Genomic DNA, 60,522 nt, shown 5'->3' on the forward strand with positions numbered 1-60,522 from the left:
ATGGGCCTCGTGTTTCCCGGGAGACTCTGCTGTGGCTAGTCCCAGACCCAGCCTTGGGACATCGGTGTAACAGCTGGGGACTGGCAACCAGATCTTTCAAGGTCCAAAAGAGCAGGAGCAAGTGTCTTCATGAAGTGTCACTTTCAGGGCACCTGGGCCCTGTCAAGGGGCGTCTCAGAGCCCACAGGCCTGAAGAACAGGAGCTCCTTCTACCTCTGCTCCTTCCTCTCAGCGCTTTGACTCACCTGGGTAAAGGTGCGGGGGGCAGGGTGCTGGCTATGTCTGCCCAGGGAGAGGAGCGGGCCACAGGTCAGCGTGGGGAGGGCTGAGATCAGCCGCAAAGGAGACGGATTCCTGGATTCCTCGGATCCCCAGAGCCAAGGGAGTGGTCTCACAGGGCAGGACAGGACAGGGGCATGAGGGCAGGGTTGGCACTCTGGCCGCTGTGGATTCCTAGGGCTGTCACTCAGCAACACTGGTCAGCAGCCCTGTGACCACTGGCCTTTCCCTCTTCCCCGTCTGTAAAATGGGATGGACCCCACAGTACTGGTGTTTGTGAAGAGTCAGTGAGTGATAAAATGTGCTTAGCACATAGCAAGTGCCGGAAAATGTTAGCTGTTACTAATTGACAATAGATTCCCCAGAGGTGCTCTACCACTGAGCTATGTCTCCAACCCTTTTAATTAAAAAAAAAAGTTATTTGTTCTTTTTAGATACGTGACAGTAGTGTATTTTGACGTATCATGCATATATGGAGTACGATTTCCCATTCTTGTGGTCGTTCATAATGTGGAGTTAACACTGGTCATGTAGGAAACGAAGGAGAGTAATGTCTGATTCATTCCACTGTCTTTCCTATTCCCTTCCCTTCTCCCTTCCCTTCACTCCCCTTTGTCTAATCCAGTGAACTTGTATCCCCCTAGGGTTCTTTGGGATTGGCTTACTTCACTTGGCATGATAGTCTCCATTTTCATCCATTTACTGGAAAATGCCATAATTTCATTGTTCTTTATGGCTGAGTAATATCCCATTGTGTGTATATACCACATTTTCTTCATCCATTCATCTGTTGAAGGGCACCTAGTTTGGTTCCATAGCTTAGTTATTGTGAATTGAGCTGCTATAAACATTGACGTGGCTGTACCTTTTATTTATTTATTTATTTATTTATTTATTGAGGCAGAGTCTCACTAAGTCGCTCAGGTTGGCCTTGAAGTTGGGATTCTCCTGTCTGTGCCTCAGCATCCCAAGTTTCTTGGAGTATAGGTATGGATGATGATTAATTATTATTAATTACAATGTACTTTCTCTTGAAAATGTTCCCTAAGCAATGCCCTCTTCTTGCAGGGTACCATGCTTGCTCTCATGTGCTGTCTATATCACTGACCCCAAGGGTCAAAGCGACATGTCCAAGACCCACAACCTGGAGGAGTTGTGCCCTCACGTCAGCTCAGGAGAAGGCTGGGTTGGGAGATGAAGGGCAGGGTCAGGTTCATCCTCCTGGAAGGACCTAGGTGGGTGTCGAGAGAGCAAAAGGTGCGACATCTGCAGTCCAGGGGAGAGATAAAGAATGTCCATGCACTTCTGCCCTTTTCAATGCTTTATTTACCTAAATCACTTAATACAATTTCACTCTATAAGAACTATAGGTTCTTATAGAATGACAATCCTTAACTCTGGGCACTGCAATAGACATAATCAATTCACAGCAAACAATTCTGGATTAAATCTAAGCACTGCAAACACACTTAATCACGACAGGCTCATGACAGACATTCCCTCTGCATGCAAAGCTCAAGTGTCAGATCAGAAGTCTCAAGTCTTAGGCTGCAAGTCCAGCAGATGCACACTCACTCAGACCACGGTGATCAGGTCAGGAACCAAGGTAGGCTTTTCCTGGGTGGAAGTGATGGCTGGCTGAGGAGAGGGTCTTAGGGAGAAGTTGCAGCTCTCACAGGGCCAAATGTGGCTGTAGAGTTTGAGGGTGGTGAGAACAATGCAGAGGATCAGGCACATGGGAAGAGTTGGGATGTCAGTCCAGGTCCTCATCAAGCTCTCAGGATTGTGTGCGTCAGTGTCGGTTGGCTGAATGTCTGCTCATTTGCTCCAATATTTGGGGGCTTTTAACCCCCCTTTCAATCCTTATCAGCTGCCATGGGGGTCTCTCAGTGACCCTGGGTTAAAGCATTTGGTCTGGTGGTTCCCACCCTGATCTTTTCGCCTTTCCTTTCCCCCTTAGTGGGCCAGGACAGCCTGCCAGAGACTTCACTCTGAGCTTGTCAGGGTGGGGGAAGTGACCTATTGGTGCTTGAGGGCCACACTGGAGGGCTCTGTGGGTGTGCCTGGTGAGACTGCAGGTTTCAAACTGGAGTTTTAAAGTGGAGTTGCTTGGGCTCAGGCCTCAGGCCAGCCTTAGTGGGCAAGTACCTGAACCTGCCAAACACGTGGCCCAACTTGGGGGCAGCCTGTGGCCAAGGGCCAGGCACTGGCGGCTGAGGGTTGTTCTTTGCTGCAAGCTGCGCCCCTGGTGGGGAACACTAGAGGTCCTCCAGCGTCTTTTGGTGGTGTGGGGATGTCTGCTCCACAAAGCTGTGCGCGGCTCCCCGTGGGCTCTGGGGCCCTGGGCCCTGAGAGTGCAGCCTGCCCGAGTGCGCAGCTGTGTCGGCCCGCGCCCCCGCCGGTGTCCTTCGCGGCGCTGGGCGTGGGACGGACTTATGTCCAGCTGCGCACTGGAGCGCTGTGCTGTGGTCCGGGCAACGAATAAATCAGTAAACGAACAGACGGCGCTGCCCAGCCCTTCCGGGTGTACCGAGTGCGCACCAGCGCTTAGAGGGTGGGCGCCCACGTGCGGGGACGCAAAGTCGCCGCCCGGAGCTAGGGCCCCAGCCCGGGTTTCGCTTCCCGCTCCCGGGAGGGGCGGGGCTTGCGCTGAGGTGCCCGCCTGCTTCCCGCCCGGCCCGCCCCCGGCCCGCCCCGCGACGCGCGGGGCTCGCGGGTTCGCAGCCGCTGCTGAGGTCAGAGGAGGCGGGCAGCGTCCGAGCCCAGCGCCTGCGCGAGCCGGTCCGCGCGCCGGAGAGCCGCGATCGGGGAGCCGGAGCGAGCGCCGAAACCGTGACACCGCCCCGGCCCCGCGCCGCCGCGCCCGCCCGGCATGGAGGAGGAGTGCCGGGTGCTTTCCATCCAGAGCCACGTCGTCCGCGGCTACGTGGGCAACCGGGCGGCCACGTTCCCGCTGCAGGTACGCGCTCCGCGCGGCTTACGTAACCCGCTCGGCTGCACTCGCGACCTGCGTGCGGATCCGCGGTGGGGTGGCCGGTAGCCCCCAGCCGTGACCTTGGCGGGGTCCCGCAGTGAGCCCCCGCTGGGGTCTGGATTTCGGGGCGCTGCGGCCAGAGTCTGGCGGGCTCATGAGCCTGCTAATTGGGCTGGTGGGCGGGGGCGGGGAGCCCTGCTGGCGGATTGGCCGGGGCTTGGAGTGGGGGGTGCTCAGGTGGGACCAAGCCCCGGTGCGACCAAGCCCCGGTGCACCAGCTGTGGCGTCCGGCGAGTGCCTCCCGCTTCCTGCCTCCAGGCCAGCCGTGGGCGGGGGCTCCCTGGAGGCGACAAAAATGCAGCAGGGTTGGAGGAGTCAGAGCTGGTAGGACCCGGCCCTCTAGGGCAATGTCCAGGCAGGACGGTAAGATAGGCAGGTGTTTGTGCTGGCCTCCAGGTTCTGCCCCTTGTCCTCTGTGGGCCTCACGAAGGAGAGGATAGTAAGGTTGCAGACAGGCCAGTGGTCAGGAGGCTGGGCCAGCTCTTGGGCTGTCCATTCCTGGAGCCCACTGTGTCTTCACGTGTTGCTGTAGGCCAGGCACCTACTGCTTCCTGGTTATGGTTGGATGGTCAGGAGGGGACCTGGATACAGTGGATGTTAGGCTGGGCCTGAGGCAGAACCAGGGTACTGTGCTGGGTGGGCCTGGCCAGGTGATAGCCCCCTTGCCTGACCACCTTTGGCATGGTCTGTGACAAGGGCAGATATGGCAGGTCCTTGGCCTCCTGCTGTGCACACCCAGTCCCTGTGCTGAGCATTGCAGGACATGAAGAAGGGCCACCTGCTGGGTGTTCTGGTTCACATCTGTAATCCCAGCTACTTGGGAGGCTGAGGCAGGAGGATCTAAAGTTTGAGGTCAGCCTGGGCAATTTAGCTAGATCCTGTATCAAAATAAAAATTTAAAAAGGGTCTTGGGATGTAGCTCAGTGGTAGAGCACTTGCCTAGCATTCTTGAGGCTCTGGGTTCAATTATGCAAGAAATAAGAAAAAGAAAAGGCCGCCTATTTGCAGCAGGCCTGCAGGTTGGGCTAGTGTGGAAGGAAGACAGGAAGGGCCAGCCTGGGGGTAGCATGCTCAGCTGTGGAGCAGGAGTTCAAGACTAAAGGGATTGGGTGGCCACTGAGTCTTGAGCCCCTGTTGGGAGGTGTACGGTGCCTCCCCACCTCAGTCTCGGGCTTGCCTCTCATTCCAATGGGCAGACCTTGATTGGGGCAGTCAGTATGTAGCCCCTGGCTCTCGGGGGAGGAGGGACATAGCAGGACTGCAAAAGACAGGGTCACTGAATGGGATGTGCTTGGAGCAGGGGTGCAGGGGTAGCCAGGCTGGGCTCTGCACAGCCCTACCCACCCGGGCAGTTGTGAAAGCCGCTGTGGCTCTCTATCCCGTCCCTCCTCCCCTCCTCCCCACCTGCCTGCTGCTTCTCTTCTTCCCTTCACTGGGTAAACTGCTCTTCTTCCTCTTGTCCTGGTCCTTCAGCAGGGTTCCTGATTCCTGAATTCCAGGCATGTGCCTCGGCTTCTGCACCAAGGAGGAGGACATAGTGTGCCTGTTGCCAAGGGAGAGGCTCTTCTGGACAACCCATTCGGGGAAGAGCTGTGCTTCTTACCTGGGGTCCCAGTGCCCAGCATCCTTATCGGTGGCTCCACAGGTGCCCGTGCTGGCATTGTGTTCTTCCACCCCTGTGTTTGAGCACCACTGGGCAGGGAGAAGCAGTGGGCTGGGTGGGGCAGGCTGGGATGGCTGGCTGACCTGCCCATCCAGCTTGCACAGCCTCAGCCAGCACACGAGGGGCCTCAGTGGGCAGAGCCTGGAAATGGATCTGGAGCAGCGCTCACCAGCCTTCAGAGGCAGGTCCATAGGGAGCATTCCCTAAGGTCCAGAGTCACCGTAGTGGAGATTTTGGTCAACACTACACAAGTTGGAACGCCAGAGTATTGTCTACATGGCCAAAAGTGGGGGAAGAAAAGCTAGAAAGGAGAAGGTCTAGGCTTGGGCCAGGCCTAATGCCCTAATACTGCATCAGAGAGACCACAGAATGCCCCAGGGGCCTGGCATGGGGCTGGAGAGGCCACTGTGGAGACTGACCCTAGTGTCCAGGGCTCTGTGCCACAAAGCAGGTGTCCCCTCTTTCTGTAATTGCACTGGGGGACGTGGGCCTGGTTTCTGAGCCTCCTGTAGTGGGCACCATCTCTGTCGGGGTCTGGTGCCAGGGCTCCTGAAGCCCTTCGTGCCAGGTGTGGCACGTGCCCTTGGCCTTCGTATTCCTGCTGACGGCTGATGGCTGTGGCTTGGTGCAGACTCTCACCTCAGGACCCTCAGGGTCCTGCCTCCTGTACACTGTTGAGTCCTCAGGCCCACTCCTGGGTCTCATGTAGGCAGCAGAGCAGCCCCTTGCCCTGGGCCAGGGAAAACATGCGGACGAGAAGGGAGTAGAACCTTGACCCTGATTTGGGTTTTATTTCTGGGCCTGAATCCAAGGTGCATTTTTGTGCCCAAGGGGAACAAGTTTGTGGGACCAGTGCCAGCAGGGCTGCAGTGCCAGGCAGGGTGATCTGGGGTCTGAGAGTACAAGGAGGATGAGGCAGTCTCCTGGCTCTCATGCTCCCACCCTCCTTACCCACCTCTGCAGCGAGGAGAGGCAAGGGGCTGGTGGAGTCCTGCACACTGGCCTGCGAAGCGTCTGGGCCGGGGAGGCCCTGCTGCTCTGGCCCTGGGCTGTGGGTCAGGGGAAGGAAAGGTGTCCTGCTGCACACTGCCTGTCCACACACTGCCTGGACCATTTCCTCTCCCCCCCCCCCCTTTTTTTTTAATGGTGCTGGAGATTGAGCCCAGAGCCTTTCTTGCGCGTGCCTACACACCCTCTGCCGTTGAGCTAGACCCCAGCCTATCCCTCTTCAGGGGAAAACCTCCAGGTCTTTCAGGCCCCGAGCTCTGGGTTGCCTGAGCCTGTGGGTGTTGGTGCAGAGCCTTCCTGGCATGCTGGTTGGGAAGTGGAGATCCCAGGATGCTCAGAGCCTCCCAACCCTGCTCCTGCCCTCTTGCCTCCCAAGGTGGGGTCACGGTCAAGTTTACCATTACAAAGTACCTCAGATGGGGTGAGCTAAAAACAAATTTATTGTCTCCTCTGGAGGGCAGAGGGTGCACTCGCTGGCAGCGGGGCCCTGCATGTTCCCAGAGGGTTCTTCCTGCCTCTCCCTGGTTCTGGTGGGCCCAGGTGTTCTTGGCTTGTAGATGCATCATGTCTGATCTTCTCCCCTTGTTCTCCCTTTCCAAGGACACTTGTCACTGAGCTCAGGGACAATCTTATCTTGAGATCTTTAACTTATAGGACAATCTTATCTTAAGATCTTTAACTTATATTTGCAAAGAACCCTTTTCCAAAATGATCATGCTCAGAGGTTTCAGTGGACACACCCTTGGGGCCACCATGCGATCTGCCTGGGGTTGGAGGGGCCTGCAGAGAAACCCAAAGGGGCAGTTAGGGTTTTCTAAAAGGCTCAGAGGTTGGTGACACCCTTTTTGGGATGTAACATGAACTGCCTGAGGGTGGCAGCAAGCACTGCCAAACCTGCCCTGCTGGGGGGCACTGGAGCCTGTCACGGCCACTGGGCCTGCAGGTGGCTCGGAGCAACTTTACGTCCTTGTGTCAACCTCTGGAGGAGTGGGCCTGGGCATTGTGGCCATGTGGCCTCTGTGCTGGGGTAGCCTCAAGGATGGTGGGGGAATCATGAGCACTGGACACCAATTTACTGAATCCATTAGCTTTGAAAATCCAACCTGGGGCCTTAGCTCAAAACCCACTTAAATACTTTGTCCCTGGAACAGGAAGGCAAGGCCATAATCTCCTGCCCCTGAGGATGTGGTAAGGTGGACAGCTTGGTTTGGGGCCTGCAGAGAGCAGCCTCATTCTTTGACTGTCCTGCCCCTTGTGCAGGGGTAGACCCTGAGGGGCAAAGCCATGCCTGTTGACCAATGGCCTGGGCCTGGACACCCTGTAGGAAGAAGCATGGGGTGGGCATCAGGTTGTGTGGGAAACCTAGATTTCAACATGGCTCTACTCCTCTCTGACAGGTGACACTGGCAAAGTAGCCATGGCTGTGGTCCGGGGTCCCTGGAGCCACAGGACAGTGGCAGGTGCATGGTATACATGCACATGTGGGCAGGCTGCTCTTGCTCACCTCCTTGGAGATGGGTTGGAGTTGGAAACGGTCTCGTGTCTTCCATCCCTCGTTCCCGCCAGGCCAGGCTGCCTGCTTGCTCTTCTCTGGTTGAGTTCTCCCTTCTCCCTTTGGCCGCTGCTGAACCCGGGTCTGAGCCAGATGGGTCCCCGTCCTGGAAACATGGTGGTGTTTTTAGTATTTTTTCTGCATGAAAGAACAGTATCCGTTGTTCTTGCTCTTGTGACTCTGAGTTTGGGGCTGAGGGTTCTAGGTTCTCTGCTGTCACAGAGAAAAGTGAGAACGAACTGGTTTCATTTTCTGATTGCTCTTTCCCTGCTTGGACCACGTCTGCGTGTATGGGTGAGCGTGGGTGAGGTGGGTGCCGTGGGTGCCTGTACGGTACAGGTGCGTTTCTTGGTGCTGCTCTGCCCTCTGCAGGACACTGGCCTCATTTCAGTAAGGCTTGGGGTGGTGCTTCCCGCTATGGAGAGCGGGGACAAGTCTGCAGAGCCGGGCGCTTCAGTGTCAGGGCTGCTGACTCACTGGCCTTGACGTGAGTGCACGCCCACACAGAGCTTCTGAAGTAGTCATGGCCTGTCCTCCTTGGTGACCTGGAGCCGTGACATGGGGAAGAATGGAAGAAAGGAGAGATGAGGGGGAGTGCTGGGGACGGCTGGGGGATGCAGCCCGGTAACGCCGCCCTCCCTCCCTGCCAGGTGGAGCTGCCATCCTGTTCCCTCCGCACCCAGCTCCACCCAGCTCCACGTGGGGCCTCTGTTCTCAGGGGCTCCGCTGCTGGCCCAAGCCTGCAAGCCCCTCCTCCTAAGGCCCCAGGAAGGCTGACCTTGTGGCCTCCTGTGAGAGCCACCAAGCACCTGGCAAAGCAGTCCCCTTTGGGTGGCTTGAGGAGCATGGTGGCCCTCCCAGCCACCAGTCTGTGTGCGAGTGAGGCGCAGGCCAGGGCCAGCACTGGGCAGAGATCCTGCTGAGCAGGTCAGGAAGAGCAGCAGCATACAGAGGGAGGTGCAGCAGGACTGGAGCTGGAACCCGCAGCATTTGCTCTGCTGCCTTCGGGTGGACAGGCCCGAGGCCGCACTGAGTATCCCATACTGGGCTGGGAATACCCTTTTGGCAGCCTCTGGACAGCTCAGCAGCCCCCAGCTGTCTGGCCATCTGATCTCTTCTAAGCCAGGGGAGTGGCAGACAGGCTGGTGAGTGGCGGGAGGAGGGGGGCTTCCTACCAGCCTGGTTCTCTGTGACCCCCTGTTGCCTAGAAGAACCGTGGCTCTTGAGTGACCCAACGGTAAGATAGGCTGACCATGGTCAGCCCCTAGGTGTTGCCAGGAGCTTGGGGTGAGACCCTTGCCTTAGGGCTTTGCAGGGCAGCCCAGTACCTGGGAGACCCTGGACTCCACTGCCCATGGTGGGGCCTGCCTGGCATCATGGTCCTAGCCGTGAGTGCTGTGGGCACAGAAGTGGGTGCTGGGGGCTTGTGGGGGCAGAGCTGTGACTGCAGAGGCAGGGCACGCACGTGGGCAGAGGCAACTGGGGGGCTGGGAGTGAGCTGGGGAGGTAGGAGACCCTCTGGGGAACACAGGCTGTCTCCAGAAGTTCCCGTGGAGATCAGGATGAGGATTTGCCTTGGCTGGATTGTAGGCAGCCTCGAGGGACATGGGCCTGGGCCCTGAGGTTGCTCAAGTGACTGACCTCCTCTCCACCCCTAGAAGGCTTTGAGTGAAGGTAGGCTGGCCCCTGGAGGAACTGTGCTGGAATATTCCGGAGCTTTCCCCGCTCCTGCTTTCCGGAGCTTTCCCCGCTCCTGCATTCTGAGTCACTCTGCCTCTCCCAGGAGGAGGGATCCGAGCTGCTGCTTCAAGGCAGCGTCTCTCCGTGTCTGCCTCGCTGCTAGGGGAGGGTTGAAGACACAGGGAGGAAGGCGTCACCGCTGGGAGTGGGGGCCACCTGCCCACAGCAGCCGCTAGCCTGCGTCACTGCCAAGTGGGGGTTGCTTGGTGGCCATGGGGTCGGGGTACTGGGGCTGCTGTGGCAGGAGGAGGAGCTTGTATTGTGCAGCTGTGGGTGGAAGGAGAGGGAGGAACGGAGAGCCTCTGGCTTCCCTGTTTGGGTTCGAAGGCTGGGAGTGCCCCTCCTCCTGAGTGCACCTGAGCCGTGTTGCTATGCAGTTCGGGCAGTAGAGGGTTGAGAGCCTTTCCAGGTCCTGCCTGGGCCCTGCCTGGGCTGCTTTGGGCATTGGGGCAGGAAGTCCAAGCAGCTTCCTCTCCCGGCAAGACAGCCTGTGTCCGACATGCACACAGCTAGAGATCTCGCTCAGCCACAGGCAGGGACCCCCTGCTGCAGTTCAGGCACCATCGGTGTTGAGGGGCAGAGGCTGCCCACTGCAGGTCTCCCAGGGAGCGCCCACTGTGGTGGCAGTGAATCTCCGCCTCCTGGGGCGCTGAGCCTCCCAGTGCTCGGCCAGGCCTTCCTCAGCTGGACCCGTGCTGCGGCCGACTCTGGGCACTGGAGCTTCATCTGTTAAGCTTCTTGGCTGAGACACCCCATCTCAGAGGCCGTGGGAGGGGGGAGCCTGAGCATCCTGGCAGGTCCCGGGTGCTGCAGAGAGTCCAGGAGGCAAGACATCGATGGGGCCCTGGGGGCTGGAAGGAGCACACTGTTCCCCTGACTGGCCATGCCTGGGTGGAGGTAGGCCCAGGACTGTCTGTGCTGGTTTTTCCTGCACACACACCTGTGACGGGGACGGTCAGACCAGTGAGAGGCGGGCAGCAGTGAGGAATCCAAGAGAACAGTGGGGTCTGTCTGCTCCCACTCGCTGTGTCCCTGTGTCTGTCTCGCATGCCCTGTCTGTGGGGGAGGTGGGGGACTGCCCTCTGTCAGGACTGTGCAGCTGACCCTGGAAGCACCACTGCAGGTGGAGGGTGCTGCCCTCGGCGAGGGAGCGGAACTGATGGCACAGTGGCTCTAGGGCTTTGGGGTCCAGAAAGTGGCCAGCAGCTCTGCAGCAGGGGCTCATGGAATGGCGGGAACCCTGCCTGCTGCTTGGGGTGTGAGGCTGTGGTGGTGGACACTGGTCTGGGCAGCAGTGGACCCTCAGGGGCAGGTTTGGAGGGTGCAAGGGGTATGACTTGAGGGAGCTGGGGCAGCATCCAGCCCAGAGGCCAGTGAGGACCATCTCAGGGAGGGCGTGAGGCGGTGTGAACAGGCTGCGGTGGGCCGTGCCAGCAGATGTGGACCCGTGGGAAGGTGGGCCGAGGGGCGGCCCAGCTGGAGCGGTTCCCGGTCCTCTGTCCCTGGGTGGCACCGGCGAGTCCTTCCTTGTCTTGAAGCAGGTTGTCCACCTCCTGGCTGTGTGCCAGCTGTGTGCGGGTGAAATCTGAGTGGGTGCCAGGCAGGGGCTGGCTCACAGGCACGTGCTGGTTTCCCAGGTGTGGGCCCTTCCTGCTGGCCAAGCAGAGCTGTGGCGGGAGGTGGGGGGAGATGCAGGTGGCACAGGGCGCAGGGCCGCTGTGCAGAGCAGAGGCTTCCAGGCTGCAGGGTGTAAGTGATGGCGAGGTGTGGTGAGCTAGCTGGGAAGAGGCGAGGTCTGCTGGCCTTGGGGTGCTCGGGGCCCCGGGAGGGGTGCAGTCATGCAGGCCGGTTCCATGCAGCCATTCAGAGTCCGCAGTTTTCAGGTCTCAGGCCTCCCCTTCCGCCCAGCAGCCACTGGAGTTGGGTGGGACCCGCCTGGCTAGTAACAGTCCTGGGAGAGAGGCCACCTCAGGTTTCACCCATATGCAGAAGCCACACAGGGCAGGTGAGGGCCACTGGGGTCACTCTTTGAACCAGGGGGCCCCAAGGCCATTTTGGGCACCAGGCTTTCTGTGACACAAGGTGATCTCTCCCTCAGGAGGCACAGACCAGCAGTGCTGTCCCCAGAGTGGCCTGAGGTGGCTGTGTGGGTCAGGGGTCTGGGGCACCCTGGCAGGGGGCCTGTGTCTGCCTGCTGCCCGCCGTCTCCTGACCCTCAGCTGAAGGAGCAGCCTGTGGCTCCCTGGAGGGGAGGTGGGGAGCAGATGGCCTAATGAGGCAGCTGCTAGGCCAGAAAAGGCAAAAAGGGCACCCAGTGGTGACCCAGGGGCCAGCAGCTGGCCTGGGGTGAAGGGAGGGGCCTGCTGGGAACCTGCGCTGGGGGCCCTGGGCCTGCCGTGGCGAGGGCTTCTGAGAGTGAGGGGAGGGCATCAGTGCCCTCCCAGCTGGAGGCAGGGGCCTTCGGGAAGGGCCTGGTCAGGGCCCAGCCTCGCGGAGCCCAGCGCACACATGGGTCTGAGCCCAGGAGCGAGCCTGGAGACCCTTCCTCCAGGGCCGAGGGCTCCTGGGAGCCCGCCTGGCTTTGCCTCCTCCCGAGTGTGGCTGAAGTGCAGCGCTGACGGGTGACTTGGGGTGCTGCCACAGGCATGTGACGCTGAAGAAGCTGATGAGGCGGCATTGGGAACGGAGATGCCAAGCGCATCTCAGCCCCTTAGCTGTCATTGAAAGCAGAGGACAGCAGCTTCCTTCTCGACACCAGGGTTGAGTGTCCACCTCCAGAACTGGCAGGATCTCCAGGATTGTGTCACTCTGCTTTCATCTGCTTCCTCAGTCTTCAGGGACTGAGATGCTGCAGGCCGCGTCAGTCGCGTAGAGGGGGTCTGGCCAGGCAAGTGAACTCTGTGGGTGTGACTGCTGATTTCTGTTGATTACTCTAGTGATGGCATCGGCTTAGTCCTTGGAATGACCTTGGTGAACACAGATCATCATTGTCCAGTCCAGTGGCTCAGCTCCAAGTGAACGCCACCCACGGAGCAGACAGAATGTGCAGAATGCCAGGCACCCGGCCAGCCGCTCATGCGTGGCTGGGACACATCCGCCATCTCTGCTGCCCGCCTCCTGCCCCGCGTCTCTGCCTGGCTCTCTCAGTCTCTCACGTGCTCTGCGTGTCCCTCTGTCTCTGCGTGTCTCTGGCCCTCTCGCACGCTCTGTCTCTCCCACTTGTTCTGTCTCTGTGTCTCTCTGTCTCTCACACACGCTGCCTACCTCTGTCTGTCTGTCTCTCCCACACTCTGTCTCTCACAAACCCTGTCTGCCTCTGCCTCCCCCACGCGCTCTGCCTCTGTCTCTCTATCTCTCACACGCTCTGTCTCTTGTCTGTCCCCCACATGCTCTGTGTCTCTGTCTGTCTCTCACTTGCTCTGTCTCTCTCTGTCTCCCACACGCTGCCCACCTCTGTGTCTGCCACGTGCGCTCTTGCCCTCTGTCCAGCAGCTTCTGCCGGGGAGGTGGCCCACTTCTCTCTGCCCACTGCAGGTCCTAAGGTTTTTCTGGAACGTTCTATGGAAATATGCACCAGAAAAGCAGCTTGGTGATCTGCTGTCTCCTGCTGCCTCGCCCTTTGACCTGCCAATTGTTTCTCAGAGCTCCTTGTTCTCATTTTCCTGGGACTTTGGCCCAGGGGAGGGTCTGATTCTGAGCCATGTTTACCTGGAAGTCCTCACACTTGGCTGGCGGGACTTTCATGCTGCCAGCTCTGTCCCCTCCCTCCCTGGCAGGCTACCTCTAAGTCACCAGTGGATGGAGTGGGCGGCCTTTGACTCAGCTCTCCCTGAGGCCTAGGCCCCGGCTCCCATGCCCACCAGGCCCTCTCCCTGGGCTGGTGGCACCTGCCAGTGTGGAACATTTGGTTGGTGGATTCTTCAGTGGCCCTTTGGTGACTTAAGCATGGAAGGAGCCACCGTAGACCTGGCTGGGAGTGGGGACGGGGGCAGAGGGGAGATCGACGCCCTCTGGAGAGGCCAGCAGGGGTACTCCCTGGCAAAGGGGGTGTGATGTGGCTGGTGTGTTGGGAGCTAGGAGGCCCCTCTGGGTGGACAGCCAGCCACAGGGAGCCGAGAGCAGGTGAAGGCAGCCAGCAGGTGCCTCTCAGGAAGGTGGTAGAAATGGAGGGGTGCACACAGGAGGAGGGATGACCTGGAGATGGTGGTGGGGTGTCTTCCAGCAGAGGAGGCAGGGGAGGTGGGAGGATTGGCCAGCATGAGCCTCAAGCTCCTTGGGCATGGCCAGTTGTCCTGATTGCAGGTGGCCAGCCCTCCCCAAGTACAGAGCCCGGGGACAGCCCTGAGCCTCCCAGTCCAATTGAACACCTGCCTGTGGCATGACTGAGTTCGTGGCCCCCAAGTCAGGGCTGATGGCATGTCTGGCCTTGGCCCGAGCCTGGTGTGGGCAGGCAGGTGGGGTGGGGGAGGCCCTAGGCTATCCCTTGTGCTCTCGCAGGGCCAGCAGGAGAGCCAGGGCCCACAGGTGGCTGAGCCCTTGCACACCGCCCCGCTGCGTGTGCTGCGTTCCTGCAGCGCCTGGCCCTGCCTGGGGTGGGTGGGCCTGCTGCCCCCACACTGGGCACAGGGCCACGCACGGGAGACAGGCTCCGTGCTGAGTAGTTCCCTGGGCAGTTGGAATGGCTGGCTCTGTTCAGGGGCACAGTGGGCAGTGTGCGACCAGGGAGGGGACTCTCTGGCAGGGCCACTGTTGTAGGTCCACTGTGATGGTGCCCGCAGGACCAGCCTGGCAGAGGCAGGTGGGCAAGGTGGGTAGGCCTGGCAGTGATCCAGGTAATGGGCTGAAGAGTGTCCTCTGTCCTGTGTCTGGTGTCTACCACCTCCAGCAGCCGAGGGGCACTGAGGGAGTCCTACCTACTGAGTGTGAGAGGCCAGGGAAGTGGGAGGAGCCAGGGAGGACACCCTCTGCACTGCGTCAGCCCTGCAGACCCCGCAGATCCTGCAGACCCTTCCGGCCCCGCAGACCCCGCAGACGTGGCTCCCCTTCCTCCCTCCACCAGAAAAGTGCTCTTACTTTTAGACAAACGTAAGCTTTTAAACTCACAGGTTTTAATTTTCTTCAATAAACTGCTTCCTGCCCTGAGAGTGAATCTGCTTCCTCTGACCACAGAGACCCCCGACATGACCCTGCAGACCAGGGTGTCTCAAGGGCCCAGCTGCCCTGGCTGAGTGACCCCATGTGGGACAGTAGGAGACTCCCTGCCAGGGAGCAGTGAGGGTCAGGTGGCTGTGGTGGTTCGGGGAACCTCGGGCCAGCTGGCCGTGAGGACCAGGGATGGCTAACCAGGTGGCCTGGCAGGCCCAGGCCTTACTTCCTCAGAAGGGCGGAGGCTGGGAACCGAAAATCTGGCACCAAAGATGGCCTCACAGCCGTTGCTGGTCCCCACACTATATTGGTTTCCTTGAATGATTTCATTTGGTGGAATTTCCAGAATCATCCATGACCCCTTCAGTGAGTTCAGCTGGACAGGGGCTCTGCCTCAGCCTCTGGGCTGCTGCGCCCCATGAGTTTCCTAAACAAAGGACGCGAAGCCCCTGGCTGGGCACATGGGGCCCGAGAGTGCCAGGGGCAGGTCAGGGAGAGCCACACCCACTGTCCCTGTTACTCCCCTCCTCCAGGCAGGTGCTCGGGCTGTCATCAGGGCCCTGATGAGGGTTCCCTGGGACCCCGACCCTGGGCTCTCACACCCGTCCTGCTGTCTGTCTTGCAGGTGTTGGGATTTGAGATCGACGCGGTGAACTCTGTCCAGTTTTCAAATCACACAGGTAAGGCCTCGTGCAGCAGTTGAGGTAGAGCTGAGCACAGGTAGGTGGGATGGGCCCCTGGGAGCCAGAGTGCCATCCTCCTATGGACGAGGGCCCCAAAATGTCACTCTATACTGAGTCTGGGGGCAGGAGCTAGGGTTTCCTCATCCTTGATGTCTGTTGGGTTTGGATCTCAGCTCTGCTGCTCTGGAGTTGTGTGACCTAGAAGAGGTGATAGGGCTGGGGATGTGGCTCAAGCAGTAGCACACTCCCCTGGCATGCGTGCGACCCGGGTTCGATCCTCAGCACCACATACCAACAAAGATGTTGTGTCCGCCGAGAAGTAAAAGATAAATATTAAAAAAAAATTCTCAAAAAAAAAAAAAAAAAGAAGAGGTGATAGGGCCTCTCTGTGCCTCAGTGTCCTCCTCTGAAAACCAGGGTGGTGATCCAAGGCCCAGCTTGGGGAGAGAGTTCCATGGGTGAGCCCCAGGGCTGGTGCCTGGCTAGGAGCACTGTCCTCCCTGCCGGGTCAGCCCGGCGGGAGGCCTGTTCACACCCTGTCCACCAGGGGGTGCTGTGGTGTGAGGAGGTCCCCTATGTTCCAAGGTGACCCTCTGGGCAGTCTGGATTTTTAACTCCAGTGCCACAGAGCGGGGCGTCTGTGCTCATGGGGACTCCGAGGACTTGGTTGCTCTGAGCACTGAGGGGTTGCCTCGGGGGAGGGTGTGCACCCCACAGCCCCGACCTGTCCTGTCCCGTGTGGCCTCGGGCTGTGTGTGTGGAGTCCGCCCCACTTGCCAGGGTGACATGCCCCTGACATTGTTCTGAGCCCAGCAGGATGCGCAGGGTGGGCTGCAGCCCTGTGTGCAGGAGGGCTCCGGGGTGCTCCCAGGCGGGGTGCAGGAAGGCTCCGGGGTGCTCCAAGAAGGGGTGCCGGAGGGCTCTGGGGAGGTTAATACCTGGATGGGGTATTAACCTTATAACCTGGGGTGGGAGAGGAGATGCCTGTGCCAGCGTCAGATGGAGCCTCTACTTGTCAGTAAGGGCTCTGAAGTCCAGAGACGTCCAGAAACCGATGGGCTCTGACTGCCGTTTTTCCATTCCCATGGTTTAAGTAAGAGAGCAAAACCGCCTTGCACATTAAGCGGCTGCATTTGCACCTGAGGACTGCAAGGAGCCCCTCAGCACCGTTGGAGATGGGCACGTCCAGCATTCTAGCAGGGCAGGGTCTCAGGGCTATAGATGTGGCCAGCTGCCCTCCAGGTCCTGTAGCTTTGTGGTTGGGTGGCCACCCTGGGAATCTGAGACAGAAAGGCCTTGGGCTTGTCCCAGAGGAGGTAAGATGAAGACCAGACCCCTGGGTGCTGGGCAGCCCTCTGGGTGCAGGATGAGGGCAAGGGCGCTGGGGCTTCTTTTCACTGCCCCCCCCCCCCTGAGTGGACAAGTGCCTGTGCCCCGGCTCCCACCTCCAGACACACAGGGGCTGGGCTGGCCCTGGGGGCCCCAGGTGGCCCACTTGAGGCTGGCTGTGCAGCCTTCCTGGGGCTTCATGGTGTCTGTCTCAGGGCCACCAACTGAGGGGTGAGCCTGTAGGGGAGGCCTCACTGCACCCCTGCCTCGTGGGCTCCCTACCTGTTCCCACCCTTTGCCCCACCACACCGTTGCTCAGAAGCAAGGCTGGCGCCTCTCACCTGCCCCCAAGGTGTGCGGCCCCTGGGCAGCCATGGCGCTGGTGGATGAGTGACAGCCCCTACCTTGCAGCCCTGGGGCGGGTGGAGCACCCCATGCTGCCATCTCTGTCCTCACGTCACAGGCTGCGCAGGCTGTGTCCTGGGCGGCGGACCTGCAGGTCCTTGACTGCATGACCTTCATTCCTGGAGTACGGGGCTTCTCACCTGCTCCCTACCTCCCAGAAGCAGCTGCCAAGGCCCCTGGTGCAGGGGAGGCGTACTGCCTTGTCAGTGACAGCCAGCATCCTGGGCCAGCGCTGTGCTGCCTCAGCCCAGCGAGGATCTGTCGTGTGGTCCCACGTGGGACTGGCCATGCAGGCCCAGCCACGTGCTGTCTCTGCCCTGGGCCACAAAGCCCCATGGCCCTGAGCCAGGACACTTGAACCAGCCAGGGTCCACTGAGGCTCCCCTGCTCTGCTGCCTGCTGTGCACTTCCTGGGTGGGCAGTGCCCGAGCAGCTCTGAGCCCTACTCCAGGGTCTGCCCTCTCCTCCAGGCCAGAAGCCCCCCTCCCCCTTGTTATTTTTATTTATTTTTGAAAATCAATTATTAAATTAAATCAATGTAATCAAAAACACACTTCTAAATGCTAATTATTAATTTTTGTATAATCTTCCTTTAATTGGTCCAGAAGAAACTTTTTTTTTTTTGAGTGGTGGTGGTGCTGGGGATTGAACCCAGGGCCTTGTACACGCGAGGCAAGCACTCTACCAGCTGAGCTATGTCCCCAGCCCCCAGAAGAAACTTCTTGACTTATACATATTTATTGCCCTCCCCTTTTTAAAACAATTCTATTATGATATTCACGTATCATGTGGTTAATTCACCCATCAAAGTGTACAGTCATTGGGGTTTTTGGAGGGTGGGGGTACCAGGGATTAAACTCAGGCACTCAACCACTGAGCCCCATTCCCAGCCCTATTTTGTATTTCATTTAGAGACAGGGTCTCACTGAGTTGCTTAGTGCCTCACTTTTGCTGAGGCTGGCTTTGAACTCGCCATCCTCCTGCCTCAGCCTCCTGAGCCGCTGGGATTGCAGGTGTGTGCCACTGTGCCCAGCAGTCTATGGGTTTGGTGTATCCACAGAATTGTGCAGCCATCTTCATAGTCGATATTCTAGAATGTTTCCATCATCAGAGCAGCACACAGTGGTGCATAGCTGTGGTCCCAGCAGCTCAGGAGACTGAGGCAGGAGGATCCCAAGTTCAAGGCCGGCCTCAGCAAGTTTGCAAGACTCTGTCTCGAAATAAAAATAAACAGGACTGGGGTGTTGCTCAGTGGTTAAGCACCCCTAGGTTCAACTCTGGTAGCTTAAAAGAAAATACAGAATGAAGGAAGATTTTCAGCTGCTTCTCCCAGCCTCCACAGACCTACTTTCCATCTGAATGTCTGCTGGACATTGCTGTGGATGGGGTCAGGGACACAAGGTCTCCACACGTGGTGTTTCTCACTGAAGCAGCTGTCCGCGCCCCAGCCCGGAGTGCTCCCTGCCCTTCCTGGGTGAGCGGGGTCCCCCAGGGTGGCCACATCTTGTTGTCCAGCCATCAGTCACACCTCCTAGTTGTGTCCAGCTTTGGGCTGTTTTGAATCGGGCCGTGGGGACACTTCCATGCTCTGCAGTGTATACATCACCCAGGGCTGAAAGGTGAGGGGGCTCAGGCTGCACCTGACCCCCAGCAAGGAGCCGTGACAACATGTGATGTGTCATCTGCTGGGAGCTCAGTGGAGACTGAGCGCTTGGGGTTGATCACTCCTCTGCCTGGCCGAGGGGAGCCCTGGGGAGTCCGGGCCTGATGCCACAGTGTCAGCCCTATGAAAGGACCTCTCTGGGCCTGGTGGCCTTAGCCTCCCTGTGTCCTGCTGTCCCCAGCTGCAGGGTGGCCGAGCTGGAAGAGCCCTGTACCCCGCATTCCTGCTGCTCCTTAACAGGCCTTGCCAGAGCTTCCTGTTCCCAAGGTCCCGGCCTCGAGTGGACAGTACAGAGCTGGCGGGGCTGAGGCTTGGTGGTTGGGACTGGGACACTGTCTTGTCACCTGGAGTTTGGAGAGTGAGGCAGCTGGCCAGGGGTAGCCAGCGTGGACACAGGGAGCCTGAGGACTGGAGAGGGCTGGCGGCAGGAGTCTTGGGACTACCCGGGGGTGGGACTGCAGTGGGAAACCTGCCCCCCACTTCTCTGCTGCTGTCGGTTGACCAAAGGATCCGAGTGTCCCTTCCAGAAGGTTCTCGCAGGCTCTGGACCCATCTGAGTCATAAGGGAGGTGCAGGAGGCCCCCGGGCCCAGCATTTCGTGTTTGGTCTCTCTCTCAGACTCATTGGCTAGAGGAAGGTTTGCTTTGGCTCAGCTCAGGCCCCAGGCTGGTTGGCTCTGGTGCTTTGGGGCCTGTGGTGGGGTGGCACATCACAGGGGAGCCTGGGGGGAGCGAAACTGCTCACCTTCTGTCCAGGAAGCATAAAAGGAGGAGGCTGGGGGCCCACCATTGCTTTTGAGGGCACGCGCCAGCGACCTAAAAACCTCACTAGCCCCCGCCCCGACAGCACCATGCTGCACATGGACCTTTGAGGACATTGCAGATCCAAAATACATCAGCCCGGAAGCCACCTCTCTAGGAATCCTGTGGTCTGCCGTGGGGCCTGTGCTTGGGACCTGGCTGGGTGCTGGCGGCTCACCTTCCTCCTAGTGAGCCAGGGGCTGAACTGTGTCCCCACTCTAGATTCCTGGGTTGCAGCCCTAATCCCCGGGACCTTAGAATGCGACTTTATATGGATGAGGCCTTTAGAGGTACTGATTAAAGTTCATGAGGTCATGGGGTGGCCCTGACACAACACAACTGTCCTCATAAGAAGAACACATCAGAGCTGGGCCTGGTGGTGCGCACCTGGAATCCCAGTGGCTCAGGAGGCTGAGAGAGGAGGGCTGCCGGTTCAAGGCCAGCCTCAGCCGTAACTTAGCAAGACTCTCAGCAACTAAAAAGGGCTGGGGTGTGGCTCAGTGGTTAAGCAACCCTTGACTCAGTCCCTGATTCCAAAACGTATCCCTGGGTTAAATTCCTACTACCAAAAACAAAAGAAGAAGAAGCCATAGGACCCAGACGCACAAGGGAGGATGGCATCTGAACTAAGGAGAGGGCTCGGGAAAGACCAGCCCTGAGACCTTGATCTTAGACTTCCAGCTTCCAGAATGTGAGAGAATGAGCACCCGAGGTCTCAGCGGGGTCTGTGTACCTCGTCACAGGTGCCTGAGCACACCAGGACACAGGTGTGCAGGTGGGTTTACCCCACCCCCCAATTTGGAAGGATGTTTGAGACCAAGAGTCACAACGGACATTTTTGTCTTGCACCCTGCACCACTAGGCCTGTGAGATTTTGGTGGCAGCCTCAGGCCTCCTTAGGAAAGCTAGCCTAGGGCCCAGGGGCATCCCAGATAGTGGGCAGCTGGAGCCTGGAGGGGCAGGCTCCTGACCAGCTGAGCTGGTAGCCAGGGGTCAGTCTGTTTCTGTCTGGCCCGTCGACCGCGTACCTGGGTCCTGCACGTCCTTCTTCAGTCAGAACCTGAGGGTGCCTCTGCCAGGTGGGGCAGCCGAACCCTCACGTGTCCCTGGGGCAGTTCTGGAGAATGGCATTTGTTCCAGACACCTTAGGATGGCGCCTGGGAAAGCCAGGGTCCTTTGCCATGGGAACAGCTGTCACCACACAGGCCAGACACTCGGGGAGGGGTGTCACAGGGCCCTCATGCAGGGAGTCGGATGGTCTGACGCCTCCCACCCCTGGGCTCTGCTGTTCCAAGAATCAGAACCGAAAGGCTGAGATCGTGTGTTCGGGGGACTGAGTCGGGGACGCCAGGCCCCTGGGTGGAGGGAGTGGTGAGAGGTGGGTTTCCACACTTGGCTGCCCCTGGCATGCACAGGTGTCTCCCAGCAGTGCTGCAGCATCCTGCACCTCAGGTGTACCCCAGGTTGCGGGCAGTCCTGGAGTGGACACCTTGCTTGGACTCCTGTTGGTCAAGGGCAGGCTGGGCACTTGGGTCTGTTTCTCGTCCGGCTTGGTCCAAGGCTTTCCTTGCCACTCGGTAACCTTGTGGTGGAGGTGTCCCGACAGGGTGCCCAGTGCTGGGTGACAGCCCCGCTTGATGGCCAGGAACACAGTGGGGACTGGATCCGGAGATGGGGGGAGGACACTGAGCCACTTCTGCAGAGCCTGGGGAGAGGTCAGGCAGCCTGGCTGCCCTTCCCACTCAGGACCCCAGTTCTACCGGACACAATTGCAGCAGGAACTGGCCAGCAGAGTGTGCAGACACTGGTGCAGGACCTGGGGCTCTCGGGGCGCTGGACACGTGTTGGGGGCCTGCTGAGGCACTGTGCCTGGGCTGCCCACTGGGCATCCCCAGGGAGGGTGGGCAGTTGTCCCTGGGCTAAGATGGCCACCAGAGGCCTGTGCCGCTCTGCCCTTGGCCCCCGTGCCTCAGGCCCGTGTGATCTGCCACCCCTGCAGGCTACGCCCACTGGAAGGGTCAGGTGCTGAATGCCCATGAGCTACAGGAGCTGTACGAAGGCCTGAAGCTGAACAGCGTGAACAAGTACGACTACGTGCTCACAGGTGCGTGCCCAGGGCGAGCGGCCGCCGAGGGCCAGAGCCCCCTCCCCAGGCTTGCACCTGGTCCCTGCTTTCTTCAGGGAGGGTCTCAGTGCCCTAGGCATGTCACATCCTTGGTGGCCTTGGGCCTGCCGCTCTGGGCCTGGCTTGGGTCCTGGGTGTCCTGGGGCCATGGCGGGCAGCACAGGTGGGTGTTGGGGGTGCTGCTGGGCTGGACGGGGGCCAGCAGGGACTTTTAAAAAACACCTGGTTAAAAGTGATACGTGCTCACTGTCGAAGGTAGAAAATGAAAGAGGGCTGGGGATGTGGCTCAAGCGGTAGCGCGCTCGCCTGGCATGCGTGCGGCCCGGGTTCGATCCTCAGCACCACATACCAACAAAGATGTTGTGTCTGCCGAGAACTAAAGAATAAATATTAAAAATTCTCTCTCTCTCTCTCTCTCACTCTCTCTCTCTCTCTCTCCTCTCTCACTCTCTCTTAAAAAAAAAAAATGAAAGAAAGGAAGAACTCAGTCCTCTGCTGGTCACCCAGGGGTCCATTCATTTCAAATGTTGCATTTCTTTGGGGAAAAAGAAAAAGGCCTGGTCTCCCTCCATGACCCTGGACTGGCCCCATGCTGCCTGGGCACAGGCCTTGCTGTGCTGCCCAGCCCCCGTGGTTGCGGAGCAGCTGTACTAAGAGGGTAATCTGGCTTCTTCCCCCTGAAGGTTACACCCGGGACAAGTCCTTCCTGGCCATGGTGGTGGACATCGTGCGGGAGCTGAAGCAGCAGAACTCCAGGCTCGTGTACGGTGGGTGCTGGACCAGCCCACTCTCGGCCCGAGTGGCCAGGGTGCACCTGTCACGCTGAGTGGGGTTGGCCGGGAGCACAGGAAGGGAGGCCCAGCTGCCTCCTCCTGGCCACCCTTCCCGCTCTGTCCTGGCCAGTCAGCTTTGTCCACTGGTGTCCAGGAGAACCTTGCGGCTGTGCAGAGGAGCGGGAAACGTTTCCTGGGTCTTGGGCGTGTGAGAGAGAAGAGTTAATGTGCTAAAAGTCGGGGTACCCAAGATGTGCCTGCACATGACCCTAAAGGGTGTGGGCATGGGGTGGCACACAGGCAGGGCCAGGCTGCAAGGGGGTGAGGGGAGTGGCCACGTCCGGGTGTGTCTGCATAGAGCAGCCCTCCTTCATGGCCAGGCAGCCCTGGGCCCATCCTGTCACCTGGAATAGGGCCAGTGTCGCCAGACTTGCAGACTGAGGACCTTTTCCAGGGGCATGGTGACCCTGTCCCCCCGGTCAGTGGCGGGTCTGCCCCAGCTTGTTGCTTTGTCCATGCTGCTGTACAGGCCAGTGCTGGGAGACCTGGGTTGGCTTGTCCACGGACAGGGAGGGGAGGGACTGCTGTGCTGGCTCAGGAGCCCATCGATGCTCTTCCATGTCACTTGAGAAATGGTGCAGATGCTCTTCAGTTAGTCGGAGTCAACCAGTCGTCTTAGACAAGGAAACGCAGGAGCCAGTACCCCAGGACAGCCGGGAGCTGGGGGGGGGGGTCTGGACTGGCTCACCCCGCTTCACACCCGCGCGTGGTCGCAACAGCAAGCACTGGCCGCTGCTGGTGGAATATGCGATGGCATAGCCATCACGGAGAACAGTCTGCCAGTCGCTCAGAAAGTCACGTGCAGTCACCTCGCGATCCAGCTCCCTCCCTGCTGTGTGCCAGAATAACTGAGGCAGACCCTCCACCAATTGTGCACCGTGTTAACAGCAGCCAAAGGTGGACACAACCAGGGTCCACTGATGGTAAAGTGGACAGGCACAGGGGGGTGTGGAACACAGAGCCCGAGTCAGCCTTAAAAGGAAGGAAGTGGCTGTTAGGGTGGTCTTGCCCGTGATCCTGCAGCTTGGGAGGCTGAGACACGAGGATCACAAGTTCAAGGCCAGCCTCAGCAACTTACTGGGACCCTGCCTCAAAAACTAGGGCTGGGGATGTGGCTCAGTGGTGAAGCACCCCTGGTTCAATCCCTGGTACCAAAAAGAAAGAGAAAGAAAGAAGAAGAAAGGGAACTATGACCCGGATGAGTCTTGAAAATGTCTCGTTCTGCGTGAGCAGCCGGTCTCCAGAGGGCAAATAGGATTCCACACAGATGAGCTGTGGGGATGGGGAAGGTCAGGGCCTGAGGGTGGCCTGGGGGTGGGGAGTCGGGGTGTGACGGAGGCAGTGTCAGTCGGGGGGAGGGGAAGGTGGCGGTTCCCCTCGTGGATGCCCTTACGGCCCTCCTCCGTCTGTCCGCTCACCTCCTTTCTGACGTTTTACCACCACGAATCATGGGGCTGGGGCTGAAGCCGGGCCTCACTCACACGGCCAGCACTCTGCTGCTGAGCCCACCGGCCCTTACAGACATCTGGCAGGGGGGTGGCATGAAGGGGTCGGGGGTGCCGGCACCGCCAGGCTGACCGGCGGCCTGTGTCTCCGCAGTGTGCGATCCCGTGATGGGCGACAAGTGGAACGGTGAAGGCTCCATGGTAAGTCTGGGTGCTGCCGTGAGGTCCTGGCCTGGCCCTGGGACACCCAGAGACAGGCCGCACTTCAGGGCCCGGGGGGAGGCTCGGGGGCCAGTCAGGCTGTGGATAAGCCCTTGGGCTCTGCGGCACCCTGTTCCTGTAGCCCCAGGGCAGCCACAGTGCCAGCGAGCGGGGCACCGCCTCCCAGAGGAGGTCACAGGCAGACACGGGAGTTGGATTTCCTGTGTTGAAAGTGGGTTTTGTTTACCTTTGCCCCTAAACATTTAAAAATCAAAAATCATTCTTAGCTCACGAGCTGTTCAAAAGTAGGCGGAAGACATGCATGGTGTAGTGCCCCTGCACAGGACAAACTGGACCAGGTGAAGTCCATCCTGTGGCCCTCACAGAGGTGGACACAGGAACTCGGGCCGTCCTGTCCATGGGTTTCGAGGTCGGCAGTTTAGCACCTGCACCGTCTTGCCTTCTGCCCACCTGTGGGCCTGGTCTCTCTTGTGTGCTGGGAGGTCAGCAAGCACAGAAGCCGAGCATGGTGTCCACTGGCACAAGGCACGCCTGGCAGCTGCCCTCCCTGCCCCACGTGGTCAGTGGCTCGTGGGCTTCTGGTTTGCTCAGTGCTCTCTCGGGCACCTCCCCGGTGCCTGTTTTCTGGAACCCGGCACCAGGCCTTGCCTGCTCCTGGTGCTGCTCCCTGTGCTGGGCTCGGGATGCTTGAGTTTGGGTCCCAAAGAGCCGAGGCCCGTCCAGTTTGTTGACTAGGACCTATCCTTGTTTTGATCAGGTTGATTTTTCCTTGTGATGTGAGAGCACGAGGTGATGGGTTAGGTTCAGAGGTGGAGACAACCCACAATCTCAGGTTCCTACACAGATTTAAAGGAGGAATAGGACTCTCTGTAGTGCTTGGGGTCAAACCCCGTTCCTCACTAATGCTATGCAAACACACTACCACTGAGTGACATCCCAACCCTTTTTACTTTTTGAGATAAGATCTTGCTAAGTTTCCCAGGCTGGCTTTGGCCTACTTTGAGATCCTCCTGCCTCTGCTTCTGAGTAGCTGGGATTACAAGTGTGTGTCATTGTGCCTAGTTGAATAAATCAGGTTTTTTGTGTGTGTTGGTACTAAGGATTGAACCACTAACTGCATTTTGCAGTCCTTTTTATTTTATTTTGGGACAGGGTCTTGCTAAGTTGCTAAGGGCCTTGATGAGTTGCTGAGGCTGGCCTCAAACTTGCCATCCTCCTGCCTCAGCCTCCCACGTCGTGGGAGATCATAGGTGTGCCCTGTGGCACCAGCTGAAAACCAGGTTTTGAAGAACCTTCCGTTGGTATCATGGTCCGAATTGAGGCAAGAGCTAGGGCTTGGGTGGGCTGGCTGCACCCCACCCATTCTCAGCACCTCCCAGCTTGTGACTGGAGCAGTGGCACCTGGGGCACCTGGGGGCTCTCTGAGTACCAAGGGCACAGGAACATCTGAGGGGGCCTTGGGTCTCCAGGGAGGTCCCCAAGCTACATGAAGGGGAAGGATTAGAAACCAGCTGTTCCGCGGCACCTGGAAGTACCCATAAAGCAAGCAGAGTCATTTCACGCCCTCATGTTGGACTTTGGCTTTGGGGTCCTTCTTAAAGAAATGTGGAAGCTAAAGAATGCTGTTAGGTCACACTGTTTGTTGGACAATTTAAGACAAAAATGAGTTGATCGTGGCTCACGGCATGGCTTCCGTAGATACCAGAAGATGTGTGGGTCAGCTCCCAGATCAGGTGCCCCTGGGCCACTCTGGCCAACCCTGGCCTCAGGACCCCTCTCCCCATCCTCTGGGTTCTGTTTCTCCACGGCCTCTCCCTCCTCTGTGCTCTGGCCCATCGTCCCCTGGCTGAGACCTTCGCCCACCTCCCGTCCCAGACCCTATCCCTGGAGTTGCCCTTCCTCTGCCCACCCCAGCCTCCTGCAGCATCCCTTGCCCTGTGTTGGCCTTGCCCGCTGCCCAGTGGCACGAGCCTCTGCAGCGTGAGTTAATCCCCCCTTGTCTCCTGTGCTGCTCAGTATGTTCCCGAGGACCTCCTCCCGGTGTACAGAGAGAAGGTGGTGCCCGTGGCGGACATCATAACCCCCAACCAGTTTGAGGCGGAGTAAGTAACCTCCAGGGCGGGCCTCAGAGGATCCCGTGCCTGCCCCTGAAGTGTCCCCAGAAGCTCCCCACTGGGGTCAGGTTACCCCGAGGTTGCCACCTGCTCCTGAGTCACAGTGGCAGCCTCGCTCAGGCCCCACCTGCTGGCCTGTGTCTACCTGAATAGCCAGGTATAGGAGGGGGGCGCTCTGGCCAGCGGAGGGCGCTGGAGGCTGGACATGCCTCCAGGTGGGGAGCCACGGTGGTGCCACAGGCAGGCAGGCCGCGGGGTCTCTCTGTGGGGTTCAGAGGGGCTGTGGGCCTCCTGCCCAACTAATTGAAGGAGCAGACACCTGGGAAAGCCAGTCACCAGGCTGTGGAGCTGAGGCTGCTCCTTCTTGGCCACGAGCTGGTCCCTCCGTCCCTAAGGCCTGTCATCCACAGGTGTGGCCCCTGGACTCTTGGTGGCTAGGGATCCCTGACCTAGCCCTGTCTAATCTGGGGGTGATATCTCACCTTGACCCTGAGCTGTTGGTACAGCGATGACCGTGTGAGTCCACGGAGGGTCTGGACGCTGGTCCCTTCACAGGGGCTGGGTGCTGTGGCATGGGCCACGGGGGCCCTGTGGGGCTGTTCCTCTCCACTGTGAACCGTGGACGCTCAGCACAGCCGGAACCTCACAGCAGTGCAGTGGACAAGAGTCCCCTTAGGACCAGACCTCACCCCTGACCCCAGCCCACCTGTCTTTCAGGTTGCTGAGCGGCAGGAAGATCCACAGCCAGGAAGAAGCGCTAGCGGTGAGGAGACCTTGGGGGGCCGTGCGTGTGGCCGGTCACACTGTTCACGGCGGGAGGGTGCAGCACACATCTGGGACGGGAGATGGGCACCCAGCTGGGCTGGCTCTGGCCTCGGATGTGGCTGCACCCAGCCCTCTGGTCAGCCAGCTGGCCCTTGTCCCCTCCTCCTCAGCCGGCGCTGGCAGGGCAGCGTGTGGCAGGGCCCAGGCTGATCTGCCCGGCCCGTCACAGCAGTCCTGCGAGCCCTGCAGCTGCTGGGACAAAGTGCCAACGCACAGTGGGCCGAAAGCAGCACACCCCCGGCACCCTGGGGCTCAGGTGCTGCAGGGCTCCCTCTGAGGGTGCCGGAGGGCCTGCTGGGCTGGGAGGCAGCACGCCTCACCATGGCCTGGGTGCACTCCTTAGAGGGCCCACAGCCTGTCCTTGAGATGTCCCACCCTGCTGTGACCTTTTTTCTGAGGCATTGCGGTCAGGACCGCAGAGTACACATTCAGAGCGCAGCCCAGATGGCCACCTGCCCCCAGTGGCGCTGCAGGCTAGGGTCCTGTGAGCTCAGCAGTCGCCCCCGGGGCAGTGACCTCAGGCCCACACCTTCCTCCCGAGAGGAGTGGTCAGGAAGCCTGTGGCGTGGTGCCTGGGCTATGAGCTGGGCCCCTGGGGTCCTTTCACAAGGCCACCTGCCCTGGGCTCCAGAGACCAGCAGGGTGCGTGTTTGGGCAGGGGGTGTTCCGGGACAGGCTGTTCCCAGGCCAGCCCACTGGCAGGCTGCCTGGTGCAGCGGGGCTCAGGCAGGAGCGGGCGCGGCCCAGGGCAGACTGCTGTTCCCCTGCGCTCCCCTCTGGGACTTGCCACTTGCCCTCAGGCCAGCAAGCCCTGGGGGACGGTCTCCACCCTCGAGCTGCCACTGGAGTCACCTCCATCCTTTGCTTTCAAAGCAAAAGACAGAACCGAGGTGGTGGGTAAACAGCAGGCGTCGGCTCAAGCACTGGAGCCACAAGTCCCAGGTCAAGACGCCTGGGGACGGCTCTGTGCAGGGGGCGATGTCCTCCTGGCAGAGTGGCAGAGCAGGGGACCTGAGCTGGCCCCAGTTGCCCTGTCACCAGGCCCTCACTCCCAAAGGCCCCACCCCACGGCCCCAGGGGACACATTCAAACCCAGGCCACGAACTCTGGGCACAGTCCAATAAGCATGGGCAGGGACCAGATGCAGGTCACCCTGACCCTCACAGCTGCCGCGTGTCCCTGTCACGCAGGGCCACTACAGTCGGGATCTGACCCAGGGCAGACCCCTCCCACTCAGCTCCAAGCCAGCACTGCCCAGGGCCTCAGCTGCTGACCTGGGCCTCAGCTGCTGACCTGGGCAGGCTCCTGGCTCTGCCCTGGCTGGGCCGAGGGGGTGGCTGTGCACACTCAGGTGCCTTCTTTGTCACTGGGACGTGCTGGGTGGAGTGGGCATGTGGCGTGTCCACTGGGCTGACGTGTTTCCTGTGCCACCGCAGGTGATGGACGTGCTGCATGCTATGGGCCCCGACACAGTAGTCATCACCAGCTCCGACCTGCCTTCCTCGCGGGGCAGTGACTACCTGATCGCACTGGGCAGCCAGAGGATGAGTAAGTGACCTGGCCTGAGTGCGTCTTCTGCCTTCTCGGCTCAGGGGACACTTGGCCATCAGGGAGTGTCGTGTGCTCAGTAGAAGGAACACTGTCCTCAGCTGGTGGTAGATTTCCTGAGCACTTCTCATTGCTGAGGAGGGTCAGCTGCAGGAGGCTCAGGGCAGGTGAGCAGCCCTGGACAGCACAGCTTTATCAAGTGGCCACCTGGAGCTGGGCCGGGCCTCGATCTCGCGGGAGTGCCTTCTGCTGGGCTGTGTTGAGTGGCGATGGGAATACCACCTGGGCCGATTTTCTCTGAACCACATTAGGGTGACAGAAGGCTGGGTCCCCTGCTGGGACAGTGACAGGGGTCACACCCACAGCCCCAGGGAGCGTTCCAAGGTGGCTGCCTCCTTGGCACCTCTGCCTCTGGGCACGGTGTGTGGGCACACAGCTGAGGACATCCGGCAGTTCCTGTATTTGGTCAGCTGCACCTTGTCCCTGAGGCCATCCTCACTGTGGCTTCTGTCTTCCACTTTCTCTTTAGGGACAGGGGTGGCACTGGGGACAGGAGGCAGCACAACATACTCTTAGAGCCCCAGGGCACCCAGGAGGCCACCTGCGCTCTGTGTGAACACCCCAAGGGCCGGCAGCGCTGACCCTGGTGTCCAGGGAGGATTGGGACACCGTGGGCTGGCTACCTCCTGTTGCAGGGTTGATCCTCCCCTGGCCAGGGAGTCTCGGGTCAGCTATTTGCCTTGTCTTCTCCTGCAGAGAGGCCTGATGGCACCACAGTGACCGAGCGCATCCGGATGGAGATGCGCAGGGTGGATGCTGTCTTCGTGGGCACCGGGGACCTCTTTGCTGCCATGCTCCTGGCGTGGACACACAAGCACCCTGACAACCTCAAGGTCAGCCGCGTGCCCTGTGCGGAGCCTTACAGCAGGCCCAGGGGGAGGGAGGGTCCTGGCCTGAGCAGCAGCCCGACTAGGGGGAGGGGCTGCTGGGCTGTGGGCTCAGGACCCCTCTCCTACAGTGAATCTGCCCTCTCCCCCGCTTGGGAAGTTGGGGTCACAGTGCTGTGGGGCAGGAGGAGAGCACTCAGGACCCCGGCTGGGCTGGTGTGGGGCTCCGTGGTATGGCCCTTGCAGGGCGTGTGCCGGGCTCTGGGCTCCATCCCCAGCATGGCAAAAACAAGAAGGCTGGGTCCCTCCTGGGTCCGCCAGGGGAAGCCCTGAGTCCAGGCAGCCTGCTAGGTGCACCCTGGGGCCACTGTGTGGGGCCCTGCTGTGACTTGAGGGTCTGAGAGGCTGCAGCCAGCCCCCCACCCCAGGGACTGAGGCAGAGCTGAGGACAGAGGCCCCGGCAGTAGATCGCTGCAGGCCTTGGCATGGAGGTCTGCTCCCTGGGGACCCTTGGGAGTCTGTCCCATCTGCTCTGTGCAGTTGAGATGGGCGGCCTTGCTCAGGCGCTGCAGGGTACAGGGGTCAGTTGCCACTGACCTAGTGCACAGGGTGACGTGTCAGGGCCTTTCTCATGGAAAACTCGATTAAGCGCGGAGCTCAGTGGGGGCTCCTCCTGCGCTGTGTGCAAGAAATTGCATCATGGGCGCTTATCGGGTCACTCCTGTCTGACACCCTGTCCACTGATGGAGTCAGCTCTGGTTGTGGCTCCCTGATGCCCTCTGCTGGCCACCCCAGGGTGGCAGGTCCCCTGGGGCTGGGCGCACTTCTCCAGTAGGTCAGTACTGCCAGGTGTCTGGCTCTGTGTTTATAAAATGAAGTCCACTGTGGCCTTCGAGTGGCAAGCCACTACGAACCCTGAGCTCAGGCTGGAACGTGTGGTGCCCTCACTGTTTGGCCCCCTCCTGCCTCCCTCAAGGGTAGAGTGTAAGCAGGACCTGCCACCTGTTCCTGGCTGCGGCACCTGTCTCCCTGCAGCGGAGACACCCAGCTGGCACCCGGAGGAGGCCTCACGCCAGGGCTCGGGGCTCTGGGGGCCAGGCCCTGGGTTCACCCGCCCAGATAGACTCAGGGAATGAGTCTCACGTCCCCACACCCGCTGGATCCCCCAGCCTTTGACCCCCAGGCAGCGGTGATGATGACTTTGGCTGCCTTGGGGACAAGCGTTCTCCCGATGGCCTTGATGTCAACTCCAGGAATGATTCAACTTCAGGGATTCTAGCTAAGCACCTGCTGCCCACCAGGCAGCACTGAGTTCCTGAGAGAGACAGCCCCTTCCCGCGGCTGTCTGGTCGTTTAATATGCAAAGTTCACTTGCCACCTCCCGTGTGCCACCTCCCGTCACTGTAACAAGATGTCTGAGAGGACAAAGAGAAAAGGTGTATTTGGGGTCAGTTTCAGTCCATGGTGGGTTGGCCCCGTGCTCTCGGGTCCTGGTGGCCGATGGGGGTGGGGGTGGGGGAAGAAGCCACCCACGTGGCAGGAAGCACAGGAAGAGGTGGCATTCCCCCCCTTCCCAGGACACACGCCGTGATCTCAGCCCCGCCGGGCCCGCCTCTCGGGCTCCCACCATCCCCAGTTGCCCCACAGGATGGGCCTGAGCCCTGACACATGGCCTCCCGAGACAGTCCAGGTCTGTGGCGGGCGGTCCTGTGGTCAGCCCTGGGGGCTCCCATGTCTGGGGTCTGTGTGGTGGTGCTTGCTGCAGGAGGTGCAGGTGAACACCCCTCCAGGCGGCGGTGGTCAGCTCCGGGACGCAGCCAGGGGCTGGGCCACAGTGTCTCTCCCTCCCTGCAGGTGGCTTGCGAGAAGACCGTGTCGGCCATGCACCACGTTCTGCAGAGGACCATCCGGTGCGCAAGAGGTAGCTGCCCACAGAGGGAGGCCCAGTCGGGAGGGCACAGTCCCCCGCAGCTGCACGCAGCAGCCCGGGGCGGGGGCCCTGGTGGGTAGCTCTGTCCTCAACCTGGAGCTCGGAGGCTCGGGGCTTAGACAGAGATGGGGGAAGCTCCCAAGGAACCCACAGGGCACCTTTCTCCAAACTCCACTGGCTTAGACATGGGCGGGCGCGGGGCACCAGGGCAGGCAGCTCCCGGGCCACCCTCACTGGCCCTTGTTGGTCTGCAGCCCAGGCTGGGGAGGGACAGAAGCCCAGCTCAGCACAGCTGGAGTTGAGGATGGTGCAGAGCAAGAAGGACATCGAGGACCCAGAGATTGTCGTCCAGGCCACGGTGCTCTGAGGTCACCCACTCGCCCCAGCGCACAGCATGTCCCTGTTTTCATCCTTGTGACAGTGTGACGTCTGCCTTAGTGCCATGACTGACTTGCCTTCCATCTGTGAGTGTCGGGCATCGTGGGTCCCGATGGTGAAACCTGCCAGTGTGCTTTTCAAAAGTAACAAGCGATCACGGGAATTTGTGATCTGGAAACCCGGCCCCTCCCCCAAGGCTGCGGGACTCCTGACTGCCCTCGGTGGGCCGCTGGCTGCCACTGCCCCACGGAATCCCTGTCCCGCGTGGGCTGGGCCCATGAAGGCCTCTGTCCGCGTCTTGGATTGCGTCGGGTCTCAACCGTGAGCATCTGGAAGAATCACGCCAAATTCCTGTGTTGTCCTTCTGGTTGTCCCCTCTCGGTTCCTGCGCTGGAACTGTCCTAGTCTGCTGCGTGCTGGGTCCCTTGGGTCTGGCCTCACGCAGCTGTACAGCTGCTCACGTCCGCACGCTCAGACACACTGGCGTGTGGTCACCGCACAGGGACCTCTCCTGGGCCCAGCAAATTCCAGTCAGTCTGCAGTCCTCACGGGTATCAGTGGGACTCCTGTGACTCGGGAACAACTTCTGGGGATCTGCCATGTGTCGGGAGGGACGTGCTGGTGCAGCAGGGCCGCCCCTGGCCAAGGCAGCTGGTGGAGTTGGAGAAAGGTGCCCTGTGGGTTCCTTGGGAGCGTCCTCCATCTGTCGTGTGCCACTTAGGCTGTGGGTCTGCTGCCCACCGTGGTGACACTGCATGGGGCCACATGTGTGGGATGCAGGACCAGGCGGTGTCTGCTGTCCCCTCTTGCCATTTCATCCCCCTCTTCCTTGTCTGTGCTGGCTGCTTGCTGGAGACAGGCGCTGGAGCACAACGCGGGTGGTCGGCTCGGACCCCGTGGGCTGCCGTGGTGGAGGCCAGCGGCCCAGCACCAGTCCAGCTGTCTGCTGCTCAAGGTGACCTCCCTGGTTCCACCTTGTCCAGAATTTGGGGCCACTTGGGTGAGGCAAGTGGGGCTGCTTGTCTGTGGCCCCTTTGTCCTCCCACCCTTCCTTCCTGCACCCCAGTTCTTGGGGGTGCCAAGGTCTCCTCTCCTGGCACTTGCCCTGGGGAGTGGGGTAGCTCCTCCAGGGCACCCCGGCTCCATGCCATGGTGGCCCCTTTCCCAGAGCCCACCCCCGCTGAGTACGGTCCAGTGTCTTCCGGGAAGACCCTCCTCCAGGTCTGCATTCTTCACCTTGTTGGAAAATGCCCCAGAACGAGGGCGCCGGTCCCCATGGGACTCAGCCCCATCACACCTCTCTGACCCCATGCAGCTCCCATTCTGAGGTCTGAACTCGAGGTCAGCACTCCCTGGCCACGGTTGACTGGCTCTCTGCCAGGCCACCAAGCCGGATCTGTTTGCTGCCATGATTCCTGGTCCCAACGGCAGACTTCTCCCAGCACAAGACCCACTGGACTCGCAGGAGAAGGAAGGCTGTGGCCGGAGCCAGGCGGGGAAGACCAGCCAAATTGACCAGGGGCCTTTGCATGGCCTCTCAGGAAAGCTGTCACTGCCAGGGGGAACCAGGGACCCAGTGCCAGCAACGAGGACAGCTGATTAGTGTCCCTTTTTTTCTCCTGTCCCCCATCTTTTTTTCCCCTTTATTTCCTTTCTTAACACGAGAGCATTTGTCTGGCTGGAGGAGGGACCTACGTGTGGGTCCCACCCACACCGGGGGGAGACTCAGGCTGCTGGGAGCCTGGGGCATAGACCCAGCTGTGTGTGCAGAGGACCTGAGGGGCCGCACTCTGCAGGCACGTGGACACTGCTCCTGAGCGACACCTCGGGGCTTAGTCCAGGTGAAGGTGAGCCCCTCTCCTTCCCCCAGTGCCCTGTGGAGCTGCCTGTAGCATCATGAAGCTGGCCCTGGGGACAGGAGGGGCCCTGGCAGGAGCCATGTTCCAAGTGGGGCTCTAGGTGTGGGACCCATGCTGAAAAAACGTTAAGAGGGCCGGGTGTGGCTCCGTGGCAGACCTGGCCTAGCCTGTGCGAGGCCCTGGGTGGGATCCCCAGCCACGCACCACCCCCAGTAAAAGAAGAGAAAACGTTAGCTTCCTCGCAAGGAAGGGTCTGGCCAGCCCACCCTCGAGCGCAGGTCTTCAAAGTGGCGCTGCCACCGTCCCGGTGCTCCTGGCCTCGTTTCCACACCACAGGTGCCGCCTCGGGGTCCAGATCCACAGCCTGCTGTCCAGAGTGACCGTGGGCTTTGGTAGTGATCGTTGATACAGCTCGGGTCCAAGTTAGAATCCAGGCGTGTTTTTACTTTCCATAGTTTTAATGACATCAGAATCATAATCGTAACAATCCGAGGTGAAGGCTGTGTTAGCCCAGTGTTGCTCGCTCGATCCTAGGGGGTAGGATTTTAATACTTTCTTAATCCAGCTTTTCAAGCCTTCTGGAGACTGCAAGAAGGAATTACAAAATGTGTTCCTTTTTTAATCAATTTTCAATCATTGCCTAGTCCTGCCAAGGTAATTGTGTGCCTCTGTGTTGATTTTGCAATATATACCAATAATTGTGAAAACGATGCTTGGTTTCACGTCCTGGTCTTAAACTTGTCAGAGACTATTTTGTAACGTTTCCCTTTACGACAGGCTGAGCCGGGCTTGGCTGAGCTGCTCCCGGGGTTACCTCAGAGCAGGAGCACTGCCTGCCCGTGGGGCGGGGGGGGGGGGGCTGCCCTCACCCCAGTGGTGGGTCACCTCCACCATCACCCACAGTAAGGAGACAGGCACCCTGAGTGGGCCTCGGGCCGTCAGGCCCTGGGAGGAGGCAGGTCACTCAGGGCCAGCAGGCGGTGTCCTTGGTCACTGGCTTCCAGAAAACTCCTGACCACAGTGTCCATGTCCTGTTGCTTCAAGCCTCATATTCTCTCTTAAGTTGAAAACTACAGAACAAAGCAGGTGAGAGTGTTCTGGGCTCTGGACTCTTGGTCCTTGCAGCCCTTTAGGGGCCCACTTCTTGGAGGCCCTGGGTCCATGTTCATGCTGCCCAGAGAGCCCCTCGTCTCCTGCTGCCCAGCAGCTCCCAAGCACCTCCTTCACGCACCTCCTCCTTATGGGGCAGGGTCCCTCAGGATCCTTCCCAAGCTCCTGGCTTTGCCCAGGGAGAGGGCACTGGGGTTTGCATGGGCAGAGGGGGACAACTCTGGTGGTGGCCCTCACGAGGCCCAGACCTCTTTGCCCTCAAGGTGTGGCTCCTGGGTGTTTCCACTCCTCGCCCCTCCCTGCGGGCCCAAGGGGGCTTCCCACATGGCCTCTTGCACCGGATCTCCAGGAAGCTGGGTCCTTCAGAGGAGCATGCCACACAGAAAGTGACCCCAGAGCCGACTAAGTGGGCACTCGGAAGGACCCCTGGCCTGGAGAGCATGGTTCTGGGGGGCCAGATTCACTGCCCAAAGGTCCTTCATGAGTCCTGAGCCAGGGCAGCCTTGAGCTGGGTCCTGGGGTCTGGGTGAATGCTACCCACAGGGCCCCAGCACAGTGGAAGGCCTGGGTTTCAGCAGAGCTGGGCCAGGCGCTCATATGTCACAGGCAGGCAGGCGCCTTCGCCGCAGCTGCAGCTGTGGAGGAACAGGTGGGAGGGTGTGGGTTCCTGCCTGCCTGCCATGCACTTCCAGCCTCAGCCAGCAGGGGGCACAGCAGGGCTGGGTGGGCAGAGGCAGAGGTGGAGGTGGGTACCTGGCCCAGCCCCTGGTAGATCAGACATCAGCCCCTTTTCTGGGGAATTTGTCTGTTTCCTTCCCATGTAAATCTTCCTTGTTGGAGATGGGAGCCAGGCTGCAGCCCTGCCGCACAGCAGGAGGGCTGGGTGTGCATCCCCACCCTCAGCATCACAGCCTCGGGGTTAGTGCTGGGCTGCCTGGAGGGGCTCCCGGTGGTTAAACGTGGGCCTTCATAGGGTGTGTGTCTCCTTTTCTGCAGTGTGCTCTGGGTGCAGACTGATTAAAAACATTCCGCCTCGCATCTCAACCCAGTGTGCTTATTTGCTTAGAAGAGAGGAATGAGCGATTTCAGAGCTGACTGCATTTTAAGACTTCATATTAATAGAAAGTTATTCCTGGAGGTTTTCTTGTTTTAATGGTGGCAGAATAAACATGGGTTTAAAGTGCATCCCCAGCCAGGCATGGTAGTGCGCATTTGTGATCCCGGCTACCCAGGAGACCGAGGCAGGAGGATCCCAAGTTCAAGGCCAGCCTTAGGAACTTAGCAAGATCCTACCTCAAAGATAAAAAGGACTGGGGTGTGGCTCAGTGGTTAAGCACTCCTGGGCCCTTTATTTAAGAATAAAAAGTGTCTGCACTTGGGAGCCAGGTAGGCCCCTTTCCTCAGAGCACGAAGCTCTGGTCACCATCTCTGATCTGCTGCCTGAGGGTGAACCCTGATGGTGACCAGTGCTCCTGAGCCCGGGTCTCTCCTCTTCCCTTCCCCCAGACCACTGCAGGGAGATGCCTTCAGGAGGTGGGGTGCTCACCCTGGCCAGGAGCCATCACTGTTCTAGAAGTCAGTTTGGAACAACTGGCCAAGGGACGCCCCTGGTGGCAGAATTGGGTAGGTGGGGTCAGAGCTCACCACCCTGAGGTCCTGTGCTGGGGAAGTTCTCCCAACAGCCTCTGGCTGATCGGGGAGCTCCTGGGGAGAGCCTGCCAGCATCCCTCCCTGCCCTGTCACCAGGAAGGCCACTGGTGTTGCTCTCACCCAGGACCCAGCCCATGGTGCGAGGAGGATGGGTGCTGGGGCTGGTGGGCCTGGCAGACTCTTCCAGTGTGCTCCAAAGAGTGCCGGGAGGGAGGAGCCAAGCTGGGCTCTGAGCTCAGGCCAGGGGTCCCCTCCAGGTACCTGGGCTGTCTCCTGGATGAGGAGGTGGAGAAGGAAGGGAGCTCTTCATTTACTGCACGTGGCTTCTAGGGTGAGAAGCCGCAGTGGCCCTGTGAGCGCTGTTAACTTGACAGCTGTCCTGAAGCAGACCTATAGTTGGGGTCCCCCCAGTTATTGCAATGACTGCAAAACTGGACCAACGGAAGACTGAGGTGCTGCTTGGGGCCACCTGCCCCTGCCGGAGGCTCCTCTGCCCTTGGAACAAGGCACCTCTCGCCCCACAGTACCCGCTGCAGCAGGAGGGACGGTCGGGGGCTCAGTGGTCTTGGTAGCTGCGTCCCCAGCCCTGCTTGCTGTCTGTGTGGGTGTCAGTGACACTAGCCTGCAGTGCCGTGCGGGCCGTGCTCCTGTTGACTTCGATGATCATCCACAAATAAGTGTTTTCACAGCCAACGTGTGGAAGGGTGATGAGCTCCCTGGAGCACCTGGATTTCATTACTGTGCCGTGCTGAAAGCCATGTGGCCAGCAGTCACTGCCTGCTGTCACCCAGCCACTGGGCCTGGTCACCTCCGCTGATGGTGGCACCTGGTTCCTTGAAGATCTACCTCACGAGGGAAGAGCCATGTCCTGTTCAACCGAGGACCCGGCTCCCCTCTCATTCTGTGCCCTGTTCTCTTGGGACCCTGGGCCCTGGGGCTCCCTGCAGGATCCTTCACTCCTAGGTGGTGACTTGCAGGCTGCTGGCCTGGTGGGCACTGTGATCTCATGGCACCTTGCCTGTATGTGACACTTCAGCAAGGGGCAGGCTGACTCAGGGGACCCCAGCCACCTGCCGCACACCCAGCCCACTTTCAAGTTACTGCCGCTGGGCGCCTGGCAGGGCCCTCTGGCCTGGAGCCATGGTCTGGGGTCAGTGTGCCGAGGCCGCGCTGCTGTGTCTCCACAGACACTGATCCGTTCTCCTACAGTTCCACAGGCCAGAAGTCTAAAAATGGGGCGCAGGGTTGGTGCCTGCGGGGGGCTCAGGGGAGGGTCGTCTCCTGCCTTTCCCAGCATCTGGAAGCGCTGTGTTCCCTGGCCCCACCGTGTCTTCCATCTCAGGGACTCAGACCCTCCTGTCTCTCTCTTGTAAGGACCCCACGGTGACCCTGGACCTCCCAGATAACCCAGGGCCATCTTCTAACTCAAGACCCTCCACACCATTCTCACAGGTTCCTGCACGAAGATGTTGACACCTTGGGGCCATCATCTAGCAGACCACGTCCACCACGGGTTGGGGTAGGTCCTGACTTGGGCCTCAAATCTCAACCATTGCAAAGACTCCACCGGGGCCTCGCTGGTGGGATGGGGAAGGCTGGCCTCCACCCAGGTCCACCCCGGAGCCACGTGGCTGGGGACTTTCCAAGCCTGGGTCACAGCCAAAGTGACATGAAGGGCCTCCCCACTGTGCCAGAGCAAGGACAGGAAGGGGAGAGAGGCCGAGAGGGTGCCAGGGAGTGATGAGCAGGCTGCAGAAGGTCGCCTCTGGTGACTGCAGGCAGGGCTGGCCACAGCACCTCCCCTGGGTCAGAGCCCTTTGTGCCTGTTCATGCCCATGAGCACCCTGCTCTTGCCGTGCGCCCGTCACCCACCCTCCACGCCAGAAGGACCTCCTTCGGGACCCTCTTGTTCCCTCAGTGTGCCACGGGTGGGGCTCCGCGGGTCGTGTCCTCTCGGCCCCACTCTACCTAGAGTTCCACCTGCACACCTAGAGCTGCCGACTCAGGCTGGCCCGGCCTCACCCCTCCTGTGTGGTGGCCCTCAGCCCAGCCTGGAGGTGGCTTCCAGCCAGGGAGGCCAGCAGAGGACGGACTGGCCTGCCCCTCTGCCCTCTCTCTTTGTAATACGCTCTTGAGCTGTAATTCTCGTGCCTTGCTGGTTGACCCATCCCAAGTGCAGAGTCAGGGTCTGCTTCTAAAGGTAACTCTGCTGAAAGGGACTCTAACTTAGGCCTGGACAGGGGCTCCCCAAATTCGGGGATGTCCCTGAGCCTCAAAAGCTGACATTTTTGGAAATATGGTTTTTGTGATCTAATTAGATGAGTAGGATGTGGCTGCACAGAGTCAGGACCCTAAACATCTGGTGTCCTCACAAGAAGGTGGCCGTGTGACTACAATCCTGGGCCTGGCAGCTCTGGACAGCTAAGACAACAGGTGACTTCCAAACGAGAGTCCCTGTGGGACACAGTGAGCCCCTGGGACCAGGACTGGACCCTGGACAAGGCTGTGGTCTCACTCCCGACCTCCTGTGCTCCAGCAGCAGGGCTCCCCTGCCCACTGCTAGTGGGGAACCCCGACAGGGACTGCAGAATGGCACTTTCCCCGTCTGCCTCCAGGCCCTGGTGCTCTAGGGCCACCACCCCGGGTGCCAGCAGGCAGGCAGCGCCTGGTGGGGGCGGGCGCTGTGCATTGTCTGGAAGGGGGTGCTTATGGGTATAGACGCTGCCCTGTGGCTTAGTGACCTAGTGTCCCACAAAGGTAGTGTCCCCACGAACACGACTTCTTTGGAAAGGAGGGTGGTTGCGGATGGATTAGTCGAGTCACTGGGGTAGTGTGGCCCCTCTTCCAATGGCTGTGTCCTTAAAGGGGGGAACCTGGACACACGGAGGCCACAGGAAGACAGGCAGGAGTACGGCAGGCAGCACCAGGAACCGAGGTGCCACCCAGGTCCTGGGAGGGAGCCCGGCCCTGCATTTTGGGCCCCTGGCCTCTGGCACTGGAGAGAGCAAGTCCTTTGTTTGGTCCTCTCTGCGGTGTTGGTTCCTGGCCCCAGGGGGGCAGTTTGCTCAGAGTCGGATGTCCAGGCCCAGGGTCTGTTCTTGGGCTCTTGGAGGGACAGATGTGCCCACAGCCAAAGCAGATGAGGCGGCCACGCCCTGCCCAGCCCCGTCAGCGCCCACCTGTGTGGCCAGGTGGCCTCCCTCTGCTCTCGGTCCTCATGGCTCCTGCGGCTCACCCTCTGGCCACACATAGAACCACCCGTCTGCTGTAGGCACAGCAGCTCCTGACCCCAGACTGACCCCCCCTGACCCCTGACCCCAGATTGGCAGAACCGAGGTTCCCAAAGCTTTTGATTCTGACATCAGCCAGGGCAGGACAGAAGCCACCCCACAACTCCATGCCCCAGCAAAGGGAGGTGACCAGGCTGCAAGCCCATGGACTCCCACTGGTCCTGTGAGCACCAGGGTCCCTGGAGCAAAGCCTCCCGACTCGGGCATCCCCAGGACCCCACGACTGACTGCAGGCAAAGCCATATCCGCAGGCATGACCCTGGCTGGATGCGCCTGGGCTCCTGAGGGTGTCACCTGGCCAAGCCCCTAGCCTGCCTCTCTGGAAGGGCCAGTCCTGCCAGTATCCAAAAACCTCAGGGACATCTCCGTCCCTGGAGTGCATACCCAGAGGCCACCACACTTCCCACAGAGGCTGTGGTCCTTTCTTCTGGGAGATCCTGAAGCTCAGGCCCATCCCAGACTAGTGACAGCATGCTAGTCTAGCGACCTGGTGACCTTGCCAACTCTGCTCTTGGATGACTTGACCCTGTGGGCACACAGGTGAGCACTCCATGGGGAAGAGGGGGGAGGAGGAAGGGGACAGGCCCCCGCTGCTTGGCCAGCCCAGGCCAGGCGGCAGCCTCCTGAGGAGAGGTGGGGCTCATCTGTCTCATTCCAGCTGCCCTCGGGGCCTCTCCTTGCCCTAGCAGGTCAGCCTTCCCCCAGAGCAGTTCTGGCACACGCAGGGCTCTCCACCCAGCATGCAGCGCAGGACACCGCTTGCCTGGGTTCTGACCTTGCTGCCCAGCTCAGCACCAGCCCCTCGGCCGGCCTTGTCTGAGCTCCAGCCAGTCATGGGGCCGCACCTGCTCCCACAGCACCTGCAGTGTCCTTTAAGCGCCCCGTGAAGGAGCTGGAGTGAAGGACTGGGCAGGAAGGCCGAGTCTCTGGTCATCTGTGATGACAGCCCACACATCTTGCTCAGCCCACTGTCCTCACATGGGCAGGGTGTCTGGGAGAGGGCACAGCTGTGGGAGGGGGCAAGGGAAGGACCTGGAGAGAAGGGTGTCTGCAGGGCTGCTGGGCTGTGAGCAGTGTCCATTTTGGTGCGGGCCGTACCCTACCTGCACCCTCTGCTGCTACTGCCAGGAGCCCTGAGGAGACTGTGGACGTGCGCCCGTCCTGGAGCATCAGAGCCCCAGGTCTGCGATCTTCTCTCTTGCACAACGTGCGTCCGGTGATGTTCTTGCTCTTGTCTAAGGAGAGTCTAATGTCACCTGGTCGGCTCACCCTGCCCCATAACCACACTGTCTCGGCACAGGCACCTGCTTCACTCCCCACAGGCAAGACACCTTAGCCCTCCTGGCTGCCCACCAAACCCCTCTCCTACAGACAGAACTCAGCACAGCGGGTGGGCAGCCTGCTTGGCCAGAATGGGGACCTGGGGCCTGCAAAACTGCAGGCTCAGGAAAAAGTGACATGACTGTGAACCTGTTGGGTGACCGAGAGGGTGACGGGGGCTGGGGACCAGCACTGCGCTCAGCTGGGGGCTTGGGTGAGGTCTTGGTGCTCAGGGTGGGGTGGCTCCTGGCCAGCATACGTCTGGCGTGTCGCACTGTTCAGGTCTGGGTGGAGACGGTGCCCACACGGGGTGCCTGAGGGGCGCCCACACAGGGGAGTTCTGGGTGGAAGCAGAGTGCGCCCCTCACAGGGGGCCACGCTCCCACCAGTCCTGACACCTGCCGGAGCTGCCCGCACCTCCCTCCCAGCCCACCACCCAGACTGGAGCTCTGTACTAAGCTGGAGAGGCCTAGTTCCTGGGGGCCGCCAGTGTGCCTGCTGCCTGGCTTCTGGTGCCATTTGTCCCAAGTGCAGGACACTTTGTGGGAGGCATGAGCAGGACCCCTCACTGTCCTCACTGCTCTCCAGGACTGTGAGGGTGGGAAGTGGTCCACCTGGTGTCCTGCCCGTGGATGGGACTCCCCTCCTGGGCTTCAGGGCCCCTCATCCTGAGGCCTGGACAGGGCTGGCACATCCTTACTGGTCCAGGAGCATGACCAGTGTGACCACCAGGCTGCTGGGCGCCTGGACCTGCTCTGGCTCATCCAGGGGAGTCCACTGCAGGGTATCCACAAGGCCCCTGCCATGAGCAGGCCCCTTGACAGCGCTCACCCAGCCTGGGGCCCTCACTCTGCCACTGCTGGGTGGTCTCAGCAGGACGGTCCCACCAACCCCTTCATCCTGAGTGCCCCTCCACACAGCCATCTGCCCACCCCAGAGGGCGGTCATCGGAACAGCCCACAGTACGCACGGCAACACGACCTCGGTCCCCAGCAGGGGAAGCCAGCTCGCCTCCTGATGCCGGCACCACTGGGGCGGGTGACAGCTGCGGGGCCGCTCTGCCCATCACCTGGACTAGACCAGTGTCAGTCTCCCCTCTCCAGAGGCACTGACACTTCCTGCTCCCACGGCCTTCTAACTCCGAGGTGGGCTGCTCCTGCTCTGGGCTCCCCGGTTCCTCTCCCTGTGCCTCCTGCTCTCTTTCTGGCAAAGATGGGCACTCCGCCCTCCCCAGACCTGAAGGGCATTCGTCCACCGCCTTCCCCTGATGTGTCCAGGCAGCGGGAGGTGTGGCCTGGGTTGCCATGTTACCAGTGTTTCTTTCTTTCCTTATTTCACAGCACTGGATGGAACTGGGCCGTGCACATGCTAGTCAGCAATCGCTCTTGCTCCTCAGCCCTCAAAGCGTTCCCGAGAAGGGTGGGACACCTGCCCATTACCTACCCAAGGTCTCACTGGGCTTCATCACCCGTGACCTGGACAGCCTGGGTCCTGCAGCGGCAGCCCTGACACACATGCCCTAAGTCCCAGGGGCAGCTGCAGGTCAGCGGCCCTCAGGAGCACGTCTCAGCATGACCCTAAAGCAGAGTCTTTTTTTTTCTTTGCGGGGGTGCTGGGGAATGAATCCGGGGTTCTTCACCATGGAGCACACACCCAGCCTTTCTGTTTTTAACTTGAGACAGGGTCTGTAAGTTGCCCAGGCTGGTCTTGAACTTGCTGTCCTCCTGCCTCAGCCTCAGTCACTGGAGTCACAGTGTGCCACCATCAATACCTAACCTGTGGGGGCAGACACGGCTTCCCAGCAGGAGGCAGCCTCCACAGGAGCCACACAGCATTTTAGAAACAGCTCCCAGACACCCCCCTTCAGGGCAGTGTGCCCGGCAGGAGCTCCAGGGGTTTCCCTCACTGCCCGCTCTGCCAGGCTCGGCTGCACCCAGTCTGTCACACTGGGTGCTGCTGCCTCTTGTGCACATCTCTGTACCGGTGCCAAGTGTGCGAGCATGTACCAGTAGACCCAGAGCTAAGCTCAGGACAGGGCTTATGGAAGCTGGTGCAGCAGAGCACGTGGGTAATCCCAGTGGCTCAGGAGGCTGAGACGGGAGGATTGGGAGTTCAAAGCCAGCCCCAGCAATGGCGAGGTGCTTAGCAACTCAGTGAGACCCTGTGTCTAAAATGAAAAATGGGGCTGGGGAGGTGGCTCAGTGGTCGAGTGTCCCTGAGTTCAATCCCTGGTTAAAAAAAAAAAAAAAAAGAACTGGGCTTACTGAAGCCTTCTATTTCCTGGAGGAGGCTGAGGCGTAGGAGAACCTGGCCTTCCTGGCCACCAGCCCGATGGCTGAGCACGCTGGCCTGCTCCACAGCCCTGTCGTGTCAATGCTGAGAACTTCGACCCAGCTGCCCCTGGCCTATCTTTAGATGGACTAGGGTTCAGACAAACAGCGTCCAAACAAAGGAGCAACTAGTAAAGACGTGAAAATATATTTAAAGAGAGCTCAGAGTGGGGCTCTTTGAAAGTAATTAAGATCATAAATGGGGCAGGAAAATACCACCTCAAGGACACTGGAACCGCCGTGTGGCAGCAGCTGCCTCCCAGTACCCTCCAGGCCACAAGGGGCTCGGCACAGAGGTGACGTTCTTCGCTCCATGGTCCCAAACGCGTGCTGCACTCAGCAGAATCCTGCAAGGGTCTGTGACGGGGACGGAGGGGACTAGAAGTAGGTCAGCTCGTCGTGCTTGGCCTTGTTGGTCTGGTAGGCGTGCAAGGTCAGGGGCTTGTTCTCGTGCGGCAAGCTCCGGAACACCCGCAGGTGCACGCACTTCTCATCGCCGACGTCCACCTGCGGGAGAGTCTTGTGAGGACCGGGCGAACCCCGGCTCCTCCTTCACGGGCAGGACCCCACGCCACCCCCTGCCTCACCCAGAGCCCCCGGCTGGCCTGGTGCACATGCCCACCCCCACACGCACAGCACCATGCTTATCCAAGCACCTGTGGTCCCCCAAAGTGGGGGCAGCCCGGACCCCCGTAGCACTGTGCCCTGGCGCCAGGGACCCCGGCCCCAGCACCCACCTTGATGAAGAAGTTTGTTCCCGCCACCACCTGGCTCTTGTAGGACACAGCCTTAAAAACAGGGAACTTCTGATTTTCTTTCTCTTCAAGCTGGGACTTCACCTGGCAGGATGACAACACAGAAGGAGTCCAGCACCAGCCCCCAGCACAACTGTGCCTCACAACCCGGACACCGCAACTGTCCGCCCCATGACAGTGCAGAAACCAACTCCTGCCCAGTCCCACCAGTCTAATGACACTATTCAGAACGGCTTTCGCCCCTTCCCGTGTGGGCGTAGGACATTTAATATTTTCATTACAACACTGTAGACAAGTTCATACCGCTTTTTTTCCCACTCAATATGCAAATAGTTAATTTGAAAGAGTATAATTTTTTTAAACCAGGGACTGAACCCAGAGGTGCTTTACCATTAAGCGGCATTCCCAGCCCGTTTATTTTTTAATTTTGAGAGAGGGTTTCGCTATGTTGCTTAGGGGCTCACTAGATTATTGAGGCTGGCCTCGAACTTGTGATCCTCCTGCCTCAGACTCCCCAGTCACTAGGATTACAAGCATGCACCACCATGCCCAGCTGTATATCATTTTTTATTTTTATTATTTATTTATTTATCTTTATGTGGTGCTGAGGATCGAACCCAGTGCCTCACGCACACTACGCAAGCGCTCTGCCACTGAGCTACAGCCCCAGCCCTGTGTACCATTTTTATCTAATCCCTTATTCGTCTTTTATTTATTTGGTGCTGGGGATGGAACCCAGGCCTTGAGAATACTAAGCACACAGAAAACCACTGAGCTATACCCCAGCCCCAGTCTTTTAAAACTTTTCGATTAACTGAGATCTTTGATGTTTAAATTTAAGCTTCCAATTCACAAACACGTCTCAGTTCCTTTAGCATCCTTCTGTGGGCACAGAGGCCGAGCCTGACCTTGCCACAGGCAGCAGGTCACCAGCACTTCGCCTGTATCTTGAGGTGGTTGCTTTTAGGACATGCAGCTATGCCAATGAGTGAACAGTAAACATGCTTTTGAGTGGAGACTGTATCCTGGGGATTTGACCTTTCAGAGGCCAGGAGTGTGGCTCGTGTAGACTGCTTGCCAACCTCGAGGCCCTGGCCTCCATTCCTAGCACCCCCAAAACCAACAACATCCCAGAAGCTGATGATCTTTATCATGGAAATAAAGAGCAAGTTTGTTTTTAAAAAACATTTTAAGGGAGCTGAGGGTGCAGCGCAGTGATTAAGCACTTGCGTAGCCTGTACAGGCCCTGGGCTCCATCTCTAGCACTGCAAAGTAAAGCAGAAATTATTTTAAAACAACTAACCTGTTTATGTGTAATGTAGTTTCAGTGTTGTGGTCAGGTGTGGTGGTGCACACCTTGGTCCCAGCTACTCAGGAGACTGAGGCAGGGGGACTGCTTTAGCCAAGGAGTTTGAGCCCACCCCTGGCCACAATGAGACCCTCTCTCAACGGAAAACAACAGAAAGCAAACTGTGTGTGGGGCATGTAGGAAGTGTTCTAGCCCCAGTACCCCAAAACTAAAACACCAACGGCCGAAGCTCTGTGGATGCATCCATGCTGGCTGGGGCACTGAGTCCCTCGACTCTGCAGAGACTGGGCTGGTTCTAGTTTAGCAAAGCAAAGCAAGTGGGAGGAGGCCCCAGCTGGGAGATGAGGGGACTGTGCAGTCTGACTCAGGCTCTGTCATGGAGCAGCACCTCCAGGGAGGGTCCCTGATGGAAAGACAAATCTCTGATGGAAGCACTGTGCTGCACCTGGGGGGACACCCAGTGACAAGTCCCAGCTGTCACTTGTCCAACAAATCATCCAGGAGCTGAGAAGATAAAGCTGCTCTCTGCCCACCTCAGGGGCAGCAGCATGAACAGTGAGCAGACCCAATGCAGGTGGTGGAGGACTGCGGGGGCCTGGGCCAGGCAGGTCCCTGCCTGCCGAGGGAAGCTTCCTGGTCCTGTTGGCAGGCTTTCTGAAAGGCCACAGTCGGCTGGGAAGCTGCAAGCTACCAACCCTCAGGGGATCAGGTGGGGCCCAGGGACAGGGGAGCCACAGGCAGGGTCCCTCTGGGCTGGGGGAGACTCTGCCGTGCATCTGCTATTGCATGCAGGACTCCATCTCCCTCTAACCAGGACTAGTCTCTGATGTCTGTCCTCATCTACAAAGGGGAGAAACTGCAGTCACCAGAGTGCTGTGGTGACAGGAGGTGCTGGGCAGGTGCCCCTGTCCCCTCCTCACCTCAGAACCCATCCTAAAAATTCCCCCGCAGCAAAGCTACTGCTAACTTGTGCCTCCCCTGAGACAGCCACTCCTTGTCCTGGCTGAGTAAGAAATGACAAATCTCGGAGCCCAGGAAACTGGTCCGGACGGCTGGCTATGAGCAGCTCAGAGGGGACCTTCTCCAGTGTGGCTCAGAGGGGCCCTGGCAAGTGCATTCTGGGCAAATTCCTCATTTTCAAGGTCTCAGTGGACTGACTCACTACCCTTACTACAGTCAGATGACCCAAACCACCGAGGCAGTGACATGGTGAGCCAGTCACATGCCAGTGGGCTCAGGAAGCAGCAGCCAGGATTTTAAAGGACAAAGTTCCACTTTTCCTCTTACTCAAAACCCTGAGCCTGTCCTGCTTGTGAAGGATCCTGGCTTTGCTGATGAACAGCAAGGGGGAACCCTGCCGGGGCAGGTGCAGAAGGGGAAGACACCGCGTTTCAGATGGGAAGAGGCCGGGGAGGGGGACCTCTGCCAGGGGCTGTGGGCAGCCCGGCCTGGGTTTTATTTTGATTTTGTACTTTTTACTTAGAGAAAAGTATAAACTCAGTTTTAAAAACGAAGCTAGAATAAGCGCAGCCACAAAACACGCACAGGCCTTTCGGACGGCCGACTGCCCAGGGCCAGCGTGCGCTTCCAGCGCCCAGCGCCCGCCCCGCAGCCCGACGCTCGGATGCCCCCGGCCTGGGGGCGACCCAGCACGGTCCTGGGCCTCGCGTCCCCGCTCTGAAGCCCGCAGCGGTCCCGGCTTCCGCGCCCAGGACTCGGGGACCCGCCGTCTCACCTGGTCAGCGATGTCCTGCGTCTCGGCCGTGGCCGGCCGCGTGGCGCTGGGACCCCCGCACATCATGCTGGCGGCGGAGTCGGGACGGAACAGACCGCGAAGTGACAGCGCAGGACCCGGAGTGGACCCTTCGTCCGCCCAGCTCCGGAGTAGGCGCGGCGCCCACGTGACCGGGCGAAACCAAAGCGCGGGGGTGTCCAGCAATGTTGGCTAGGAACGGGGCGCGGGCGGGGTGTCTCAGACGCGCGCGCCAGCGCCCGCGCCCACGCACGTCCACGCACGCGCGCATGTTCCGGCTGCGGACCCACGGCCGGGCGAAGGAGCTTCCCCCGTGCGAGTTGGTGTCGTCCTCCAGGTGGTGAAGTCACGAGGACCTGGCGGGGGCGCGGCCGGGTGCGCGGGAAGTGGGAGCTGGCGCAGCCCTGCGAGACGGGTCCTGAGGTGCGCCCCTTGCGGGGTGGACACGAAGTAGGGTCAGACACTCACGAGGGAGCTGGGGGTCCCGGCGTACCACAGGGTACGGTGGTGGGCACGAAGTGCGTGGGACTGCCACACCCTATTGTCCTGCGCGGCTTCGGGCCCTGGCAGCCCGACCCTGCCGCCAGGAGCGAGCCAGTACTGCGGGGGCCCAGCAGGACTTGAGAGCTGCAGAAGGCGAGGGGAGAAGCGGGGGCCCAGAACAGCCTAGCTGCCTGGGTCGCTCCTCTGCAAGGCCCGGCCCTCGCCCCACTGGTGCCAGCTAGTTATGTGGACTGCAGTGGACATCAGGATTGTGTCACCTGGGGACACAGGGAATGTGGAACAAGGGAGGACGCCGGGGCCTAAGAAGGAGAAGGAAATGACTCACTTGACCTCAGCCTGGAGTGGGGCAGGGACGCATCCAAGGAATTAGGAAAGGGCTTGTTTCTGGTGGGATCTGGGTATAGGAGTTGGTTAGACTCAGCGTGGGGGAAGGGAAGGGCTGCCTGCTACGTTCTGGACAGATACGTGCTGGGTGCTGCCTGGGCTAGTCTCAGGAAGATCTAGCCTCCCCCTCCCCCTCTAGGGCTGCTTCTCGGTGGACACTGGTCTGGTCCACTCCAAGGTGCTGTCTCTCTGTCCCAGGAGAAGCAGCTCTGAGGGAAGGTGGAGGGGGGCATCAGATGGTGGGGAGTCAGTGCAGTTGGCCCGAGGCCGGGGAGGGACAGACTTCCTTGATTATTGAGTGAGGATTCCATCCCAGTAAAAATGGAGATCTCTGTGTAGAAGACAAAGCATCAAAAAATAGGTAGCCAAGGGCAGAGGCAGGGAGGTTTGTCCCATGGGGATTTCCTTGTGTCTGATCCTCCCTCTCTGCTGGAACCGGGTTATCAGTGCCCTCCTTTTACAATGGGGACTAAATTATGGAAACAAAGGCCACCCCAGGAGAACCAACACTTAGAAATGGGGTTTAGTAGAGGCTTGCTGGGCAAGGGGCTGATGGCCCTCAGCAGAGACGGAAGGTAGGCGGGGAGGGGCCTCACTGTGGACAAAGTGAGGCCCGGCTGTGTCCTGGTGCTGCTCACTAGAAGAGGGCTCTATGCACTTGACTTAAGGGGCATATTTGAGGCTCGCTGGTTGGTCCTAAGTTGGAAGTGGAGACAGACATTAAGAAGCGGCTGTCCTGGCCTATCTGAGCCAAGAGCAGCACATAACTGACCCAGGGTCTGGCCTGCTGGCAACTCAAAAGCCACTCCTGGAGAAGCAAGAGTTGGTAGGAAGGAGTTAGGTTTATTTAAGGGTGGGCACCTTGGGAGATGGAGGGGCTATCATTCTAAGGCTCAGTCTTGGGGGCTCAGGGGTGCACAGGGCTTTTATAGGGAGAGTATGGAGTGTGGGTCTCCTCCTTAATTGGTTAGAATGGCTTGATGGATCTTGACCTCCTGACGCAAGTTTCTGTAGTTTGATTTATTTATTTTTGGTGCTTGTGATTGAACCCAGGATGCTTTACCACTGAGCTACATCCTCAGCCTTGGTATTTATTTATTTATTTTGGTACAAGGGATTAAGCCCAGAGGTGCTTAACCACTGAGCCACATCCCCAGCACTTAATTTTTTTTTTTTTTAAGTTATAGATGGACACAATACTTTGTTTATTTTCATGTGGTGCCAGGGATTGAACCCAGTGCCTCACACAGCTAGGCAAGCACTTTATCACTAAGTCACCACCCCAGCTTTATCTCCAGCACTTTTTATTTTGAGACAGGGTCTCGCTAAGTTGCTTAAGGCCTAAGTTGCTGGGGCTGGCCTCAAACTTGTGATCTTCCTGCCTCAACCTCCTGAGCTGCTGGGATTTCAAGGGTGCACCACCACACCTGGCTTGTTTTGTTTGTTTATTTGTTCCTGTGATGCTGGGAACTGAACCCAGGGCCTCACATATGCTAGGCGTGTGCTCTACTCTACTCCTTTGAGGCGGGTCTAAGCACCTCCTCCTGCCTGGCCTGCTGGGTAGCTGGGATCACAGGCCTGCACAGCTGGCTGTGTAGTTCTTCAGACAGATTGCTTTCTTGCAGGTTACACCTCAGAGCAGTTGACACAAAGCTAAAGACTTAGGAAGGGCGCTAGGAAATTTACCGGAGGCTCTGGTCTCCATAAGTCTAGAAGTTATGGAACAGTTAACATCATAACCATTTAGGTGGGGCTTCTTTTTGGAGCTTGGAACTCAGGGCAGAGGGGAGGAGGCAGAACACCTGCATGAGGCTTGCTGGGGCGGGGAGAGGGTAGCTTTGCTGAAGGCAAAGGGGTGGGGCTCTGTAGGGACACCAGGGCTTGTCATCTGGCTTGTACCTGGTCATGTGAGTGGGTTTTCTGGCCATTTGTGGTCTGGCTGCTCTGGGTCGTATTGCTGCAGGTGTGGGCGCACCCAGATGTACGTGACCAGAGGGCTGGCTCTGAGCCCACCTGCCAGGGTGTGGATGCAGCCCTGGTCCCTGCTCTGTGGTGTGGGACTGCTTGCTGGACCTTTCTGTGGGGATGATACATAACCAGTCCCAAAGGCTCTCTAAAGGACCAAGTGAGTGAATTAGCACCCGGACACAGCGAGCTCCAGAGGAGCCGTGAGCCTTGTCATCGTCACTGCTGCTTGTGTATGCACTGAGTCTTGCTGGGTTTTCTGTGGGACGCTCTGGAAATACTTGTATTCTGGAAATATTTGTACCTCTTTCCTTGGTGCCACTGTTTTTCATCTACAGGAGCCGGGGAAAGAATGAATCTCCTGTCTCCCCACCAGAGTCACCCTGGCCCCACCACAAGAGCCTGAGCATCACTTACATTTGAAATCTGTATTTGGAAAGATCAAGATCTTGAAGTCAAACTATTTTGAAGTCTCGCCTGTGAAACCCCTGCTTTCCCAGGGTGGATCCCCTGCTTTCCCAGGGTGGATCCCAGACGTATTTATTCATTTGTTTCTCTGAGAGTCTCACAGTCCGCCCTGCCCCAGGCAAATCCACCTTTTGTTAGCACTCCTGTGCTAGTGACTCATCTACCTGTTCCCAGTTCCCAAAAAAACATCGTCATCAGAATTCGTACCAGTTGAATCCCAGTCTGAAACTGGTTGGGAGGGAAAGAAACGTTGACAGTTTGAACAGCTGGGCCTTTATTAATGTACAACTCGCCCGTTTCAAGGGAAACAGCAGAACAGAGGTCAGGTGCCGGTGAGGCGGGCAACCAAAGCATGGGGAGTCCACCCTGAGCCTGCTGCTCTGGGACACCCACGTGGGGCAGGTGGTGGCTTTGCCTCTGAGATGGGCCCCTCTAAGCCGGCCATCTCTGAAAGGACGGGGAGCTCACAAAGATGAGGGTAAGTCAAGGGCAACACAGAGGCCACTCCTACTTCCTAGTGGTAGCAGAGTTTGCTTAGAAGCCTTCGCTGGGACTCCACTTTGGGGGCACACCTGCTGTTCTTGTCCTGACCACCTCTGTCTCCGTGTCTCCCTGGGCGCTTTTGGAGATTCCCTGTGGACAGACAGTTTTACAAGTGGGAGGTAATAGCTGTGGAAACAAGGCAGGGCTGTAGGTTCCGACCGGCTCTGCCAGGGAGCCAGCTGCCCTGTGTTGGTGCTCCCACCTCCACGTCTGCCACAGAGCAGGGGCTGGAAAGTACTTGACACCTACACGCCTAGGAAATAAGAAGACAAGACTTCAGAATCAAAGTTGTCAAGTCAAACAATTATCACAGGAAAATTAATGGCTGCTAGAAGATTTATCAATAAACATGGCCCCCCAAGGGCTGGGGATGTGGCTCAAGCGGTAGCGCGCTCGCCTGGCATGCGTGCGGCCCGGGTTCGATCCTCAGCACCACATACCAACAAAGATGTTGTGTCCGCCAAGAACTAAAAAATAAATATTAAAAATTCTCTCTCTCTCTCTCTCTCTCCTCTCTCTCTCCTCTCTCACTCTCTCTTTAGAAAAAAAAAAAAACATGGCCCTCACAGAAAGTGGAAGCAACTGCAGTACCCGGCCTCCTCCCACAGCAAGGAGCACTGTAGTTACCAGGGAGTACTCACAGGACAGCGTGCGGGTGCAAGTGCCATGCGGGTTCCTGGGCCCTTCCCCTGGAGACTCCAGGGGTTCAGATAGATGCCTGTAGAACTGAAGGGCATAGACTTCACATAAGCCATCCTGGGGGGTGGGACAGGTATTTTAAAACTCACCTCTGCAATTTTCTGGATCTTTCTGAATGTATTCTTGGAGTTCTGGGGGCTGAACCCAGGGGCACTCTACCACGGAGCCTCATCCCCAGCCCCTTTTACTTTTTATTTTGAGACAGAGTTTTCTAAGTTGCTTAGGGTCTCACTAGTTGCTGAAGCTGGCCTCAAACTTGTGATCCTCCTTCCTCAGGCTCCTGAGGATTACAGGAGTGTGCCATCATGCCCAGAAAGGAAAAAAAAAAAAAAAAGAACTTTAAAAAAAAATAAAAAACTTTTGAGCCAGGTGCATTGGTGCATGCCTGTAATCCCAGCAGTTGGGAGACTGAGGCAGGAGGATTTCAATTCAATGTCAGCCTCATCAATTTAGTGAGACCCTGTCTCAAAATAAAAAATAAAAAGGCCTTGAGATGTGGCTCAGTGGTTAAGCACCCCTGGGGCGCTTCCCCAGTACCCCCCCCAAAAAAATTTCTTTTAGAAAAAAAGTTGTTTTATTTTAGAATGTTATGCCTTTTGAGAAGTCGGTGATGTTGTGGGAACATGCTCGGTGTTAGTGAAAGAAGTTCACAAAATTAGCACTACGGTGTGATTAAACTATTTTTTTAATTCTATACATAGAAAATAATGAATGAACACCTAGGCTTTGTTCTTTCAGGCCCTGGGAAGCTCCTGTAATAAGGGGTGGAGGGAGATCCCGCAGGGGCACCACATCCCAGCTCAGGACGTGTCCTGGCTGGAGCCTAGGGCGCCACACCCACAGGTACTGGGACCTGCTGGGACTCGTGCTCTGCCTTCTCACTCATGCCCTGGACCCGGTGCTTGACCTGGAAGCTTCTGTGTCCATCTGCCAGAGGGTCAGCATGGCACCTCCCTCGCAGAGGGTTTCTAGGTTCCGTGAAGGCGAGCCTGAAGTCCTGGACGCACAATGGGCCTTCCCGAGTGCAGTGGGCGTAGTCTGTCTTCCTTTCCTGCACCTGGAGTGGACTAGATGGTGTTCGCCAAAAGTCACATCCACACAGGACCCGCGAGTGTGACCTCACTTTGGAAATGAAGGTGGTGAGAGGTTGACTGGCGCTGGCACTAGGAGTCAACTTGCACTGTTCGTCCTCAAGGACCTGACTGAAGAGAAGCAGGAGGGAGGGCACCGCTGAGCGGCAGCCACCCGCCCGCCTCAGTGGTCATCTTCCCTTCGTGTTTAGAGGAACAGGAACACCCAGAACACCAGGTGACCTGGAGACAGCATCGCAGCCACAGTGAGAGAATTGATTCCTGCAAGGATCAGTGACCACGCTGGTGCCACCAGCTGTGGTAAAAACGGGTCCCCAGGAGCCCCATCCCAGCCTCTGCACCTGCAGTCTGGGAGAGACGGAGTCTGGGGACAGCCCTCCACCCCCACCTGTGGCTTGCTGCCCGTCAGGCTCTTTCTTCTCTGTCCATCTGTCTCCTGAGCTGTTGGCTGTATTCGGTGGCAGTGGCAGACTTTTCATGGGCACAGAAATAAGGTCTTTGCAGATGTAATTAGTTAAGAGGAGATCCTGCTGGACCAGGGTGGGCCCTGAGTCCAGTGGTGGTGTCCTGATAAGAAGAGGACACAAAGAAAGAATGGCTGGTGAGGATGGACAGAGGGAGAAAGCCCAGTGCAGACAGGCGGAGACTGGAGCATGAGTGCGGCAGCCAAAGCCAAGGAGCCTGGAGCCCTCAGGGGGCACGCCCCAGGCAGCCTGTCAGCTTGACCCTGGACTTCAGGCTTCCAGACTGTGAGAAGGAGTTCCTACTGTGTTGAGCCAGCAGGTCTGTGGTGGTTGTCACAGCAGCCCCAGAAATGGTACTTCCTCCGTGTTTGTCACATATATGTTCCCGAGCATGGGGGTTAAGCTGTGCTTTTAAGGATGTCATATGCACACCTGGACTGGCATGTCTTCATCAAGTTGAGCCTGGAGTTGAAAGACCAAGGCTTAGGAAACCACAGGGCCCCGATCATGGAGTGTTGACACTCTAGAGGACAACAGGACAACCTCAGGGCAGGAAGTGGGTCACCTGATGTTGCAGGGAGACCAGACGTTGGAGTTGATTATTTGTGGGACAGTGTGCACCCTTCTGTGCTTGCTGAGACCCAGCAGGCAGCTTTTTTACACACTCATCAGTGAGGCAGTGTTCTGGTTGCAGGAAACAAACAAAAATCCCTGCCTATGGGAGCTGATAGCAAAATGTAGAGTCTATGAATTTGTAAAATTATTGCCTTAATCAAATTCTTGTCAGATTATCTCCTTTTTAGAATCTTCAAAATCTTTTATTCTGAAACAATTTTTAAAAATAGTGCAGAAGCCAGGTGCAGTGGTTCAACCTGGAATCCGAGTGACTCAGGAAGCTGAGGCAGGAGGATTCCAAGTTCCAGGCCAGTCTGGGCAACACAGAGATGAAACTGGAGTTTGAGGTGAAACTAGATTCTCTGCTTCTGCTGGTGGGTGGGGTGTGCATCACCTGCAGGCCTCTGCAATGGAGAAAGCCCGTTTTAGTGTTAGCAGTGAATCACAGTCAGCTCAGAGGGTGCAGCTGGACTCCTCCCCACTACTATCCAGTGGTGTGTGGCAGCTCTTAGTGATGGGCTATGCCTCGGTGTCACAGTCGACCCCAGCAGCTCAAGGACAGTTTCTTTCTGGGTCTTGCAAATTCAAAGAATGAAATCCACAGACAGTAATGGAAGGCAGGAGTAAAAGGACTAGGATTTATTCACATGAAAATAAAAGAGGGTGAGAAGGGACCCTATTACAAGTTGTCTTCTGAGTGTGCTAGTCTAGGGACTTATATAGCTCTTGGGTCAATGCTGGTGGTCCAAATTATGCCCATCAGTGCTTGGAAAAGTACCAGTGCTATTGGTTAACCCTTGATTCTGAGTTTCCCAATAACCTTCTTTCAGCTCTGGCCCCAATACTGTTTTCCCACCACTTCAGGACAAGGGCTTAGACTCAACAAGAACCTGACTCAAAATAAAAAGGATCAGGGATGTAGTTTGGTAGTAGAGGTCTTGGGTTTCATCCTAAGTACTGGGAAAAAACACAGAGCTCCTGCCAGCTCTTCCTGTGTCCCCAAAGGCTTACATCTTACACAATGCTACAGTAACCTAAAGCAGGAAGCCAGCACAGTGGTACTGTGCCAGTGACTGGTCTGTGACCCCTCGCCTTCTCCCAGCACCCCACCAGAGGCCCTTTTTCTGGAGCAGGCTTCTCCCACACAGCACTCTGTTTGAGAGGAACTGGGAAAGTTTCAGTCATTTTGAGGAATATTTCTTAGGGCATCCTAAGAACATTGATGTCTTAGCTCTGGCCATGCCTTGGTCACTTCATGAGGGGGGTGTCTTCTGATCTCTTTATTGGAAAGATATTGCTTTCCCTTTGTCGTAAGTCCTTGGAAACCTGGCACACGTTTTCATACTTTTACCCACTAATTTCATGTATTTATTTTTTGTGGTGCTGAGGATGGAACCCAGGGCTGCATGCATGCTAGGCAAGCACTCCACCCCACCAATTCCAATACCCATACTGGATGGTTCTGTCACAGTCAAGTGGCAAGCTGATGCCCCAAGCCTCAGTTCTTTTGTTCCCACAAAAGGAAATTTAATGGCAGACACGAAAGGCCGAGCAAGAAGTGAAAGTAAAATAGGGCTCAAACAAAGAACACCCTCAAGAGAGAGAAAGTGGGTCATCTCCGAGCAGAGAACAATAAATTTATTACAGTTCTGCGTTTGCCCTAGGAACTGACATCACCTTCTACAGTCTTTTCCCAGCATATGTTTACCTCCCCGTCCACACGGTGGGGGGGGTATTGCCTAGTTGGTTCTTTCAGGAACTGCCATGGTGATTATGGTGGGGATTCATCTACAAGTCAATCCTGTTAATGTAGTTGCTGTGGTCGGTGACCAGACCGACTTTATCTTAGCTCACTGGTGTTACTGAAGAACCGTCTCCTCTGATGTGCACCGAGGAACCTAAGGCCATCAATCCTAACTATGCAGTGGTCCCAGTTAGCCCAGCAGGAGTCAGCCCCACTGATCTTTCCTTCTTTCCTCTCCACATTTCTCAATTGGCTCCTTTGTGTCCACCTGTTTACTCTCAGTGTTAGTACACCTGTTGTTTTTCTGTAAGTAACTCAATTATTCATTAGTCTTAAAAGCAATTTGAAGAACACTGGTGACCCTACTTATGTTATTAATTTGCATTTCACTGCTCATTAATACTACCCAACAGTTTCCTGAAGAGGAATCATTGTGCATTTATCATACCTTTTTTAAAATTGGTACCAGGGATTGAACCCAGGGGCGCTCAGCCACTGAGCCACATCCTCAGCCCTATTTTGTAGTTCATTTAGAGACAAGGTCTCACTGAGTTGCTTAGCACCTCACTTTTGCTGAGGTTGGCTTTGAACTTGCAATCCTCCTGCCTCAGCTTCCTGAGCCACTGGGATTACAGGTGTGTGCCACAGCACCGGCCCAAGCCCTTTTTATATTCTGTGAGACAGGGTTTTGCTAAGTTGCCAAGGCTGACCTGGAACTTGCAATACTCCTGCTTCAGCCTCCTGAGTTGCTGGGATTATAGGCATGTGCCTCAGGAGGCTGAAGCAGGAGGATCGCAAGTTGGAGGCCAGCCTTGGGATCCTATCTCAAAAAGGGCTGGGAATGTGGTTCCATGGTTAAGTGCTCCTGGGTTCAATCCCCAGTACTAAAAATTAAATAAGTAAAACTGTAATTGAACACAGCTATATTCATTTGCACAGAATTTGTTTTTTTTTTTTTTTGCTATAATACAAAATTATTCAGCATACAAAACTGAAAGTATTTTATCTGACTGCTGCTCTTTGAAAGGCCTGCTTTTGGGGAGCCTGGATTTCGGGAGAGTTCCCACATTCTGAGAAGAGGGTATCATTGCCTAATCCATACAAACAATATGGCTTATGATGAACACCTGCTTTCCTGCTGGGAGTCTGACATTTTGGTATGTTCCAAGAAGCTGCTATGTGACTAGATCTTAATAAAACCCTTAGGCTCTGGTCTCGAACAAGATTCCCTAGTTGGCAACATTTCACACAAGTTGTCACAACTCACTTCTGGGAGATCAGGAACATCCCATGTGATTCCACCCAGAGGTCTCAAGTGGGCTCCCACCTGGCCACCCCCCACCCCAAGCACCTTTTTTTCCCTTTGCAGATTTTGCTTTTCATCCTTCTGTGATAAATCACATGAACCTGAGCACTGAGCCCAGATGTCTTGTCCACCTCCCTACTGACCTGGCCTGGCCCTCCTCTTCTACAATAGTCAGGTGAACTGTTTGACTTCTTTATTTTGGTGGTGGGGGGCATACAAGGGATTAAACCCAAAGGCACTCTATCCCTGAGCCACATCCCCAGCCCTTATTTTTTATTTTGAGACAGGTCTCCCTAAGTTATGAGGACCTTGCTAAATTGCTGAGGCTGGTCTCAAACTTGTGATTCTCCTGCCTTAGCCCTCCCACGTCGCTGGGACTACAGGTGAGAACCACCATGCCTGGCAATTTTCTTGCATTAGTGTAATGTCAGGAACTGAAAATTACTCAATGAGCGAGTAACAAGGAAATGCTGATCTTTGATCTTGAGATCTGCAGAAGTGAAGAGCATCTTGTGACTAGATGATTAGGATATGACGGGCCCTGAGCCTCAAAGCTCCGTTACTCACGTCCCACATAAACCACCCCTAAACCGGCCTCCTGGCAAGAGGGACTTCGGGCAGTCAGCTTCTCAAACAGACCCACCTTCCTGTCTGTTGATTGACCTGTGATGTGCTGAGCGGCCAGATTTAGGTCCCTAACCTGAGTCCAAGTGTCCACTGGTCTTGTGAGTCCTCCTAGCAAATCGTGGAGCCCGGCGTGGTCCTTGGCTCTGGACACTCGGGGTCCCCTGACACAGGGCCCTTTCGAGGTCAGCTGGGTCCCCTTTTACAAACACAGTGTCACACCCAAGAGGTTCCACAGCCTTTCTGCGCCCACCAGCATCGCGTCTGCACGCACGTCTTCCCAAACTCCCCAGACGGCGCTCACGGCCCGTTCCGTGGCCCGGCTCCGCTCAAGCTTCCGAGGCGCGTCCGGCCCAGCTCAGGGCCCGCCGCTCAGGCGCCAGGTTGAGGCGCTGAAGAGCCCGACCCGTGGCCTGGAGCGGCGACGGCCCTTCCCGCTCTCCGCTCAGCGCTAAGGCGCCGGGCCTGGCAGAGCACGCGACAGCCTCCGAGGGCGCCCTCCTGGGCAGCGGGGAGGGCCCCGCGCCACCTGCTCCCCGACCGCGCCAGCCGCCCACTTTCCCAGCCCTTCGGAGCGACGGAGAGCTTCCTAGCGGCGTCGCGGGGGGCTGACGCAGGGCGCGCGGCGTCGCGGGAGGATGACGAGAGACGTCGCGGGAGGATGACGCAGGACACGCGCCGTCGCGGGAGGGTGACGTGGCATACGTCACGGGAGCGCCGCAACTGCGGTGTGGATTCGGATCTGAGCTGCGTCCCTCCTGCATGTCTGCCGCAGTCGCCATGGTCTCGCAGACGCAGCTCCCGCCTGAGATCCAGCTGGCTCAGCGCCTGGCGGGGAACGAGCAGGTGACCCGAGACCGGGCAGTGCGGAAACTCCGGAAGTACATCGTCGCCAGGACCCAGCGGGCCACAGGTGGGCGGGGGTGGCGGCGGGACACCGAGGGGCGGCGGCGACTAGAGCTGGGACCGCGTGGGGCCTTCGCGGGGCCGGCGGCGCGTCCCCACGGCGTCGGGCTCCCGCCCCGTCCCGCCCCGGCCGCCGGGTGTAGTGGGACGGTGACACGAGGCTCCACGGCCACACTCTCCAGGCCCCGTCGGGCCTTCTCCCGTGGGTAACCCCCAGCAGAAGGTGCGCTCTTGCTGCTCCAGCCTGCCGTGTGCCACGCGGCTCATCCCCATCGGCTTGTGTAGCTGGTGCCAGCCTCCACGAGGGCCAGCACACGCTTCTTGCTGAACCCTTCATCGTACCGCGGTTCTCCAGGCCTGCCCCACCCCTGCCACAGCTTCAGCACCACGCCTGTGCATCCTTAGAAATGCAGATTCTAGGGTCTCAGCGCAGATTCAGCGACCTGGCTTTAGGAAGCTCCACAGGGGACTCTGGTCCACACACTGCAGCCTTTGTCAACCTCGTTTGCCCTCCCTAGTGACCGAGTGAATTCTCTTTGAACGTTTGAGGCATAACACAGAGAAGCACAGAATTCCATGTAACACTGGGTGAATGACCACCAGTAAACTCACTTTTAGGGCCACCGTCCACTCAGGAAGGGGTTAAATTCTGAATTTTGAATCTCAGGAATTCCAGGGTACCTGGTTTCTGCCTGTTGCGCCTCAATGTTTAGTGAGTACAGGAAGTTACCTGAGGAGGGTCCCACAGGGACTGAACTGGAAGAATTGCTTGGGGAGGGGACAGACTACTCCAGTTACCTTTATAGCAGATAGGACTTTGGACTAATCCAAACACTGGGTGACTGGCACTAAGAGGTTGGGGTGGAGGTTTGTTTAGTCTGAATGTCACTGTTCTGGCACAGGTAGTTTCACACATGACGAGCTGCTGAAGGTATGGAAAGGGCTGTTTTACTGCATGTGGATGCAAGACAAACCACTCCTGCAGGTGAGTGCATGGGCAGGAAGCCACAGTGTGGGAGGACAGGCGGGCATTGAGCATGGCCAGGGATGCTGGGTGAAGTTGTGTGCCCTCAGTGCTGTGTTCTATCTGGCAGGAGGACAGGGTCTTTGATTAGAGTGGCTCTGGCTTGTACTAAGGACAGGCATGGTTTGCTGAGTCAAGTCCCACTGACAGTGGCAGTGATGGCCAGGACAAGGGTGAAATGTCCCATTGGGTTAAAAACTGAGTGCTGAAATAATGAAGTTCAGGGGATAGAACTAGGTCTTCTGAGATAAGGATTTCTCCTACTGACCTTTTAGAACAGTGGTTTTCAAAGTGTTCTTTGCTCTTTAAAGTAACTTGGGTGTGAAGGTGCTTATTTAAATGCTGAGTCTTAGCTCATATTCTGTACTTACTAAGCAACCTTCTCTCAGTTGAGGCTGTGGGCTCTGCTGTCTTTTTTTTTTTTTTTTTTTTTTTAAAGAGAGTGAGAGAGGGGAGAGAGAGAGAGAGAGAGAGAGAGAGAATTTTTTAATATTTAGTTTTTAGTTCTCGGCGGACACAACATCGTTGTTTGTATGTGGTGCTGAGGATCGAACCCGGGCCGCACGCATGCCAGGCGAGCGCGCTACCGCTTGAGCCACATCCCCAGCCCGGGCTCTGCTGTCTTAGCATGGACACTGGGTGATGCCTGACACAGAGGCAGGCAGATAATTACTGACTTCTAGGTCTTGGCCTCAGCTCCTGCTGATAAGAGGTTCCCTGCTCTCTCTTTCCCCTTTTAACCAGCCCCTTCTTGTGCTTAGCCTTGGGCAGGAGGGTAGTGACTGCCACTGTCTGTGGTGGGGGTTCTTTTTCAGCTGGGGGAAATTACACAACTCAAGTCTACTACGCTGAGACCCACTGCTCCTGGTTGTCTATAATGAGTCAGTGGATCTTTGTGTTGACTTGTTATTGTAAGAACACAGTGCTTCAGGGACTGAGGGTGTGTTTCTTATTTTTTGCACAGGAAGATCTAGGAAGGACAATCTCCCAGCTCGTCCATGCTTTTCAGACCACAGAGACACGTGAGTACGCTGCTGTAGTTAAGCCCACATGTAGATGCCAGAGTCACTGAGATTTAAGCCATCAGACACTGAAGTGTGTGGTCTGAAGTCTAGAGTGAGAATAAGCCAGCATCTGGGTGCTTGTCATGTGTGAAACATGGCTCTGAGTACTCAGGCTGCACCATCACTTACCAAATAGA

General features: G+C 58.1%; 3 protein-coding genes across 4 annotated transcripts in view; 2 read left to right on the forward strand and 1 right to left on the reverse strand.

Annotated features, from left to right (window-relative positions):
• The first annotated feature begins 3,005 nt into the window (after positions 1-3,005).
• Positions 3,006-34,177, forward strand: PDXK (pyridoxal kinase). Its single transcript, XM_081300722.1, has 11 exons — positions 3,006-3,238; positions 15,047-15,101; positions 21,301-21,405; positions 22,110-22,193; positions 23,859-23,905; positions 25,943-26,028; positions 26,758-26,803; positions 28,302-28,413; positions 29,170-29,306; positions 31,155-31,221; positions 31,485-34,177. Exons 1-11 carry the CDS (start codon positions 3,152-3,154, stop codon positions 31,595-31,597), a joined length of 939 nt encoding a protein of 312 aa, XP_081156848.1. The 5' UTR covers positions 3,006-3,151; the 3' UTR covers positions 31,598-34,177.
• Positions 34,178-43,293: 9,116 nt separating this feature from the next.
• CSTB (cystatin B) lies at positions 43,294-47,123 on the reverse strand. The gene is made up of 3 exons (XM_081302394.1): positions 46,967-47,123; positions 43,905-44,006; positions 43,294-43,674 (listed from the first exon to the last, which is right to left on the reverse strand). Exons 1-3 carry the CDS (start codon positions 47,030-47,032, stop codon positions 43,546-43,548), a joined length of 297 nt encoding a protein of 98 aa, XP_081158520.1. The 5' UTR covers positions 47,033-47,123; the 3' UTR covers positions 43,294-43,545.
• Positions 47,124-58,084: 10,961 nt separating this feature from the next.
• The window catches only part of RRP1 (ribosomal RNA processing 1), a 13,351-nt gene continuing 10,913 nt past the window's right edge, over positions 58,085-60,522 (forward strand). Inside the window, exons 1-3 of one of the 2 annotated variants that reach the window (XM_081302678.1) lie at positions 58,085-58,304; positions 59,200-59,282; positions 60,286-60,343. In XM_081302678.1, the coding sequence (XP_081158804.1) occupies positions 58,154-58,304; positions 59,200-59,282; positions 60,286-60,343 (292 nt within the window). In that variant the 5' untranslated portion in view covers positions 58,085-58,153. The other variant, XM_081302679.1, reaches the window with a different exon arrangement.

This window comes from Spermophilus citellus, assembly GCF_964194105.1.
Source record: "Spermophilus citellus genome assembly, chromosome: 7".
Lineage (NCBI taxonomy): Eukaryota > Metazoa > Chordata > Mammalia > Rodentia > Sciuridae > Spermophilus > Spermophilus citellus.

Coding starts and splice junctions, on each gene's coding strand:
- PDXK (XM_081300722.1), top strand. CDS start 3,152: ATGGAGGAGGAGTGCCGGGTGCTTTCCATCCAGAGCCACGTCGTCCGC. Junction 22,194..23,858: donor GAACTCCAGGCTCGTGTACG/GTGGGTGCTGGA, acceptor GTGTCTCCGCAG/TGTGCGATCCCGTGATGGGC. Junction 26,029..26,757: donor CCCAACCAGTTTGAGGCGGA/GTAAGTAACCTC, acceptor CCTGTCTTTCAG/GTTGCTGAGCGGCAGGAAGA.
- CSTB (XM_081302394.1), bottom strand. CDS start 47,032: ATGATGTGCGGGGGTCCCAGCGCCACGCGGCCGGCCACGGCCGAGACG. Junction 44,007..46,966: donor CGCAGGACATCGCTGACCAG/GTGAGACGGCGG, acceptor TCATCCTGCCAG/GTGAAGTCCCAGCTTGAAGA. Junction 43,675..43,904: donor GAACAAACTTCTTCATCAAG/GTGGGTGCTGGG, acceptor ACTCTCCCGCAG/GTGGACGTCGGCGATGAGAA.